We start from the raw sequence: 72,089 nt of genomic DNA on the forward strand, positions 1-72,089 counted from the left end.
GCTTTTCTCTGGGGCTCACTGAGGAGCGGGGCCCCGAGTTCTCGGCTCCTCCGGGGTGGAGCTGTACGGAAAGCTCGCAGGGAACAAAAGCCCCGGAGAGCAAACCCAAGCAGATTACTTAGCCGGGAGGGGGCAAGGGCGGGGCAATTCCGCCTCCCGCAGAGACATTTGGAAACCACAGCAACAGGCCCCTCCCCAGATCAGCGAGAACAGCCAGCCAAGACCAAGTTTACCGATCAATGAGAACGGCAGAACTCCAGCGCTAGGGGACTACTGCACATAGAATTCACGGCTTTTTTACCATGATTCTTTAGTCTTTTAAAGTTAATTTTTTTTTTAACTGTCTTTTTGTCTTTTTATTTCTTTTTGAATTTTTCTTTTTCCCTTTTCAACCAATATCTTATCAATTCCTTTTTTTTAAAAAAAACATTTTTATTTTTCATTTTTAGAGTCATATTCTATCCCTTCATAGTAGTTACCCATATTTTTGGCTTATATATATAAGTTGTTCTCTCTTTAAAATTTTGAGATAGTTTCTTCTAACAGATTAAAATATACCCTAAATCTCCAGTATATGGTGTTTTCTATTCCCCTAATCACATCCTCTCCCTTTTTTTTCTTTTTCTTTTTTCTTTTTATAAATCCTCTTCTTTCTTTTTTCAAACAACTTCTTATCAATTCCTTTTATAAAATTTTTTATAATTTCCATTTTTACAGTCATATTCCATCCCTTCACCATATCAACCCTTATTTTTGTACATATATGTTTTTCTTTCTTTAAAATTTTGGGAGGCACTTTCTTCTAAAAGACCAAAATACACCCCAAATCTAGTGAGTGGCACTGATCTATATACCAGCCTGATCATATTTGATCACATTCTGGTTTTTTTGTTGTTGTTGTTGTTTTGCTTTGTTTGTTTTTGTTTTTATCTTTATCTTTTTCTTTTTTTTCTTTTTCTTTTTTCTCTTTTTCCCTTTCTTATCCCACTGCTTCAGGTCTTTTCTGATTTGTTTAGAGTATATTTTCTGGGGACGTGGTTACTCTGCTAGCATTTTGTTCTCTCATTCATCTATTCTCCTCTGCACAAAATGACAAGACGGAAAAAATCACCTCAACAAAAAGAACAAGAGGTAGTACCGACTGCCAGGGAACTACTCAATACGGACATTAGTACGATGTCAGATCTAGAGTTCAGAATCATCACTTTAAAGATACTAGCTGGGCTTGAAAAAAATATGGAAGTGATTAGAGAAACCCTTTCTGGAGAAGTAAAAGAGCTAAAATCCAACCAAGTAGAAATCAAAAAGGCTATTAATGAGGTGCAATCAAAAATGGGGGCGCTAAGTGCTAGAATAAATGAGGCAGAAGAGAGAATCAGTAATATAGAAGATGAAATGATGGAAAATAAAGAAGCTGAGAAAAAGAGAGATAAACAACTGCTGGATTACGAGGGCAGAATTCGAGAGATAAGTGATACCACAAGACGAAACAACATTAGAATAATTGGGATCCCAGAAGAAGAAGAAAGAGAGAGAGGGGCAGAAGGTATAATGGAGCAAATTATAGCAGAGAACTTCCCTAATTTGGGGAAAGAAACAGGCATGAAAATCCAGGAAGCACAGAGAACCCCTCTCAAAATCAATAAAAATAGGTCAACACCCCGACATCTAAGAGTAAAACTTACGAGTCTCATAGACAAAGAGAAAATCCTGAAAGCAGCTCGGGAGAAGAGAGATGTAACCTACAAGGGTAGAAACATTAGATTGGCAACAGACCTATCCACAGAGACCTGGCAGGCCAGAAAGGACTGGCAGGATATATTCAGAGCACTAAATGAGAAAAATATGCAGCCAAGAATACTCTATCCAGCTAGGCTGTCATTGAAAATTGAAGGAGAGATAAAAAGCTTCCAGGACAAATAAAAACTAAAGGAATTTGCAAACACAAAACCAGCCCTACAGGGAATCTTGAAAGGGGTCCTCTAAGCAAAGAGAGAGCCTAAAAGCAACATAGACCAGAAAGGAACACAGACAATATACGGTAACAGTCACCTTACAGGCAATACAATGGCACTAAATTCCTATCTTTCAATAGTTACCCTGAATGTAAATGGGCTAAATGCCCCAATCAAAAGACACAGGCTAACAGACTGGATTAAAAAACAAGACCCATCGATATGCTATCTGCAAGAGACTCATTTTAGAACCAAAGACACCCCCAGATTGAAAGTGAAGGGGTGGAAAACCATTTACCATGCTAATGGACACCAAAAGAAAGCTGGGGTGGCAATCCTTATATCAGACAAATTAGATTTTAAACCAAAGACTGTAATAAGAGATGAGGAAGGACACTATATCCTACTTAAAGGATCTATCCAACAAGAAGATCTAACAATTGTAAATATCTATGCCCCTAACATGGGAGCAGCCAATTATATAAGGCAATTAATAACAAAAGCAAAGAAACACATCGACAACAAAACAATAATAGTGGGGGACTTTAACATCCCCTTCACTGAAATGGACAGATCATCTAAGCAAAAGATCAACAAGGAAATACAGACTTTAAACGACACACTGGACCAAATGGACTTCACAGACATATTCAGAACATTCCACCCCAAAGCAACGGAATACACATTCTTCTCTAGTGCCCATGGAACATTCTCCAGAATAGATCACATCCTAGGTCATAAATCAGGACTCAACCGGTACCAAAAGATTGGGATCATTCCCTGCCTATTTTCAGACCAGAATGCTTTGAAACTAGAACTCAATCACAAGAGGAAAGTTGGAAAGAACTCAAATACATGGAGGCTAAAGAGCATCATACTGAAGAATGAATGGGTCCACCAGGAAATTAAAGAAGAATTAAAAAAAATACATGGAAACCAATGAAAATGAAAACACAACTGTTCAAAATCTTTGGGATGCAGCAAAGGCAGTCCTAAGAGGAAAGTATATAGCAATACAAGCCTTTCTCAAGAAACAAGAAAGGTCTCAAGTACACAACCTAACCCTACACCTAAAGGAGCTGGAGAAAGAACAGCAAATAAAGCCTAAACCCAGCAGGAGAAGAGAAATCATAAAGATCAGAGCAGAAATCAATGAAATAGAAACTAAAAGAACAGTAGAACAGATCAACGAAACTAGGAGCTGGTTCTTTGAAAGAATTAACAAGATTGATAAACCCCTGGCCAGACTTATCAAAAAGAAAAGAGAAATGACCCAAATCAACAAAATCATGAATGAAAGAGGAGAGATCACAACCAACACCACAGAAATACAAACAATTATAAGAACATATTATGAGCAACTCTATGCCAGCAAATTAGATAACCTGGAAGAGATGGATGCATTCCTAGAGATGCATAAACTACCAAAATTGAACCAGGATGAAACAGAATACCTGAACAGACCTATAACCACTAAGGAAATTGAAGCAGTCATCAAAAATCTCCCAAAAAACAAAAGCCCAGGGCCAGATGGCTTCCCAGGGGAATTCTACCAAACATTTCAAGAAGAATTAATACCTATTCTTCTGAAACTGTTCCAAAAAATAGAAACGGAAGGAAAACTTCCAAACTCATTTTATGAGGCCAGCATTACCTTGATCCCAAAACCAGACAAAGACCCCATCAAAAAGGAGAATTACAGACCAATATCCCTGATGAACATGGATGCAAAAATTCTCACCAAAATACTAGCCAATAGGATCCAACAGTACATTAAAAGGATTATTCACCATGACCAAGTGGGATTTATCCCTGGGCTGCAAGGTTGGTTCAACATCTGCAAATCAATCAATGTGATACAATACATTAACAAAAGAAAGAGCAAGAATCATATGATCCTCTCAATAGATGCAGAAAAAGCTTTTGACAAAGTACAGCATCCTTTCTTGATCAAAACTCTTCAGAGTATAGGCATAGAGGGTACATACCTCAATATCATAAAAGCCATCTATGAAAAACCTACAGTGAATATTATTCTCAATGGGGAAAAACTGAGAGCTTTCCCCCTAAGGTCAGGAACGCGGCAGGGATGTCCACTATCACCACTGCTATTCAACATAGTATTGGAAGTCCTAGCCACAGCAATCAGACAACAAAAAGAAATCAAAGGCATCCAAATTGGCAAAGAAGAAGTCAAACTCTCACTCTTTGCAGATGATATGATACTTTATGTGGAAAACCCAAAAGACTCCACCCCAAAACTGCTAGAACTCATACAGGAATTCAGTAAAGTGGCAGGATATAAAATCAATGCACAGAAATCAGTGGCATTCCTATACACCAACAACAAGACAGAAGAAAGAGAAATTAAGGAGTCGATCCCATTTACAATTGCACCCAAAACCATAAGATACCTAGGAATAAATCTAAGCAAAGAGGCAAAGGATCTGTACTCAGAAAACTATAAAATACTCATGAAAGAAATTGAGGAAGACACAAAGAAATGGAAAAACGTTCCATGCTCATGGATTGGAAGAATAAATATTGTGAAGATGTCAATGCTACCTAGAGCAATCTACACATTCAATGCAATCCCTATCAAAATACCATCCACTTTTTTCAAAGAAATGGAACAAATAATCCTAAAATTTGTATGGAACCAGAAAAGACCCCGCATAGCCAGAGGAATGTTGAAAAAGAAAAGCAAAGCCGGCGGCATCACAATTCCGGACTTCCAGCTCTATTACAAAGCTGTCATCATCAAGACAGCATGGTACTGGCACAAAAACAGACACATAGATCAATGGAACAGAATAGAGAGCCCAGAAATGGACCCTCAACTCTATGGTCAACTCATCTTTGACAAAGCAGGAAAGAATGTCCAATGGAACAAAGACAGACTCTTCAACAAATGGTGTTGGGAAAATTGGATAGCCACATGCAGAAGAATGAAACTGGACCCTTTCCTTACACCACACACAAAAATAGACTCCAAATGGGTGAAAGACCTCAATGTGAGACAGGAGTCCATCCAAATCCTAAAGGAGAACACAGGCAGCAACCTCTTTGACCTCAGCCGAAGCAACTTCTTCCTAGAAACATCGCCAAAGGCAAGGGAAGCAAGGGCAAAAATGAACTCTTGGGACTTCATCAAGATAAAAAGCTTTTGCAAAGCAAAGGAAACAGTCAACAAAACCAAAAGACAACCGACAGAATGGGAGAAGATATTTGCAAATGACATATCAGATAAAGGGCTAGTATCCAAAATCTATAAAGAACTCATCAAACTCAACACCCAAAGAACAAAGAATCCAATCAAGAAATGGGCAGAAGACATGAACAGACATTTTTCCAAAGACGACATCCAAATGGCCAACAGACATATGAAAAAGTGCTCAACATCGCTCGGCATCAGGGAAATCCAAATCAAAACCTCAATGAGATACCACCTCACACCAGTCAGAATGGCTAAAATTAACAAGTCAGAAAACAACAGATGTTGGCGGGGATGCGGAGAAAGGGGAACCCTCCTACACTGTTGGTGGGAATGCAAGCTGGTGCAGCCACTTTGGAAAACAGTATGGAGGTTCCTCAAAAAGTTGAAAATAGAGCTACCGTATGATCCAGCAATTGCACTACTGGGTATTTACCCCAAAGATACAAAAGTAGGGATCCGAAGGGGTACATGTACCCCAATGTTTATAGCAGCAATGTCCACAATAGCCAAACTGTGGAAAGAGCCAAGATGTCCATCGACAGATGAATGGATAAAGAACTAGCGGTATATATATACAATGGAGTATTATGCAGCCATCAAAAGGAATGAGATCTTGCCATTTGCAACGACGTGGATGGAACTGGAGGGTATTATGTTGAGTGAAATAAATCAAACAGAGAAAGACATGTATCATATGTTCTCACTGATATGAGGAGTTCTTAATCACAGGAAACAAACTGAGGGTTGCTGGAGTGGGGGGTGGGGTGGGAGGGATGGGGTGACTGGGTGATAGACACTGGGGAGGGTATGTGCTCTGGTAAGCACTGTGAATTGTGCAAGACTGTTGGATCTCAGATCTGTACCTCTGAAACAAATAATGCAATATATGTTAAGAAAAAAGAAGAAGAAGATGGTAGTGGGAGGGGAAGAATGAAGCAGGGGAAATCGGAGGGGTAGACGAACCATGAGAGACGCTGAAAAACAAACAGGGTTCTAGAGGGGTGGGGTGGGAGGATGGGTTAGCCTGGGGATGGGTATTGAGGAGGGCACATTCTGCATGGAGCACTGGGTGTTATGCACAAACAATGAATCATGGAACACTTCATCTAAAACTAATGATGTAATGTATGGGGATTAACATAAGAATAAAAAAAATGGAAAAAAAAAAGAAGAAAAAAAAATCTGGTATTAAGGGCATTCATTTTCTAACACTTAAACTATACTGAAACTATTCAATACTTTTGAAGGGTCAGAAAATACATTTCAGGAAAAAAAATAAATCATCTCAATTATACTTTAAAGCACAACCCTAGCCTTGTGGCATTTCCCTCATTTCTGCAGGGGAAGGCTGTTTCTCCCGCTTAATTCTTTTCCTTTGATTGCTAGGATTTCAATCTCTTTAGACTTACCCTTGCATTAGAGGAAGGTAACAAGTCTGCTTTTCATTTTTCTCAACTTGAGGGATTTGGAGTTTATCATATTCTTTCCCCTTTTCACGATCAGTAGAACTGAATTTCAAAAAACAAATATGCCTTTTAGGACAGAAAGCTACAACTCAACGTTTTGGATCCGCATCACATCCTCAAATTTGGAAGAGTAGAGGTTAAATTTCTCACTTCTGCCAACTCTTAAAAAGCATTTAAAGAAAAGCAATCTTGAGAAACAGACTTCTGAAGGGAAAAAGGAGGAAACCAGCAAAGGCACAGGTTGCATTTTCTGTCCAAAGGCTAGTTTCTCTCCTGAGATTTTGGTCAGCTGTCAGCACGAGGACATTCTGTAGCACAGGCGGGTCTGCTGAGATTTCAATTATTTTACAGTCCAGGTGATTTCGCACTTTCAATCACAACTACGGTTCAATGAGGCCAATGTTTTACAGCTGATGAAACGAAGGCCCAGTGGCTAATTGACCCACTACCAATATTCAATTTCAAGTCCACCCAATTCCTGTCAGAGCAAAAGACTTTGATACATTTAAATCTTTCCAGTCATGGTCAGGAAGTTTCCACTTAACTTTAGGTCAAAAATAAATCTATATTACAGTTAAGACATAGAAATATTAATATCGGGGCACCTGGGTGGCTCAGTCGTTAAGCGTCTGCCTTCGGCTCAGGTCATGATCCCAGGGTCCTGGGATCAAGTCCCACATCGGGCTCCCTGCTCAGCGGGAAGCCTGCTTCTCCCTCTCCCACTCCCCCGCTTGTGCTCCTGTTCTCGCTATCTCTCTCTCTGTCAAATAAATAAAATCTTAAAAAAAAAAATTAATATCTAAAAAAAAGAAATATTAATATCGCTGTATTTAGAGGACAACTGTTAAATTAAGCCTTCCAAACCACCACACGTGGGCTGAAGCTTAGAGTACTTGCCCCTGAGAGATAATAGGATTTCTGAAAGCTAGAAAACAACTTAGAAATGATTTTACAGAACAAGGTGAGTTTATGTGTCTCACAACATACAGATTTCTTTCTCCTTTTGTAATTGGGAGGCAGCAGGAACAGTAGAACGTTCTGGGTTCAGTGGAATCTAGACTTAGCGTTATTAACTAGAGTCCCAGGTATGCTACTTCCCCTCTGTAAGCCCATTTTTATTTTAATGAGAGATGAACCAGATGATTTTCCAGCACTAAAATTTTGTGATTCTGTTATGCTTACCTTATCTTTACTGGAAAATCCAAAATAGGAAAATAAACATATTACAACCTTAGATTTACCTTAGTCTTTTTTGCTTCAAAATTGCAGTGACTTTTCTCTCAGCCATAGCCTTCCAAACTTGATGGCCTCTCACTGTTTTTCTCTCCACAGAGGTAGCAACAGAGGCAATCATGTGGTGAAGGATGTAAAAACCTCGGTACCAAGAAGTGCCTGGGTGGCTCAGTTGGTTAAGCGTCCGACTTTTGCTTTTGGCTCAGGTCATGATCTCAGGGGTGTGAGATCAAGCCCCGCTGAGCACGGAGTCTGCTTGGGACTCTCCCTCTCCCTCTGCCCCTCCCGCTCATGCTCTCTCTTTCTCAAATAAATAAATCTTAAAAACAAGCAAACAAAAAAACCTCTGTACCAAAAAATTCAAAATGATCTCCCTCAAGTTTTTGAAGGTTTTTCTGTTTCTTTATGCTAGTGTTCTTCTGTAGATTCTTTTCTTCCTTAAAAGAATAAATCTCATAAGCCCCTCCTCTACTTTCATAGAGCTTGTTTATTAATAGAACATGTCTTAGCTGCCTCCTCATAGCAAACAATTATTTTATAATTTGAATTTAGAAAAGGAAGACTTGAGTAATAACTAATATTTACATACTCCCTTCTATCTTCCAAGCACTGTTTACATGCTCTATGTATTAGAAAGGCATTTAACCCTCAGAAAACTCTATGAAGTAGGTACATGTATATCTCTTACTATTCAGATTTATCCAGTTCTTGGCTTTGGTGGTTAGAGGTCAATTAGAGGTCAGTGAGCAAGTATGCCTGGCTGGGAAACTGCATTATCTGAATCTACTTCGGTTTCCCTACTTGGGATGGTGAAAGGCTTGAGCTTAAGTAAGGCAAACAGTGGCGTCCGAAAGTGCAAATCTATTTGGTTCCGTCATTGCAACAGCAAGGATTTAGAGGGAGAGCTCACACAGGGAGGGTTATCTATCCTGCAGTTCAGGCACCTGAAGCACATGTGGGTTAAGGAAACTGCCTCAGGCTTTATGGCTAATATGAGGCAGAGCCAGAAAGCTGATCCAGGCACCAGGCACCCAAGTCAATGCCATGCTTGCGCTTGACTGCCCAACTAAAACTTTATTTTCCTTTGTGGGTGGTGGTGTCTCCACACATACAACACTGTTGTTCTCCTGGATAGGTCTTTGGGGAGCTTAGCCAGAGTTCCCATTCCATTTTTTGCAGAGCTCAACCCGTCAACACACTCTGATTCTATGTTCTATTAGCCCCAATAGAAAGTTTTAGATTACGAAACTTGTTTTTTCTACAGATTAAGAGTTTAATCACACAGCTTGAGGAACCGTGATGTTCCATTTAGTCGCCATCTTTAATGAATTCTGCCACTGGGGATGAAGCAGTGATCTGTCATCTGGAGACAGGAAAAGCAGACTCCCATAGCAGATAAATTCAGGTTGAAGTGCAGTGGAACCTGAGCTCTCATTCTGGGTAATCCCTCTTGTAATGTCAGGAAATTTAGGGTCTCCTCGAACCATTGCTTGTCAACTAATCATGCTTGTGAGAATTGTTTCCCATCACCAGTTAGGTTCACACCGCTAGACAGTCTTTCAATATTTCCCAAAGTGTTTTATGAATGATATCAGCAATGGTTCTCCTTATGAGCTCGGTCAGGGTTCTCATGAAATTGTGCACAAGGTCGGGCGCCCTGCATCTTCATGACTTACTCCCAACGGGGTGAGCATACAGCCATGCAGGTGGAAAACCAGGGTTGAGCTTCTGCTCTCCTGTTAAATAATAGCTTATTGGTTAAGCTGACAGGTAATATCTCTAGAAGTTCTAGTGAAAAGTAAATTCATGCTTGATTTCAAAGTCTATTTACACTCTCACAATAGCAGCAAGGAAAGTGAGAAATAAAGTAAGACTCAGACGGCATTCATAGCTCCTTGGAGGCCTTCCACATGACAAGCGCCCTGGCTCTGCCTGCCATTCAGTGCGTCTGCTTGAGTCACCATGTGGTGAGAGAGTCAAAGGTATGTGGCAGTGCGCCAGGACACCCAAGAAGCCACACCTTACACATGGGGCATATTCCAGCAAGGAGAGAAAAGACGTCATTGTAGTGAACTGCAATACAAAAAGTCCACGAGGCTTCAACAGACAAAACTCTGACACAACACGTGAAATTTCCAAGGATACACCTAGTATCTCCAGTCATTTTTGATTTTTTTGGTGGAAAGGGCTGAGACTCAGTCTCTAAGGCACTCAAGGAGAACTGGACTTAGAAGATCTCGGTTCTACCCGGACCCAGTCACTACCTGTGTGACCTGACCCGAGTCACGTGCCCTTTTCCAAGCTAATCATTCTTTTGGTGCAAAGAGAGGAATATATCCCATGAGCTCTACAGTCCCTACCAGCTCCAAGAGGCCTGTGGATTTTGCTTATGTTTTAGAACTCCGACCACCTAATCTGCCTGATTGTCACATCATTTCTAATAGATGCCATCTGTTTAACTCTGCAAAGAGATTTCGTATCACTGTGAAATATCCCTTGGAGATCCAAGATCAGCCCAAATCTAAACTGCTAACTTCCCACTAATTAAGTTACAAATGCTCACCCAGTGAGGGCTGACCAATACTTCCAGATGCAAGATACACCAAAAGAAAGTTTAATCAATATCCAGATCTTTATCAAAACTAATTTCTCTTTTTGGCCTCTAGCTCATCAAATATCCATGGAATAATTTTAGGGTTAACTAGTCATTATTTGAGTATACCCCTTATCATAAAGGTTTATAGTTTGTTTTTTTAATTGAAATACACTCAAATTCTTTGTTTTCAAAATACTTATTACATAAATAATAACCATAAGTCTAACTGAAAGGGTCAGTGGAGAAACCTGTTAAGCACACATATGAATTCTATAATCTCTATCACCTGAACACTTATAAAAAACTTTAAAAACGTAATAATCATTGCCATATTGCGATTTTTTTTTTTATTTTAAAGATTTTATTTATTTGAGAGAGACAGAGAGTGTGCGTGCACTCATGAGCGGGAAGGCAGGTGCAGGGGAGGTAGAGGGAGAAGCAGACTCCCCGCTGAGTGTGGGACCCGACCTGGAGCTTGATCCCTAGACCCTGAGATCATGACCTGAACCAAAGGCAGATGCTCAACCGACTGAGTGACCCAGGTGCCCTCCTCTTGTGACTTTTACAATTTAAAAGGCTGGGAACTGCTCCCTACAATTGAGGAACTGGTGTGGCTGCCATGGCTATGCTCTCAATGGCACACTCATCGGTTCCTCTGCGGATCCGGAAGTAACCATTCTCACCCCAACTGGTGCCCCAGCTGTTTTTAACAATCCAGTAATCCATCCCAGAGGCTGCATCAGTGCCATAGCCCACCAGCAAAACGGCATGATTCGTGAGCTCAAAGGGATTGAAAGGGTCTCGCAGGCCCGTGTGGTAATAGATCCCTGTGCGGTAGTGGAAGAAGTCATCATAGACTTGAAAAGCAACAGCCATGGGCCCATGATGGACCAGCTCGAGCTTCATCAGGGCCTCATTGCAGCCCCCATAGAAACCTCCCACATAGTGGTACTCGGAGGAGTAATAACGGAGGCAGTCCTTCTTCGGTTTGCACGGAGAATCAGCGCCTGTGTAGGGGAAGCAGGCCTCTTCCACCAGCCCAAAATCTTGGGCATATTTTCCTGCGATGAGGTACGGGAAGCCACCTTCACAGCCTGAGGAGGAATAACACACACAGTTATTATTACTCCTCTATTAGAAAGGGGCACAGAAGAAATGGTCCCATTTTTCTTTTTTTTTTTTTTCTTTTCTACTCCATTAATTCTTTGTTATACTCAGGAGTTGTTCTTAGCTTAAATGCTACTTCGTTCATTCATCCATAGCCCTCTAGCCAACTATCCTCTCATCCCCATCTCATGAACGGACAGTTATTTGGCACCTGGTGTGGTAGGTAACTATAGCATAGTGGTTACATGGGGAGGCTCTGAAGCCTGACCATGTAGGTTCAAATCCTAAACTGTGGAAAGAATTTAACTTCTCTGCACCTCTGTTCACTTATCTGTAAAATATAGATAGGACTAGAACCTTCCTTGTAGGATTAAATTAGTTACTTCATGTAAAAGCAATAAAAGTTGGCTACTATAATCATTATTAAATAGCCAGACACCACAACATGGCTCTTCCTGAAGGAAGTCTTCTTTGACCACCTCCTATGAACAAGGTCTAAATCCGGTCCCCATCACCCTCCCCCAGTCCTTGCCGTATTATACATGTTCATAATCCTATATTTTTTCTTCAATGTTCCTTTAATTAATTTCTCCTTTACTCACTTCAGTCTAAGCTTCATGAGGGTAAGGACTGTCTTTGATACTCAATCCCCAGGGCCTAGAAGTCACACTGTTGGTGTTTAATAAATATTTCAGAAAGATTAAAAGGCCCAATGGCAAATAATCATTCCTAAGCAGTTTCACTTTCTAGTGGCCAGATCTGGGGATGACAGCAGAAAACTTTAAAATGAGAATGTTTTGCTCTAAATCAATTGCAGCTGGGCTTTCTGCATCATTACACAGGGCCTGTTCTGAAAGCCCAAGGACAGAATTGTCACTTTCTCATAGAGGGAAACCAGTGTGAGTGTGGTTTTAATATGAATTTGGTTTTGGAGTGAAACTTTAGTTGGAACTGAAACTCTAATGTTTAGAAGCTATGTGGCCTTCAAAATATTATAGAACAACTTCATGTCTGTCCCCTGTTAATAAACAGGGATATCTACTTCTCAGGGTTTGGGGCGTTGTTGGATAATGTACATAAAAGGCTCCAAAGAGCTAGTGCTCATTCAATACATAGTAACTACTGACATTTTGCTGAATGGTGCAGTGAATTCCATGAGAACCACTCATTAGTAAGTGATAAAGCTTGAACTCCAGAACTTGCACCCACGTGCTCCGACTCTAGACACAACGCTTTGTACTACACCATCCTTTTACCTTTGCCGACAAAGGCAAACTGCACCCCGGTGAACAGTGCCTGAAATATAACACTCACCTTGAGCATACTGGCTGCAAGAGACCACCTCCTGAGGACTCAGGATTGGGGTGTGCGTGTTGTTGGTTAGTATGCGGAGTCTTGCTTCCAGCATACCCATAGAAGCAAATGAGTAGCAGCTTCCACATGATGCTGGTGATCGAAAGGAAAGATATGTAACCGAAGGGAACTTTGAAGCACTTGCAAAGAAACACAGACAAATCTGAGTGGAGAGATACAGTAATATATTTACATTGAGTGTTGCTGTTGTTGTTCATGAGGATCAGCCCAATATAGAAGATTCAATGGACAAATACTGTTAACCTTATAGGCAAACAAAGATCTCAGCTTTTTCACCAGAAGACAAATGTTACTACATGGGGCTTTCCTTGAGACTATTTTAGGAGGCAAAACAAAACAAAACGAAACCCAAAAAACTCCTCTGGTCTCTGTAAAGCATTTGATAGTATTCTTGATAATGAAGAAATAATATAGGTCCACAGCACGTGGAGCCTTTCAGTTCAGAGACAACTATGGAGGAATACATGTGAGCTGAGCTTTTCAGTATCTCAAGAGCAGCATTTTCTTTCTCTTTTCTTTTCCTTTTTTAAAGATTTATTTATTTGAGAGAGCAAGCAAGCGAGCACACACACATGGCAGGGAGGGGCAGAGGGAGAGAGAAAAGTGGACTCCCTGCTGAGTGCAGAGCCAGGATTCGGGGCTCTATCCCAGGACTCTGGGATCACAACCTGAGCTAAAGTTGAGAGTCGGATGCTCAACTGACTGAGCCACCCAGGCGCCCCTCAAGAGCACTATTTTCTAAAGCTACTTGTTGGGGGGAACGAACCCGAAGAATGGCTCAGGTATGGGCATATTAGAAAAAGTTCAATTTACCCACGGTCCAGGAGGCAAAATATAACAAAGTCCAAGAAAGGTAAGAGATTATAATTATAAATGGTGAGATTAAAATTATAATGATGGATATGATATTTAAGGTGGCCAATGAGGAAGTAAAACTAAGGATGGAGGTAGTGAAACTGAAAACAGACTGCTGCTAAGGGAAAAAGGGGAAGAGCAGTGCAGCTGTGGTTCCCTGAAAAGTGTCCCCCGGAGTAAAGAAGAACATGAAGAATAGCTGCATGGAGGTCGGGGAGCAGGGAAAAGAGAACTGCTTTAATACCTGGATGCTCTGTTGAAGACAAAATAAATGTACTTAAGAAGCACATGCTAGGAATATAGTTGCTATTTCAAGAGAAGGAAGAATGTTTTATTATGAGGTAATTTATATATGGACAATATTATCTTTCTGTGTTTCCTCAACAGATGTGGGTAAATACATACATACATTTAAGAAAATATGGCATGCATGTAACAAAGCTGGGATTTCAACTTGTTATAATTCTAGAAAAAAAATGAACATAATTTTAATATCTCTATTACTATAGAGCCTCTTTTACCTCTACCACTGATATAAATCCTACATGGAGATATGCTTGTACCAAATCCAAACATTGGTATTAAATGTAGTTATACACAATTGATGTTATTCAATGTACTAATATATTATTTACCAAATTTGAATGGTGAGCACTCCCTTATGCACATACAATAAGATTAATAGCATTACATGAAAAAAAAATCATCCTACGTAAAGAGTGTGTTGACTTTGTTCTCTTTAATAAATCTGAATTTAGTAATTTAGTACTGCCTTCCTTAGAGAGAGAAGTATTCAAAAGAACACAATGCATTAGAATACCATCAGGGCACTGTTTTTCCCTTCCCTAGGTAATGTCGATTCATGCTTCTCCCTGAGTGCAAACGAAAGCCAGGACACTGTATGCTCAGCCTCCAACATCCTAAACTCTTCCTGAATTACTTATATTGTTTTCCTCAAACTAAACTGTGAATTTCCTTGAGCGTACATAGGACATGTGCCTTCTTCATCTACGTGCCTGATGCAATGAAGAAACTCCATGTATGTTTATAGAAAGAAGACTCAAATTATGAACAAGTACACACATATTTACATCCAGAAAAAAGAGTGACTTCATTGGAAGCAGTCAACCTTTCCTTGTTTCTAAGCTATCAGGGAGGCAGAACCTACTGGGAGCCCTCTGGCGATGTTCAACACCACCACAGGTCCTGGACTAGGGTCTATCAGAGTTCAATTACCCTTCATCTCTCCCATTTCAGATGTTCCCCAAACTTCTCCCTATAAATAACTCAGATTTATCCATACCTTCTACTGCTTTTGCTGCCAAGAGATCACCTAAATTATGAAGATTAGGACAAACGCTTGGGAGAGGATCTTGAATTCATCTAGTGTACTACTGACTTGATAATGTATACACGGAGACTCAGAAAGAAGCAATGACTTGTCCAAAGTCCCAAAACTAACAGATGGCAGGTGCTAGTGGCTAAGTGTCTCCTAATGCAGCTTGTGCTTTTTTCAGTTCATAGGTCTGCATCTACTTTAAAGAATTTTCAAATTTTCTTCCCCATCATCTAGTCACTAAACATGCCAAAGTTAACTGGCACATTTTGTTTTTGGAACCATCCAAGTAACACTATCCTTGGGAACCCCTCTTTCAAATGATAGTGTCAAAGAACTAGATCAACAATAGTAAACTGACAAAGCCAGTGTTCCTTTCATGTGCCTTCTAATAAATAACCTCCCAGGTATCTGGAAATGGCCCCATTTTGGTCATCCAGCATTCCTGGACCACGGCAGCCACAGAAATAATTGCTCTTGCTACTAAGCATGGAACCCTCCTCATCTGACCATCCAGCACCGTGGGAGGGTGAGGCCACGTGTACATCCAAGGACTCAGAATGTGCTGTGAACAGAGAAACCAGGGGAATGAGGTAAAGAGATGACCTTCCTCAAGCCACTAATGTTCCCAGAAGGTGTCAGGTGCCAAGGAAATTAATGCCTCTTTTCAAACAGTCAAGGCCAGAATGTAGATTGTAAAAGGACTATTATCCCTTAAGAAGACTACAGCGTAATAAAGAATAAGGGAATCTGACCCAGACAGAGGTCTGCAGTAAATACATTTCCACAATCCCCAATAGGTAAACATGATTCTCACGTGGTTTAACAATGTTCGGCTGCAGCTCCCCACAGGGGAGAGCATGCTGAGCTAAGAGTAAGGAATTGGGAGTCTTCATCCTCAGCCCGTCACTTGGCCGTGGGACCCTGGGGCACGTCACTGGACCTTCCTGGCATCTCTTTTTATCTTGTGTGTAACATGAACAGTGTGGAACAGAGTGTGAGGTCTCTGCATTCCAGCTCTAAGGGTACAGATGATATTTAGAACAAGGCTTAAATGAACTAGAGTTTAGGCAGTAGGAAAACACTGCACTTCCTAACTAATGTGACCTGAGAGACACTCCCCCTCTCTCCTGAAGATACAATCATAAATATAGACAGCATAGTGGGGAGAAGAACCCAGAAAGCCCGAATCTTCCAATTTCCTAGCTTCTCCTCCCTCTCACACTTGGAAGAGATCTAGCTACATGGCTGGTGCTTAAAGCTGCTTTCAAGTGTAAAGGTAAAACCTCATTTGTCCTCCCAATATTTCTTTTTTTCCTTAATCTTGATTTGCTCTCTGAATACAGAAAAGTTGTGAATTCCCTTAAGTTGGGTAATTCTGAATTCTGGGTTTTCTAGAATGCTGGTGTTCCTAAAGTGAGTGGAAATTTCCAAGTAGCCCTGTATTTAAGAAGAGAAAATAACTAATTTTTCCCCAACCTAAAGTAAAAAAAACCAAAAGGAAGTCAAAAGAGGAACCTTTAAAAATTGCCCATATCTGTACGAATCATATTTATAGCACTCAAACAATATGGAACATCAGAGACAATAGCTTTTGCCAAGCTACAAGAAAACCAATGTCAAAGAATTTGGCTTTAAAAAGTCTAATTTCTGGTGCCTGGGTGGCTCAGTTGGTTAAGCAACTGCCTTCAGCTCAGGTCATGATCCTGGAGTCCCGGGATCGAGTCCCGCATCGGGCTCCCTGCTCAGCGAGGAGCCTGCTTCTCCCTCTGACCCTCCTCCCTCTCATGTACTCTCTCTCATTCTCGCTCTCTCAAATAAATAAATAAATCTTAAAAAAAAAAAAAAAAAGTCTAATTTCTGCCCCCTGAATTACTGTCTTGTCACCAGTCAATTGTATCTTTCGGGAAGTGAGTGGAACTAAACTTCTCTTTTGACCTTCTCCCATGCTCCTGATGAATTAAAAAAAAACATTTTATTAAGTATTTACCCTATGGTATTTTAATATTTGCTTGCAGATCTTGCTAAACTGCAAGTCCCTAGGCCGAGAGCCATGCCACAGTCGTCTTTGTATCCCCAGCCATTAAAAAAAATCTTAACACGTTAGATGCTCTATAAACACTCTGTAATATAGCAAAAGCAGCCACGTGCCAGGCTCTCAATAATCAATGCTTGACATGCATTATTTACTTAATCCTGTCAGATAGGTACAGGGAATCTGTTTGATGACAGAGTAAATTTTAATCCTCTCTTAACATCAACCCTTTAATTTCACTTCCCATTCATTCCTCAATTACCTTCAAAGTTCTCTCACTTCCTAACCCTCCTTTCCAAAGAAGCTCTCCCCAGGAAAGGAAAGGCAGGGGAGAATTTTCAGGATCCATAATTTCTCTAGAGCTGAAGAGTCCCAGAAGAACTTGTAAAAGCAAAGACAAAGAGATGAGATCTCTGATGTCATCTGTAGGACAGAAATGCAGCTCTCTGGCTGCTCCAAGACCTGCTCAAAGCTCCACATGCTCAGAACACTTGGCAAGAATTCAGTGAGCATGGAACTGAAGGGCTGGTGGTGAATGCTGAGCAGTCAGAGGGACTGATTATCACTGAGTTTCTAGGAAAGGGGAAGGACAATTTATCTTTGGGTGTTATTAATTTATAATCCTCTCAGGAGACACTAATCAGAATGTTTCCAGACAGCAAATACTACACCTATTTTATAGTAACAAATAAGTCATGTGTACTATAATTATCTTCAAAATGAGCTTAGAATAAACCTGAGTATGGTATAAATGATTCTCCAAGTCATTGTTGGCTAAAATTTAGGATAACAAGATAATTTGCTATCGAGTACTATTAGAAGAAGAGTTATTAAATCTACTCATACTGGATCAAATTTCCAAAAATAACAGGTAAAATGCAATTAGAGTGATACTTTTGGTAAATCTGGGCTGTGCAAGGCCACCATTCAGGAAGCGGAGTTAATACTTAGCACTGTATGTCATGTTCTGACATAAAGTGAATTAAAAAGGTCCTTAACAGCTCAAAAAATTTGCTTTACCAGAAAAAAAAATTTAAAGGATCCATTTTTCTGGGCTCTTACAGTAACTAAAAACTAAAAGATGGGGGCCAGGGGGAGGTGGAGAGTGGGCGGACAAGTAGCAAAGAAGGATTCCACCAAACCACTTGTAGAAGGAATACCAATTTTAATTCTATGCAACCCTTTGTTTCTACATGAGTCTCTCCTACTGGGGAGGGCAGAGGAGTTTGTCTTACCTATTACTGATTAATTTCATTAGCTAGCTAGAATGTATTTTGAAAAGGATACTCAAGAATGCTGGGCTCAGCTGGAGAGATTATCTATTATCCAAGTCTATGATGGATACAAAAAGGAAGAGGTGGCCGTTGGCCATATATATTCCGTTTCTTTACTAAAGTGGATCATGCCTGTTGCATCTCTGTATCCCCAGAATCTACCCAAGAGCCTGGCACATAGTAAATGTTCAATAAACATTTCAGAATGAATAAATTAAAAATCAGACTTTTTTTACCTTGGTTTCGAACAGGACTAACAAAATTGGTACCATGAACGTTTCTCCAATCCCACGACGCTGGCAAACGTAACATCTTTTCCTGTAAGTCAGTGGTCAGGGGTGCGGGTCTGGGCCTGGGATGGAAATACACATCTGACTTCAATATAGAGTCTTTCCATTGAGGATGACTTCCTCACCTTTAATTCTGTGACTTCAGCTATGTGGCTGCCTAGAATCTAGATTCAGGCCCAAAAAGCACTTGTCTCATCAGTTTCCATTACACAACATGTCCATTATGCAATGTGTCAATTATACAACTAAGTTTTTTTTTTTTTATTCATTTGAGAGAGAGAATGAGACAGAGAGAGAGAGCACGAGATGGGGGAGGGTCAGAGGGAGAAGCAGGTTCCCCGCCAAGCAGGGAGCCCGATGCGGGACTCGATCCCAGGACTCCAGGATCATGACCTGAGCCGAAGGCAGTCGCTTAACCAACTGAGCCACCCAGGCACCCTACAACTAAGTTTTGTCAATGGCTTTCATTATCTGTGTCTTTTTCAGGATCTATTAACTTTCTTCTATGAAATGGCACTGGTTCTGTCCATCACAGAGATGCTATTTTAAGTATGCTTAAATAGCTGCATTTTCTTAAACAGATTTTGGCCAAGAAAGTAGACACATGGGAAGTTAAAGATGGCCTATGAAGGAAAAGAGAGGAACTACCGAAGTTTGACTCAGGAGATGGTTGGTAGTGATGATGCGGCAGCTGGAAAAGAAGGGAAGCAGGCACAGAAATTAGAGGTCTAAGTATAAAGTAGACTGACCAGCTCCATCAACAACAGACAAAAATGCTTCATCATTATCGACCTGCAGCCTACACAATATGGTTGCAAAGTAAGACATGAAAAGCAGAGTTGCCTGGAACGATGGATAGACACATTGTCTGGAAATGAGAAAATTGTTCTACAAGCTTCTCTGTATTAGCAATGAAAAACAAACAGCATTCCAGCTCTAGACACACTAGACTTCTTGGGCGCTTCCCAAGTCGGCTACATGACTTCAGTGTTCCAGGTCTTTGTGCTGCTCCCTTTATCGAAACTGCCTGTTGCCCCTGTTTAGAAGAAATCCCTTCAGGAGTTTTTCCCTCTTAATTTAAGGACTGCTCCCACAGCAGCCTGGGCTCACCAATCCCCAAGGAAAACTCACTCCTAGGCTCCATCAACTCTGTAGTTAGGACACTACTATTATACCCTGATAATGTGTATCTTTCTGATCCTGTAACTACTTGGATTTCTCATTCAACTTGGCAATAGCCAGACTGCACTGTTCTAACTTTTCAGTGGTTATCCTGTGATTTATATCAGGTTTCAATTTAGTCACTGGTAAAGATTCTTTCTGGACTTCTTTGTGTCCTCTGCAACTACTCCCAAGGAGCTCCCTTCCTCACATGCTTTAGAGAGGCTGTAAGTCAAGGCTAGGACACAATGGAAGGGAGCTAAAATAGAGGGAGAGAAAAAAGAATCACATATTAATAGCCATCATAACCTTGAGAATTATAAAAATAGCACATTCCATACAGAAATGTCAACTTTCACTAAAATATTAACTAAGCCAGAGACATTGCTAGAAGCTGTATGTGACACAGAGATGAACGTGAGGTGATATTTGGCGGTGATATTTGACCATATGAAGGACAGCATTAAGAGACACGAAATAACAATTAGAATCACAAATAAAAAGAAGTTGTAATGTTATAAAACATACAACTTGGATAATACCCATGGAATAACCAAGGTACATAAAAAAGCTATGCACCATGAAAACTGTATACATAGGGCAAGGGAAAAATCAAACCAAGAAACAAATCTTGGATACTTCCTTTAAGATTTATAAGTAAAAATTAGGGTATGAACAATTTTAGAACTGAATAAAGAGTTTCTGCGATCTCACACTGAGAGGCCAAAGATTTGATCAATCAACAGATATTAACCAATTGTCTTGTATATACTTAAGAATACACTAAGTAATTTGAAAGATAAAGAAGGAATTGAAGTTTGGTAGCAAAATGTAATTTCAGAGCAGGTATCTTAGGGTCATACTGACCTCCTACAAGTGGTTTCACCACTTACTAGTTGTGTGACATTTGTCAAAGAGTTTAACATCACAAAACAATCAATCTCGATGTGAAAATGAAGAGTGAAAGAGGAACTGGTGAGACAGACAAGACTGCAAACATTACCGGTACACTATATATAGGCTCTTAATCATTTGGGTCTAGATTCTTTAAGAATCTGGTGAAAGCCCTGAACTCAGGGAGATGACCATACCCAATACATTTTTCTACACTTCTGGCGGTCTCAATGACTCCCTAAACCTCACGTTAAGAATCTTTGAGAGATTCTATAATGTCACTGGATTCTTCTAAGAGGACCAATTCATATACAAAAATGCTAATGAAAACCAGGCAGCCAGACCACAATGTTTGCTTCGGTATTTCCCATTTCACTCAATTCTATCTTCGATCTTTAAATTTCTATGGAGCCTTAGCCTTAAAAACAGCCCTTCATAAAGCTAGCCCTTCCCTAAAACAAAAGTGGTTGGGTGGAGGGCGTCAAAGGTAAAAGCAGCATGGCCCATGATGCATTGCCAAGCAATCGTGTCTAAGGCTCAGATCTTTCAGGTGGGAGCTCCAGGACCAAATGTTGACACCTCTTCCTCTCACACTCCTTTGGATTTTCACTGAACAGTTCTTGACTTTCTGTCTCACACATGCACAGTATAACTCCGTCACTTTAGCAAACCTGAGAAGAGACACAACATGCTCCCTTTCCTAATTTCCATTAACCAGAGCGTCCCATGGACTAGAAATTCCTTAGAATACACTTTGAGAAATACTGTATGAGATTCTTTTGAGAAAGGGGCAGAATAATGAGAGAATGCTATCAGTTGAGATAGGAAAATTCCCCATACAGCCTCGTAGTTGAAAAATGTCAGAACGTTAGGATTATTAGCCTGCAAATGTAAAAGTTAGAAATGTATTTTAGTTTATTAATCAATTAGTGGCCTGTTCAAACAAAATCTGAACCAAAAACTCTATAGATATTAAGAAATAATCATTGTATTCTCTGGAAACTGGAAAATGTTTCAATGTATTAAGAGGGAAAATAGGGCGCCTGGGTGGCTCAGATGGTTAAGCGTCTGCCTTTGGCTCAGGTCATGATCCCAGGGTCCTGGGATCGAGTCCCACATCAGGCTCCCTGCTCCTTGGGAGCCTGCTTCTCCCTCTGCCTCTCACTCTCTCTCTCTGTCTCTCATGAATAAATAAATAAAATCATTAAAAAAAAAAAAAAGAGGGAAAATAACCTGCCTAACCACCTTATTGAGTCCCAGTGACTCCTTATTGGTTTCCAGTTCTCTGCCCTTTGGTTATACCAATTTCTCCCGGAACAGGACTATCCTTGGCCACTTAACCCATGTTAAGGGACCATATATTCTGATAGATCCAGCTATAGTTTGGAGGAAATTTTTAAAAACCTGCCAAATTCCTGACTATATAAATTCAAAGTATTTTTGACCCCATCTCCTAAAGTAAGAAGTATGCCATGGGGTATGTAAGCTAAAGATGGTAAGTGTCAATTCTGGCTGAGGGTAGTAAAGGTACATTGATGTATAAGAAGCAATTTTTTTGCTGGACCTTATAACAGAGAGGGTTTTGAGATTTTTACAGGTGACAAATCTGACAGTTATTGTAGGCAATGTGTGGGATACGTGAAGCAAAGGGAGCAGCATGAATAGAGGTAACTTGAAAGCAAAGATTTTGGTAATTGTGTGTCATCGTGCTTGAAAACAAGTCATGGTACTAGTATAGGCATGGCCAAATTTAGATGGCTTTGGTTACCAGGTTAAATGTATTCACAAGATAACAGGTAGTGGCACAGCCATAGCTGGATACAGGAAGGTGAAACTAGCATTTTAGAGAATGGCTGAGAATGGGGGCTGGAAGGGAAAGAGACCCAACAGACAGGACTAGAGAGACAGGTTGTGGAAGGCTGATCCATAATGCAGCACAGAAATGACAAAACCCTACACTGGTGTATAGAAATGGCCAGGGAATGATGGAAATGGCAGATGCTGTGAAAGCAAGACCCATAAACAGGACTCAGAGAGCACCAGAGATCTATGGAAAGGAGAGGGAGACAGTCGGAACAAAGATACCCTAAAAAGTTTAGGTTGCAATGACTAATAAAATGGTGGGCAAACCAGGGAGAGCAGGTTGGAAGGGAGGGTGGCATTCAACACAAACAGCTTTATTAGCGAAGTGATAAAGGGATATGCTTTATTACCTTGGGATTCTCCGGCCACCGCCTCTCCTCATCATGTCTCTCAGGGTGAGAGTCTCATATTCCGTGTATCTGGTTGCAGTCCAAGACTTCTGAATGGTATTGATCGCTTTCACAAACTCGTGGTTATATTTGTAGAGCTTATTAGAAGAGCTGCCAACAAAAATAAGGTAGCCTCAGTTACCCTCTTTATTGATGTAATTGAAGGTAATATATATATATATTGTATATATATATATATATATATATATATATTGGTAATGCAACTGAACCACTTTATTCAAATCTCCAAAATAATCTTTATTCTACATTTTTAGTATATCAGTGGGGGGGGGTCATATAATACTGAATTTCTATAACAGTCAATGGTATAGTCAAACATCACATGTTCGGAACACAAAATTTAGATAAACTGAAATGATCAGATAAAATAATCCAACTTCAGAAAACAAAAACCAAACTATTAAGGATCCCTGAAATATTCTTAATCCTCATGAAACTTCACTGGACTCAAGTCATTTTGTAGTGAGGCATTCAGAGTATGCCCCCAATATCCCACCTCAAGAATCCTTGGGAGCCATGAGTAACTGCATCAGACTCTCTAGCAATAAATGTAATCAATTTTTGATCTGAAAAATCCCCTTGATCTGGCTCTAAAGTTATCAGGCTTCTGAAATGCATCCTCCTCCTTGCTCTTCATATTTCAAACAAACTGTTGTTTATAGTAGTTTCTGTTGACATCTTTTGTTCAAACAAAAGTCAGTTTTTCTGGCACCAAAGCAAATTTGGGTTTGGTTCATACATGAAGAGACAACTTATGAGGAGGGTCCAAAAAGCATCCTTCACTGTTGCCTGAGGAGAGGCACACCTATCCTAACAGCCTGGAATTGGAATGACTCCTATAAAAATAAAAATTCAAGTTAACTAAGATGTATGTATAAGGATGCTCAATGAAACACTTTTATAATAGTGATAAGTTGTGAATAACCTAAATAAATGTTTTAAGATAAGGAACGATTAAAGAAATAATGGTACTTCATTTACTATCTAGTTTATTCAGTAAAAATGTACAGAACATCATTCAGTGTGTGACTATTAATTAAGGGAAACCTCACTAAAATGGAGTAGGGAGGTTGGCAGGGAAACTAGCTCTCATGTCCTACCACTCTTCATCAGTTACAAATCCAACAGGAAGATAGGGACCTTGCATGTGGATACTTCTTTGCTATCCCAGTAAGAGGAAGAGCCCAGCCAATGAGAGATAGTCACAACTTTCCCCTGGACATAGTCCAGCCAATGAGAGATCGCCACAGCTCAGCCAATGAGAAGCCACTATACTTCCAACTCCCAGTTGGTTCCAATGGACTTTTTGTTTATAAGAGCCTTCCCAACTCCCACCTTTCCTCTATAAAAAGAGTCTGCTTCTCCTTTGTTCTGCAGCTTGGCCTACAGTTTTTGCCTTAGCTTGCTTGTTCCAGTTGCAGTTCCCTGCTATTCCCGAATAAAACCATATTTTGCTGGTAAAATAATTGGCAGTTTTATTTTTAATGTTAACAAGTGATATGGAAGAGTGTTCACACCACATTAAATAATAAGGCAGGATATCAAAGAAGTTTATGTCATTTGCAACCACGTGGATGGAATGGAGAGTATTATGCTGAGTGAAATAAGTCAATCAGAGAAAGACATGTATCATAATGACCTCACTGATATGAGGAATTTTTAATCTCAGGAAACAAACTGAGGGTTGCTGGAGTGGTGGGGGGTGGGAGGGATGGGGTAGTTGGGTGATAGACATTGGGGAGGGTATGTGCTATGGTGAGCGCTGTGAATTGTGTAAGACTGTTGAATCACAGACTTGTACCTCTGAAACAAATAATACATTATATGTTAAAAAAAAAGAAGAAGAATAAGATAGCAGGAGTGGAAGAATGAAGGGGGGAAATCGGAGGGGGAGACGAACCATGAGAGACCATGGACTCTGAAAAACAAACTGAGGGTTCTAGAGGGGAAGGGGGGTGGGGGGATGGGTTAGCCTGGTGATGGGTATTAAAGAGGGCACGTTCTGCATGGAGCACTGGGTGTTATGCACAAACAATGAATCATGGAACACTACATCAAAAACTAATGATGTAATGTATGGTGATTAACATAACATAATAAAAAAAGGATATCAGGGAAGTTTAGATAGAATTAACCGTTTTGTGAAATTTATATTATAAATACTCTTTTTTAAATGCCAAAAATGGTTATCTGAGTGACAATGCAGGATCACCACCTTTCTCCACCCTCTACAATTTCTACAATGCAACCTTTCTAACTTTGTAATAATAATAATAAAAGGAGAGGACGGCAGGAACTGTGTATCACGTACATATAACATGGCAAACATTATTACCATAGGATGCAAAAAATTATCACATTGGACCTGGGCTTATATCCTTGTTACTCAAATTTGGTTCTTGAGTCCAGTATTAGCAGTAGCACCTGAAAGCCCTCTAAGTATCCAATCCAAACCACCGAAGTCAGAATCTACATTTTAACAAGATTCCCAGCTGAGTCATAGTAACATTAAAATTTGAGAAGGACTGGTTTCCCTGTTATCAAATGTTTGGGTACAGATACAAATAAATCCAACACAAAGAACATGTTTACAAAGCAAAAAGATTGGGGGAGTTGATTAGTCACACAATTCAAACATGTATCAAACCTATGTGCCAGGTGCTAGGAATTACAGAATACACCATATTATTTCTACTAGAGAAGATTCCGTCACTCAAGTGTGACTCATTATCTAAGACTTTCCAATTATGCAAAGCAAGATACACCTAATCTGAGTATATCTAGCCATACTGTGAACTTTTCTTTCTCTTTTTATTTAGATGTTCACTGAGGAAGTATTTTGATATAGTCAAAAAACCTGGGAGCACTGAAGATAATAAGAAAAATGTGCAACTATATTCAGAATGTTCATATGTTTTTATCAAAGTTCTTCCCTTCTTGTTGCAAAGTATGAAACCAGAGAAGTACCCTTACTAAAGAGATTTTAAAACTGCCTGTATCATATTTCTGACAACACTCATACAACAACAAAAACAAGTTACAGTTGTTTGTCTCTTTAGACAGGGGGTAAAATTTTAAATTGTAAATGTATATTTTGAAGTATTTTCTACTGATGAGTCACTATTGATTTTGAAATATTCAAAAAATAGTAACTCAGCCCTACTTCCCTTGCTTTATCACTGACGTCTAGCAAATATCAGACACTGACATGTGCATTATAATAATGACAAGGTAGGTCTTAAACACTTATTTTCAGTGTTTAAGATCCAAGGAAATTAAAAATAACATACTTTACTATGGGATGACAGATCATTAAGAGGTGAAAGGGACCTTGAAGGTAATTTAGTCCCCAATGTTCACTTTATAGGTGCAATAACATAGGTCTGAACACTCCAGCTGGTAGCTTCTTCATTAAATGAGGCCATGTTTGAAATAATCAAAAAGAACACATTAGTACATAGTACCTCCTAAATGGTAGGGTGAAAAGTGAACAGTTTAATAGGAAATGTATTGTTCAAGGATCAAGCCAAGCCAAGCAATTTAAAAGGTAAATTCAAAATGGAGGGGATGTATTAGTTTAGATCTTGGTGAGTACCTTCCCAGACAAGCACAATTTGTCCTCTTTAAACTCTTGTCCCCAACCTCTCTACTACAGAATCATTCACTCCCAGCATGGCCTGGCTTGGGATGATTTATTCATGTGTCCTTTCAAGTGGATTTGACAAACTAAATGAAACAGGAAGAAGTTGCTACCATTAATATCCATTTATCTTTTCCTTCCAAGTGAATAAAATCTGAAATCTCTTGTTTGTGTGGTTCAGTTACTTAAACTGAATCTCACTTAACAAAAACATTAACTGCATGTTGTAAGCTGAATTGTGTCCTTCCAAAATTCACAGGTTTAAGTCCTAACCTCCAGTACCTCTGAAAGTGACTATATTTGGAGATATGACCTTTAATAAGGAAATTATGGTAAAATGAGGTATATGGGTGGTCCCAACCCTTATATGACTGGGTGTGCTTATGAGAAAAAGAGAGCAAGACAGACAGAGGGAGGCCGTGTAAGGACACCAGGAGAAGGTGGCCATGTCAAGTCAGGGAGAGAGGCTTCCCAAAAAACCAAACCTGCTGACACTGATCTTGGACTTGTAGCCTCCAGAACTGTGAGAAAATACATTTCCATTGCATAAGTCACGCAGTCTGGGCTCCTTATGGCAGCCCCAGCAAACTACTACATTCCATCAATACTAAAAATTTTTATTTCGGTTATTCACTGCCTTGTGTAAAATTTATTTCAGTTAGTATCACCTACATTTGTTGCAACATAAACACTTATATCTACAAGTGTTCTACAACATGTTATCACATGGCAATAATAAAATTATTTTTCTTTATTAGTCATTGCAATTCTATAGTCTCTCATATAAATTTCCTTTAAAGCCATTACTGGTCCATTACTTTCGGAGTGCTGTGAAAAAAATACTTTCTCCTCTCAGTTCCATTACTCAACACCAGTGAATTTTTATAGAACATGGCTTCTGTTTGTAAGTCAAATAAATTTTATATAATCAAAAAAAATTTTCCAAGAACTAATCTAGACACATACTGCTACATACTCTAAAACAAAACTAAATGTATCTCCCACTGGTGACGACTCACTTTTCCCGGAGCCTCTCAGAGTGTGCTGTGTTCACCTTCACTTTCTCAGGGATGGCTCCCATCTTGGTTCCAGTAAAACAAGCCCAGTTCCGGCCCAGCACGTCATGCACCCATCCGGGCAGGGTCTCGTTGCAGTAACTGGTTACTGTGTGACCCTCTTCTTTATACTGCAATCAAAACAGGGAAGGAAACATCAAGTGAATTGATGTTCATTTCTCAGGTCCATTTCCCTGGCTCTCATTCACAGTCAAGATGCTCCTTTTTCATTTCATCTTGGGAACCAGCCTGCCAACCAAAATAAAAACTTCACCCTGAGAGGTTACATTCTGAGAATTTGCCTAGAAAAGGATGCGAAATAAACTTTTCTATGATTACCATCACTGAGCGCCAAACAAAATTTACATAAGAAAACACTTCTGGGAATCAAAAGCAGGGAAAGAAACATTTTTAGAGCATCTGCCACATTCCAGGCATTTTACAAAAGTTCCCTCCTTCAATTCTCACAGGAAGCCTATGAGGAATGAGGCTTCCATAACCCCATTTTACCAGCAAAGGAGTGGAGGCCCAGCTCAGAGAGGCTACAGAACTCCTAAGGAAACAGAGCTGTGAAGTGGCAGAAACAAAATTCTGCTCAGGCTGTCAGACTATACTTTTCTACTCACAGAAGATGGACTCCGGCAAACTACAAAACAAAGAGTGAAACATTTCCATACAACAACAAAATCCCTTCTTCTGTCAACCTCACCATTGAGTAGGACATTCTGATTACGGGGGAGCTAAGAGGAACCTGATTATTAAATATGTTCTCCATTTAATTTCACGAATCTGGCCCTTTGTCGCATTGAAAGTTAATACTGAAAAACACCTACAAAGTGACAGACCTGGGATCTGAACTCATACTTAAGCTCCAGAGCTTACAAACACTCACATTATAACATCTCCTCATGGAGGAGGGACACATAATCCAGAATGAGAGCACAGAGTTTTGGGAGGAAGAAAGGAAAAAATCACACTAAATTTCAATGAGGAGGGACTTGGGCCAATTTCATGCATTGACTTAATCTAATGGAACAAAAGCCCAAAGCAGTCAGACAACACATAAACAAACTGGCACAGTGGTCAGCTGTGTTGCAATACTTTCCATAAGTACACAGTAGGTTATTTTTGGTTCATGGGCTATCATTTGCAAACTCCTAATTAATATGACAGATAGTACTTCACCTGTGTGCAGGGGTTGGCAAGCTTATTTTTTAAAAGCCAGAAAATCAATATTTTAAGGCTTGCAAACTATAAGGCCTCTGTCAAAACCACTGAACTCTGCCACTGCCATATAAAAGATGTATAGGGAATACAGACATGCATGAACTAGGCTGTGTACCAATAAAATTTTATTTACAAAAACAGGCCTGTGAGGGGTGCCTGGGTGGCTCAGTCAGTTAAGCGTCTGCCTTCAGCTCAGGTCATGATCTCAGGGTCCTGGGATAGAGTCCTGCATTGGGTTCCCTGCTCAGCGGGGAGTCTGCTTCTCCCTCTCTCCCTCTGCCTGTCTCCCCAGCTTGTGTTCTCTCTCTCTCTCTGAAATAAATAAAAATCTAAAAACAAAACAAACAAAAATAGGCCTGTGGTTTGGAAACCCTGAGTTTAGAGGCATATATAGGCTAAACTATACATCAAGTAAAATTACCTTATTGCATCTGACTCTCTGAATTTAAATCATCTATTTAGGAATGGAGTTAAACATGTCTGGCTTTACAATCCCAAAGAGCTGGATTTGAATCTTGGGCTTCACCATACTAAGCTCTCCAGCACAGGATAAGTTACTATGGACTACTCATAGATATTTACACTTTGCACCTGTATTTGTGGTTCATGATATTGTGAGGCCTGTCTATCTACCTCTGGCTAAGAATATCTTCACTTGCATGAGTTCAGCTCACTACTCTTTCTGTCCCTGCCAAAGCCCCAACTCAGGATGAGGAACACTGAGTAGAGGCCTAGGATATGACTGAGCTGTGACATTAGAGGGTGTGTTGTATGAGAAGGTCACTAAAATTTATATTTATTGTTCAAAACTACACTCAACTGCTATTTTTATAGATCAAAAACACAGTAATATGGGTAACCTCGTATGATGTAACCTAAACCCCTTAGCATTGTATTCCGTTTCTCACTGGGACAGGCTCTCGATCATGTTCCCTTCTTGGCTGTGAGCTGGTCAGACAGGCCAGGCGGGGCTAAGCCAAGGCTCCCTCACCCTTGAGGTTTTAGAAAGCAGTCTCACAAGACTTTGAAATGTACCTCATAGAAACTGTCATATACACATAAATGAAAAAAAATGCTAAATATAGGAAGACACTCCTCGCAAGAGAACAGAAAACCTAAAAACAAAACCAAGAACAAAAGTGCCCAAATGTTCATGTATAAAAATAATTTAGTAAATTAATAACTCAAATAGTATTATACAGCATTCTACATGATAAATAGGAGTTCTGTAGGAGAGAGGTAAGTAAAGTAGGGCTAGAGAAGCCTGCGTGCTTCTGTGAATATAGTTTTACTGGAAACAACCAGGCCCCTGGTGTCTGCGCGGTCTATGGCTGTGGTCACGCTACAACAGCAGGACTGCGCAGCTGCCTCAGAGAACACAGGCCCACAAAGCCTGGAACATTTACTATCTGGTCTTATAAGAAAAAGTGCATCAACCCCTCTATAGAACCATAAAAAAAGCAAACCTATGTTAAGAAGAAAAAGAAATTACAAGACAGTGCTTAAGTTGAATACAAATACATAAAACTTTTCTGAAATATGGTTTTTAAAAAATGGAAACAAAAGGTGAAATGGGTCTCTGGGTGGAATTTTCTTGTTTATAAAATGAAGAGTGTTACATAAATTTTGTGAAATTAATCACTTAAAAAAAATACTTTTATTTCCTAAGAATGAGACTCACAGCCTACAAAGTCCTAGAAGAGGACACCCCTGAGGGATAGTCAGGTGTTGTTAGAGGCTACTAAGGCTCATCTGTTTGGAATTAGGATTGCACTTTCTAGAAAAAAAAAAAATTGTTATTTATAAAAACTATTTTGTGTTTTGCTAAGTTCTTTCACTTATTTATCAAGTATTGATTGGTCACATTTTTCTCAGGCATCGTGCATGTGCTAGGCATGCCCACACATATGTACTGAGGTGGCCCCAGCCCAGACCTTAAGAGGCTCACAATTCGATGAAAGCAGCAGATGTAAATAATTCATTATGACATCATGCGGTTCAACAAGCTAACCGTGCTGGAGAAGCCTGGGATACTTCCCCATCTAGGCAGAAATTTAGATCACAGATGAAATAACTTTCCCTACATACCAAAAGAGCTAGGGGCATTCAAGTTGCAAGAACTGGGCCCCATGTTTTTCATCAGTGTGGTTTTGTGCACCTGGTTGACACAACTGAGTCATAGTTACAAGCATTGTGTCTAACACCAAATGAACTTTCCCTGTGATAGGAAGGCTGACTTGTTATTTCGAAAGGGGGAAAAAATTCACCATAGCATGACTTGTTTCACTGCATTCTCTTACCAGATCTGTTTAAGGACTCGAGATTCCTCATTGACATACAGCACAACAGCACCTCCACATTTACCTGTCACTTCATGCTTTATAAATACTTCACAGGTCACTCATCAATCTTAGAGGCTCAAGGAAACAAAGAGATAATACAGTCTCAGGGGACAAAAAAAAAAAGAGCCCTAAAGAAGGTGGTCAAATGAGAATTTATAACCAAGGGCTCCTAGACCCAAGGGTTCTTCCCCATACTGTGTACCACTTCTTCATACCCTTTTTTCTTCTCACAAAGAGCTAGAGAAGTAAACATACTGGTCAATTGCCCAACACAGAAAGGAGATACCTAGACGCCATGCAGCAAAGGTTTAAAGAGCCAAGGTGTCCATCGATAGATGAATGGATAAAGAAGATGTGGTATACGTATATATATGTATATACGTATATATATATACATATATACACACACACAATGGAATATTATGCAGCCATCAAAAAGGAATGGGATCTTGCCATTTGCAACAATGCGGTTGGAACTGGGGGGTGTTATGCTGAGCAAAATAAGTCAATCAGAGAAAGACATGTATCATATGACCTCACTGATATGAGGAATTCTTAATCTCAGGAAACAAACTGAGGGTTGCCGGAGTGGGGGGTGGGGTGGGAGGGATGGGGTGGCTGGGTGATAGACACTGGGGAGGGCATGTGTTCTGGTAAGCACTGTGAATTGTGCAAGACGGTTGAATCTCAGATCTGTACCTCTGAAACAAATAATGCAATATATGTTAAGAAAAAAAAAAAAAGAAGGTAGCGGGAGGGGAAGAATGAAGCGGGGGAAATCGGAGGGGTAGATGAACCATGAGAGACCATGGACTCTGAAAAACAAACTGAGGGTTCTAGACGGGAGGGGGGTGGGAGGATGGGTTAGCCTGGTGGTGGGTATTGAGGAGGGCACATTCTGCATGGAGCACTGGGTATTATGCACAAAGAATGAATCATGGAACACTTCATCTAAAACTAATGATGTAATGTATGGGGATTAACATAAGAATAAAAAAAAAATCCCAATTTGCAAAGGGTTTCTGTCTGTATCATTTGAGCCATAAAATGATTCCTTGGGATAACAGGCATTCCTCTTATGAAAAAAAAAAAAAAAAAGTGGCTTCACAAAGTAAATGGAGAAGAGAGAATTCAAATATGGGCTCACAGGTGGTTGGATCATTGCTTCATCCATTGTTTCCTTCAAAAAAAAAAAGTTGCGAAGATTAACTGACTCCCCTGAGTCAGGTCCAAATTGTTGTCCAAGCCCTTTAAGGGCCACCTACATTCTCTAGCAGCCCTCACAGGTAGCTGTCCCTCCCCACCAGTCAAGTATTTATGTTGCCTTGGCTTGTTAAGTCTTTTTACCATTTTTGATGAGAGGTGGGTAGAGGTCTAGGACGTTTTTCAGGCTGGACTGCCTAGACTGTATCCAGCTCTGCCACTTACTGGCCATGTGAGCCTAAGCAGGTTACTTATCCTTTCTGTGTTCTCATCCATAAAATCAGGATGATAAAAGATTCCACCTCATAGATTCTGTTTTATATATACTAACCCATTTAATTTTCACAGCAGCTTATGAGGTTGTTCTGTCCTCAAAAACAAACACTGTGAGAACAGGACTTTTTGTTTATTCAGGAACTAGGAAACTGGCATTAGGAAGCAATCAGTTATGGAATGAGTGAATAAATGAATGAAGAATAGAATAGAAAGAACAACAGATGCCAAGTCCCGTTTAGCTGTAACACAAGAAACTCAGAAGATATGAAGTTTGTAAGAGAAGTGTGGTGCTTCTAAGATATTAGAGAGACCCTGAAATTACCTTATAAAAGGTAAGACAGAGTTGTTAATAACACTGTGCTGAACTCAGTAGAAAGGAGGGATTTACCACTCCAGAAGCCAAGTGCTCACGACCTTCCAACCTGAGAGGACCACACTCTGTGCTCTGTTATTTTCTTGACTGGAATGTTCTCATGGTATCTTTTTTTGCTGCTCTTATTAAATACTTCTTATGTGATTTCTGACATTATTACCAATCAAGAAGTTGAAGTTTTGGCCACACTATCCAGCTTGAAATGTAGTCAAATTTAAGAGTTTTAATTTATTTCATTTATGTAAACATCAGTGTCTGAATACAGTCTGCACAGATGGTATAATTTAAGATTCTATTCATTTATGCCAATTTCAACAAATACATAATTTCATAAAATGTAAAGAAATTCCACATGCCAGCCCTTAGGGTTAGGAAACTACTAGTATTCCATAGCTATCCACTTGCTTCTTCAAAATTACTGCTGGATTGCCAAACACTCTCAAACCCCTCCTCAAGTTCCCACTCATTTTATTTACATTTACCTAGTAATATTAACCATCTGAAAAAGAACAGACTGGGATATTTTAGAACTTAAGTTATTTACCCTGATTTTCTCCCAACTGCTTTTTGACACTGAGGGGTTTCAAATCAACTTGTTCCACTGTTTCCCTGATTAATAATATACTTGGCAAATATTTGAATACTTTATGTGATGCACTATGAGAAAAAAAGTTTAGTAAAAAGGACTTTGCCCTTTAAATCTTATTCTGCCACTTATAATTTATGTAAACTTGAGTAAGCCACGACTAAGAAGCCCCAGTTTCTTCACCTGATAATGGAAACGAAACCTACACTTCACTGGATTCCTATGAAGGATAAAGAACATTGAAGTGTGAAGAGTTTAAAACGTTACAAAACACTCAAAAAGCAACAATATAAATACTACTACCTGTTATCATGGGGGATACAAAGTTGTCTTAAGACTTTATCTTTGCCATGGAAGAACTTAAACACTATGCCCAATGTGTCAACTGAACGGCTGATACAGGTCCTATCCTGTCAACCAGTGGCTTCCAAAATGAGACAAAGAGATGATCCACTGGAATATTGGGAAAAATAGAATTTTTATTTACATTTGTAATTATATAAATAAAACTGAAAACCCTCTTCCATTGTTATTTAATAACCAAAGCAACACTGACACTGACACTCAGTTTCAAGGTCTGACGTTCACCTGCCATGTAGCATGCTTACCAATGTGATGGTTAGGACATGGCATCTTCCCTTTTACACGTGCCTACCTAAACTGATTTATGTACTTACCTGCTTTAATTAAGCTAATTCTCACAATATGAACAAATGGCTTAAAATACTTGCAGAGAAACCAGAATTTGCAAATAAATTTAAGCAGACATAAGCAAAGGGCAAAGCTTACATTTGCCCTATTCCTAGTAGGAGTTGTCAGCCTCATAAAAATCTAAGTTTTTGAAATCAGATGTTTTAAAATGTTTCCATCACTGCAGTATTCAGCTTTTCATCTTATTTATCAATAAAGCAAATGTTTCAGTTAAAATTTGTCCAGCTACACTTGTGGTGAGCATAGCATAATGCATAGAGTTGTTGAATCACTATATTGTACACCTGATACTAACCTAACATTGTGTCGACTATACTTCAATTTAAATAATTGCCCATTAAATTGTCATCAACCCTAATACTAAACAGCAATTTTTTGAAACGTTACTAAACTTTGACACTTTCATACTTTTAACAAAATGGATCAAAACTACCGAAATCTCTTAAAGATTTTCAGTAGAAAACTGTGCTTCCAAATGTTGAAAATTTTCAGTATGAAAATCATAGGTAACAGATTCTTATCATGATAATTGATTATGATAATACATTCTTTTGTATTATTTTCAAAGGATATCATCATGAAATATATTTTGGCAGGATCCAAATGAATCAAATATTTAATCATTTAATATTATGCCATGTGTTTGACAGCAAACATCAGTATAGTACTGCATGTACATAATTTCTTAAATGTACCTCTACACACTGTGGAATACATAATAAAAAATTTGGAGAACCAGATCTTATCCATCAAGACCATTCACCATTTCCGAAAAGAATATCTGGCATGAAGTTGAATGATTTAATGGTAAATCATATACATAAAGATATTACATTCCAGCAATACTGATTAATAAAAAATGTTTACTGGAGTTTTGCCCTTTGTTTCTTGTATATATCCATGTAAATGTAGATTAACTGCTTTCATTTGCTGTCAGGTCTAGAGTGTGAGTAAAACAAAACAAAACAAGGCACATTTTACTAAATTGATACTTTGCCAAACTTACCCAAGAGTACCAGTTTTCCTCATAAAGAAACAGACTTCCCTCTGTCAGTTTCAAGGATTAGCTCTGGTTTTCTAACTAGATTTAACCATTTGTTTAAAAAGTTGAATTTCAAAGAATTTTGAAACTGCCAAGAAACCATTATAGTGGTTGCAACAAAACACCCTTAAGCATTTTACTGAAGGAACTGGCAGCTGGATTTGCACGTGGAAATGGAGTCATAAATTCGTTTCCAGTGCTTAAAAGACATTCAGTTTAAAAGAAAATATACATCCCAGAACTAGTTAAAACAGCAGTTTATCACTCAACAGAGTAGTCAAAATCCCTTGGCTCATTCCTCACTTCCTCTCTCATAAACAAACTGAGACTGGGAGAAATCTGAGAGTTCACCTAATCTAACCTTTGGCTCGTGCCTCTCACTGTTCTAAAGACAGGGGAAGGGCACCTGAGTGGCTCAGTCGTTAAGCGTCTGCCTTCGGCTCAGGTCATGATCCGGGAGTCCCGGGATCGAGTCCCACATCGGGCTCCCTGCTCGGCGGGAAGCCTGCTTCTCCCTCTCCCACTCCCCCTGCTTGTGTTCCTGCTCTCGCTGTCTCTCTGTCAAATAAATAAAATATTAAAAAAAAAAAAAAAAAAAAAAAAAAGACAGGGGAAGGCAGGACATAATCTACAGCACTCCAGACTCATTCCCATTGTTGCTTCTCCAGGCTTTGGGGAACCACTGCAGTCATAAAGCTCACTATTTACCCTGACAGCTAACTCAGTTTTGAGTAATTCTGAAAGTTAGAACTTTGAGCCCTATCTTGACCTCGACAGTCTCACACAAAAATTAAAATGTAAACAAACCGAATAAAATCTGTAAGTCTCAATTGTTTTCTACCATGTCATTCAACAAATATGGCCTGAGGGTCCACCACAGGCTTTAAGTACATAAAGGTAACAATACTCCCAGAAACACATCAATGAAACAAGAAGACAACACAAACGAGTATTATTCGATTTTCTTTCTTCTACAGACATTTATTAAAGGTCTATTTATCACATATCACACTATATACAGGGAACAAAATGGTTAATAATACAGAGTACATTCCTGCCCTCTGAATTTAAAGATTAGAGAAGACAAACAATTATGACAGAGAATGCTAAGCAGTATTATATTATGGCGCCTCCTAACACAAATATCTATAATTCTGTACCCACCAAGTCTTCTCCATAATCAAAACATTTACGTGCAAAGTTGCTCAGAGATATAGAAAAAAAAAAAGACTTTAGTAGAGGTGATTTTAAATTCAATATGAAATACATTCTTATACACATTAGCTGCTTTGTCAGTATTCGCATCCTGGAAATTAGGTTGAAAATACACCACTCTTTTAGAACTCTGGAGACGGGTAACCTTATTTTTTAGAACACAGAACCAAAAATATAAACATAGCATCGTTCCTGATTTGTGCTTCTAGAATCCTATAGAATTAATTCTTTGCAAGCTGATAATACTTGTGAAAAGCCTTTGAAGAGACAAGAGAAGTGTGGTCAATTTTCCAAACACTTATCAAGTCCTGGGTAATTGGGTTCTGAAGACACACAGGGAGATCGACAGATTTTCAATCTGGAAGAAGGTGAAAACGTGCTATCAAAATCACTCCATGTCTACAGCAGTTAGAACAGTACTACCTGAGCAGAGGTGACTGCAAAGCACAACGTGAATCAAATAACGGCATCTCTCCCACAAATGGAGAGCACTGGGGAGGGTCTCACAGAGGCCGCATCAAGGTCCTGAGTGACGAATGATCAGGTCCAGAGGTAGGATGGAAGAAAGTACCAAGGTAGAAGCAGTCACGTGTACAGTTACTTCACCTTTCTAAGACATGACCTGCCCAGAATAGCAGACCAGTGCCTCTCAGAGGTCATAAAAAATTATCTAAACCAATAAAATAATGATAAAAATCCGGTATCTAGAGATTCCTCCATCGAAGCAAAGATACAGGAGAAAAGCCCTCCCAGAAAACAGGGACTAGGTGTAGCCCCACATTTTCAGTTTACTGAACTGAGCAGGAAACAGTCCATTGTTTAGTAGGAAAGAGCTGAAAGATAGCAATCAGTGTGAACAATAGTGTAACTGCAAGAAGTCAACTTGGCAAGGGTACTTAATTTGTAATTAATTTGAAGCTTACAAAGCTCTCCTCCCAAGTTGGAGGACTAGAAAAGGAAAGAAGGTAAGTTTTCCTTTTGAAAAGGACCCTGGTTTAGGAAAGAAAGGGAATAGCCTAATTTGGTAAGGAAATGTAAGCTTTAAGCCAGTTCTCCTAAAATTTCAAAAGGAGTCAACGCAATGCAATTAATTCTATTAAACTAGCCTTCAAGATGCTTACAAACTGGGATTCACCAGAAAATCTATTGAAATGCTACTCCAAGTACCATTACTTCTTTGTGAAATGGCTTTTCTTTTACTTTTTTTAAATTTAATTTTATTTATTTATTTGATAGAGAGAGACACAGCGAGAGAGAGAACACAAGCAGGGGGAGCGGGAGAAGCAGGCTTCCTGCCGAGCAGGGAGCCCGATGTGGGACTCAATCCCAGGACCCTGGGATCATGACCTGAGCCGAAGGCAGACGCTTAACGACTGAGCCACCCAGGTGCCCTCTTTTACTCTTTAGCCCCAAGGAGGTCCTTAGGCTTGAGAGACTAGCCCTTGTCATTTTACAATTAGATACCATGTGAGTTTAAGCATTATAAGAGACTCATTTTCCCCATCTAGAAAATGAAGCTAGTAATATCTACTTCAAAAGATTCTTGTAAGGTAAAGCACATCAAGTTCTTAGTACAAAGCTGGCATCTAATCAAAAAATAGGCAAAAAAAAAAAAAAAAAGAAGTATTAATCACCCCATCTTTCTGGCCAGGGTAATGCAGGCCTATGATCTGCAAAGATAGCTTTCAGCAGTTTGACTTATCTCAGCAAACCTGTTCCCCCAACGAAGTCCTCCACAAAACCATCTTTCCACCAATAACATATCTGCATCTCGAGTTATCCTGAAGCATTTTCTCCTTACATTAGGTGCTGGGGTTCCTCAAGGTAATTAGAGAAAGAAGGCACACACGAAGATAATTTAACTGGGAATAAAATTTGCACTATGAACAAAATTAAACACAAAATTCAAATCCTAATCAGTTTGGAAAAAATAATTTCAATAGAGTAATATTCGAAGGGAAAAACTTGAGTTGCGCATCTTTCCTTTCATTCAAAGGCTGGTGAAGCCACCTAAGACTTCCAGACTTTTCTTTCCTTTTTCCTGTGTAGTCTCTGGTTGTTCACATTTCAAAATGGCGGTTGCTGCTTTCCAAGGAAATGTTCCGGAGGGCAGCTGCCTTGGAGGTAGGTCACCAGGACTGCTCAGCATTTTACAGGCACAGAAAGACTCCAGAAGGGAATGTAGCTGTCAGAGGCCTCTGCTACCTGTTAGAGGGAGGCAGGTCCATGGCTGAATGCTGCTCTGCCTCTTAGCCCCAAAGACTGTGCTTGGCTGTTGTTTTGAAAGAGCCCCTCAACAGATGCTCTATGTAACAACTAAAAGACAATAAAAACTAGAGTTACAAGCCAACAAGGATCATACTGTCTCTTATGATTGTTTAATCATATTAATTTAAATAAAAATAAATACATAAATAAAGACAGTACTAGTATTTGAAATGCTGGTATATTTTTAATGCTATTTAAGACATTCACAATAATGCTATTTTGCCATTCTCAAAAGCTGAATGCTTAAGCAACATGTGTCATGCACACAGCCAACATGCTCAAGAAGCACATGCAGATGCATTTGAAATTAACTACCACTGTATAAATCTAATATAATTTTGAAATGTACTTAGAAGAAACAGGCTAATCTAGCAACCCAGATACATTAACACATACGTATACCTTTCAAATTCTACAGGGAGGCTTAATGCTGCTTTGATCCATATTTCCAGGTACAAGGCTATTTATCTCATTTACAGAGCAAATACTAGCGGTGTGGGGGGTGGTGGTAATCTTCTAATAGAGGTATCCCCCTAATTAGAAGGAAGAATGAGAGTTTTAAGACAGAATTTTGTAAACTGCACAAAAAATGAGAAGACCTCATTTTTTGGGGAAAGTTTCCTATTTTATCTTCCTAAGCAACCGCTCTCTAATACATTAAAGAGTCTGAGAAGTTCTGAAATAGAGGAAATGATTCAACACAATCTATACTTATTCAACTACTAGGAATTCAGGGAAAAAAAAAAGCTTATTAATTTCACCTCCAATTTCCACTTTGATCCATTCATAGTGGCTGCTTGAAACCACCTCCAAAGTTTCACAAGATGAAATGAACAGAACCGATGAGCAATTCCTACTCAGCAGATGTGTGGGCCACTGTTGGGCCATGAACAGTATGGAAAACGCTGATACAGGATAAAGCCATGGAGCTTTCAACACTTGCTCCTGGTTCCCTTTTTTATATCCCCCTTCTGTACTTAGGAGTTCGTAAAGGAGGTAAGGAAAGGGGAAATAATATTGTGTTAAAATGCAAGGAATGGTTAAGTCCCTATCAACTTTATACTCTCTAACCACCCTTTGCCCAAAAAACGTTAAGATCTCTAAATTTATGGATCCAATGAGAGTAATGATTTAAACATCTTTTCTAAATGTGAGGAGAATGTAAAGAGTGAAAAAGTTCCTCTTTCCTTCATCAGTGGTCTATGTTCTGAGCAGCAGCCAGTTTGAAAAAAAATGGGGGAATCTCCCAGGGAAGAGTGGCAGGTATGCAAATTTCTCTGGAAGAGCCACCCTCTCCACCAGCAGACAGACCTAAAATGTCAGAGCCTCACGTGGTTCCTTCTTGAGTCCTTTTAGGGGAAAAAAAAAAAAAAAGCAACCCCAAGAGGCACAGCTACTTCAAGGAAGTGAAACAACCTTCGGCTGACCTTTTCTTAACTAAGTCTTGATCTTTTAGGATTCAGGTCTGCTTAGGTTAGAAGCATCAGACTTGGGAGAACCAATTCGATGTGTGCAAAGAGAATAAAGTGAAAGATCACTCGCATAAAATAGTGCCAGCAGGTAAGAAATAGCAAATAAGCAGGCTCAAGAAGAAATGTGTGTAAAAACCCTAATCTTTCCAGTCTCCATCTCTCTCTCCCAGATGAATCAACAAACATTGCTGGCTTTTAAGAAGTTAAAAATTTCAGTGGAGCTCACCCAGTTTGTTCCTCAGATGTCTCAAATCATGTACCCTCACAGTTCCCAGCTGCATGAACAACTGACTGATAAAATCAGTGACATCCTATGAAGAGTTCACAATGGGAAACTAAGTCATCATATTAAGATTAAGCATCACCATGAAAGAAAACAAAATTAGGCATGGACTGTTAAATTGAAACACAGAGTAAAAACCCCAAGTTGTTAAAATTTAAAAAACGACAAAATCTGGATCTCAGTATACTGAATCTATATTAAAACAAGCAAATTACCCGAAAAACAAGTATTCTGAAAGGTGAACCCAGAAAGCAGAGTGAAAAAAATGTGACAAGATTCCCAAATCTTTAACTGTAGAAACATGATTGACATTTCTGGCTGTTGGTGACAAGCTGGAAATTTATAAGTCACTAGCACACAAGATGGGCTCTAAATCCTCTGGTATGTTTTTCCCAAATTACGGCTCATTTTCAGTACCAACCTGCTTTACAAACACCCATGGAAATATTTTTTGCTTAGAGTTCTACTAAGACTGGTGGGCCCCAAACAAAAATCAACAAAATTTGCTTGATGGTCATAAGATAAAATTTTCAGCCATGAATCTAGTTTCTGTTCTACACATCTTCAGCCCTTGAGTGGCTTAATCTTCAAAATGAAATCAGTTCACTTTCTCGGAGAAAGTGAAATGAGAAGCAGAAAAAGGCTAAAAGTCTATTCAACTTGAGGGTGTTCTTTGGGACTTAAGTCTCTTTCATATGACTTTCTTCCTCTGTGCAATTAGATTAGATGGTGTGCAGAGGAGCTTTATACATACTCATCATAAAAAATGAACAAAATACATAAAAGCATAAAACAAATCATTTATCCACCCAACACCAAGTCAGCCATAATTAAACATCCCGTTTCATTACATTTGGTTTTCATTTAAGAGGCTGGCTGCTTTTAATCTGCAGGTACTTTCAAGCGGTGGAGATCTGTTGGGTTTGCCGATTATAACCAAATGGTAAAGCTATTAAATTTGATGACTCTTAGAAACCAGCCTGCAGATAATACTGTCATTTATTTTGGCCAGTACATAGTTTTAAAAGAAAATTGAATACGAATGCTTCTAAGAAAGTTTCCATTTTGTCATAGGTCTAATTACTCTTTACTATTTTATATGAGGCTCATTTCAAATGCTTAGGTATCTGCCTGGGTGGGCCCTTAAATGCATTTGAGTTTGTAACCCCCTCAAAGCATTCAGATAATTGAATGTATATGGAAGTTGAGTAGAAAAACTTACCTTCTCAGAATATATACCTAGTGCTTCCTGCCAAACTCAAACTATCCAAAAACTTTCAGTGTCAAGATTTATCTCCTTCCAAGCTTTTATCTAGCTTGAAGTCATATGCAAAAAAAGATGATCCCCATTCAGTCCCAATGTCTCAAGCAGATAAAACTAAGGGGAAAAAAAAAGAACTTACAAACCTTAAATCATGAAAATTGCCCTCAGGTGAGGCCTGAGAACTTAATAAAGCAAATTCCTAGCAATAGTAGTTGTATCACAATTGCTCCAAAGTTGGCATGCAGGGAGAATGCTGTGGAAGCTGTCTGCTCTGTTGAGCTGTAGGACAGTCTGGGGAAAAGGTGGACCAGCAGCCTAACAGAATACTCTGCAAAGATCACCTGCTGGGCAAACTCTAGCAGCAACAACAGACAATCGAAAGCAAATGTGCATTCTAATGAAAGCAAATCTGAAGAGGGCAAAAGGAAACAAGTGGTAGGGTTTGGTATGAGTCAATGGAGAGATATGGAAATCCACTTGATTTGTAGACTAACAGTACACAAAATAAAGATGATAGATGTATATGGCAAAAATGTCAGATGTTTCTTTAACAGTGGTAGGCTGATGTTGTAGTTTACATGAGACATTTTAAATAACAAATACTGCTTACGCTTTGGTAATTCTTCACTTATAAAAATAATTTTGATTTTTTTTTTTTTTTAAAGATTATTTATTTATTTATTTATTTGTCCGAGAGACAGAACACAAGCAGGGGGAGAGGCAGGCAGAGGGAGAAGCAGGCTCCCCGCTGAGCAAGGAGCCCGATGTGGGACTCGATCCCAGGACCCTGGGATCATGACCTGAGCCGAAGGCAGCTGCTTAACCGACTGAGCCACCCAGGCGTCCCAATAATTTTGATTTTCAAAGCTATTTTCTAAGTCTGTAGAAAAAGCCACACGTAATTTGCTCATTTCAGTAGGTCTGCATTTTTCTTGAGTTAGAACCCAACTTGGTTTACCCAGCACCACTGCAGGAAATGCCCTGATGCTTCTGGTTAAAGCCAGCAAGCTGCTTGTGTTAGCCAGGGTCATCCAACATGCTTGCCTTTCCTAGTATCTAAAGTCAATTCCAGGGGCACCTGAGTGGCTCAGTCAGTTAAGCACCTGCCTTCGGTCATGATCCCTTCAGTCATGATCCCAGGGTCCTGGATCAAGTCCGACATCAGGCTCCTTGCTCAGCGGGAGCCTGCTTCTCCCTCTTCCTCTGCCCCTCTCTCTCCACGCGTGTGTGCTCTTTCTCTCACAAAATAAAATATTTTTTAAAAAATAAAGTCCATTCCACTCTATCATTTTTCTTAGATTTTTTAAAATTCAGTTCCCCATTACCCTGTCAGCTGGATTTGCTAAAAGAACATAGATTTTTATCACTCTGCAAAACATGCTGACCTAGAACTACTTGATTAGGTTAAGAGAAGTTTTAAAGCCAAGTATCTTATATATATTTTACTCTGTTTATTGAAATTATGATCCCATCACAAGGCCTAACTATCATCCAGTCAGAGTGATTGATTTCTCAGCACAAAAACAGCCCTGACAATGGTTCTGGTTAAATAGGCACTTGAAGAAATATACTGAAATCAGTTAACAGAAGAACACTCTTCCTATTTTTATTCCTAATCAGAAAATGCCATCCAGGAGCCTGTGATTAGGTAGGATTCTAGCCTACAACAGTGTATAATAGCGATTCTCCCGTGTGGCTGAGTATACTGATAACCTTATTTGACTTTATAAAGTGGCTCTCTACTGACCTATGACTTACGTTCTGAGGCTACGGAAAAATACCAAATCTGCTTACACTGTGATTTAATGAGAAATACAAAGAGGTATTCGGATTCCTCCTCCAGCCACCAGCTGTTGCCTCTGTCTCTACCAGCTTTGGACTCTTCTTTAAGCTGAGAGCAGACAAACTGATGGAAAGGTATTAATATAAGGAAACCGCCCAGACCTATTTCTGGTTATGGCTCAGGGAATTAAACGGTGACTTTAGAAGTTTGCCCAACATAGAAGGGAAGAATGAAAAATTTTCTAAGCCATATGGGTAAAACTATTTTATTTACTCATCTATACTTACATACAACTCCCATCTAACACTTAAATAATTTTTTATTCAACCTATTTCTCAACAGAATTCTACTTCAATGATTCATTTTCATTTTTTTAAACAAATTCTCGACCAAGTGCCTAGTATGTGTCAAACAAAAAAGGACAAGGGGGAAGGAGGGTAGAGTCTATAGTGAACAACTGTCTTGAATATCTCCTTGTCCATCAATTACATAGGCAAGTTGTTCTCAACCTGAAGGCAAAGAACTTTCGAAGGGTTATAGCAGAGTACCTACAAGGTCTACAGAGTCCTGGGCTCATCAATATGAAGACCAAGAATTATATTCGGAATGAATTATACTTACCATCAATGTATTACAACTTTAAAAATTCATATAGATACTGTCTTTTTTTTAAAATACATTTTATCTAGGAGTGATATTAAAACATTTCTTTTTTTTTTTTTTTAAAGATTTTATTTATTTATTCATGAGAGACAGAGAGAGAGAAAGAGAGAGGCAGAGGGAGAAGCAGGCTCCCAAGAAGCAGGAAGCCCGATGCGGGACTCGATCCCAGGACCCTGAGATCATGACCTGAGCCAAAGGCAGACGCTTAACCATCTGAGCCACTCAGGTGCCCAATATTAAAACATTTCTTAAATGGTCAAGCATGAGCTCCAACTACTAAAATGAGCAGCCTGCCCTCAACAGCCAGAATGGATTGATCAGCTCCCACCAGCTGATTATCAGAGCAGCCAATCCAGGCAAGAGGGGAGAATTTTTCCTTTTGTTTTCTCTTTCCCTTTTTCATGTTAAAAAGGGATTCTCATGGGGGAGGGAAAAAAAAAAAAAGGAGTTACTATTCTAAGAAATATAGTTGGCTTAGATGTAACACCATATTGTAGTTATTAAATTACAAGAGAAATCACAATAAATTTAGAGGTTATGCTTTTGTTGGTGCTTTGTTTTTCATCATTTTTAAGAGATTCATCCCCACTTTCCCATGCATCCTACAATTGGCTAACTCTTAGCAGATGTTCCAAAGGTTGTAAAGCCTACTTCATGAAAAAGTCTGTGTTTGTTTGTACTCTATTTATAGCAAGAAACAGCTAGTCTCAGGTTTGTGTCCTCAATTTACTTAAACCAGTTAACACTCTGCTAGCAGGAGAAGTTCCAACTTCAGATGGATATCTGGGATGGACTGCAATGTGTGCTAAACTATTTTATCCTAGAATGTATCTGCAATTGGAAGCAATGCATTAGAATAGAAGAATGGACAAGACTTCTTCCCCAGTGAAAGACGAAAACAAGCTGGACTGGCAGCGCTACCTTTTACTTTAGCCCAAGGAGTAACTCAAGTTCTCCATCTCTTTGTCTCAGCTTAGTAAAAGGAGTTCTTCACATTAACATATCGAGCACATTCTAACAGACAATCCCCGACTTTACAACGGTCCAACTTACCATCTTGGACTTTACGAGGGTGTGAAAGCTATACACATTCAGTAGAAACCAGACTCTGAATATTGATCTTTTCCTGGGCTAGCACTATGCAGTAGGACACTCTCTTGTGATGCGGGGCAGCAGCAGGGAATCAGTCAGCCCCGTGATCCCAAGCCCCAGGGCAGGGCTCGAACTCAGGACCCTGCGATCAAGACCGCAGCTGAGATCAAGAGTGGGACACTTAACTGACTGAGGCACCCAGGTGCCCAGTGCTGTCACTTCTGGTTATCTTCTTAATCTAAAAATCAAAATTCTGAGGGTCTGATTAGAAGAAGCTTCAGATATCAAATCCCTGAAAATACAAATGCATTTCCAACAAAACTAACCTTAAAAAAGGCAAACCACTTGTAGTCGTTCAACACAATCTCAAAGCCTTGATTGTAAATGATGGTGAAATGGCCGGTATTGCCAAGATCATCACGTGCTGTGTCCAGCTTCTCAAGATGCACCACTACTTTTTTTTCTGGTGGTCCTAAAAAAAACACACAACAAAGGAAAATTATTTGGACTTCAACTGGGAGGGGAAATCTCCTCTACAATTTCCATTATTTTTAAGCAGCTTTCCTTTCATGCTACCGATTTGGACAAGTCTGGCCCATGAAGATATCAGTCCCCATCCTGTTGCTTCCCTCTGCACACTCCCACAGAGTCTCAGGCAAGCCTGTGATGTAAAGGCTCAACAGGTAGAGATATGTCAAGTAGCCCATCAGGCAGAGACCCCGAAAAGTACAGCCCTTACCTTCCCAGAACATCCAAACACTGAAGAAATTTGTCCACTAAGGAAAAGGAGGAATAAGGGATGTTTAAAATGATACACAAATGGGTAGAATACAAGACGCTAATCAAAAAAAAAAAAAAAAGGGAAATATAAAATATAAAAGGATCTGCTATCAGATTATAAGGACAAAAGAAATTATCTCTTCAGAGAAGAAAAGGGGTATCTTTTTCCTCAATGGCTCTACAGTTCAGAACCTCAGAATCTGAATCATTCCACAGTATTCAGCAAACTCAAGATTTCTATCATATAAAGCTAGCTCGTGCTGATAGGAACTAAGCTTTCAACTTCCAGAAGATGGGGTGCAGATCTGTGGGTGTCTTTACTAGATTAAAGTCAAAGATATGACTTATAGGCAGAGGCTGCCTGAAAGGGTTCTGCTGTGTCCATCTGGAGGTTTCACACTTTGAGTTTTTTTCAGATTAATGCTCTGAAATAGGAGATTGCATGTGACAAACAGCGCCAATCCTGATCTCCCTCTCCTTCGGACCTCCACATTACACTTTTAAAACAGAAGGTGTTTATAATGCCCAGGATTAGGAAATGCCACACAGTCATCTGGAGTTAGACAGTTGAATAGGTCTGTTTTAGTAACAAATGACCTGGCAATCTTCCTCCTGCTGACAAGTAAATTGCAGCAGAGAGATTCACTCACTCTGCACATGCCACAGTGTGGTAAGGGTTTGGGCAGAACAAGAGTGCCTCTTTTGACTGGGGATTGCTTTTTTTCTTCTCCTTTCACTAAATTCTTTGTCCTCAGTGTAGCTATGTTATCTGAGGGCATATGGGATATCCCAGCGGTGTTCTAACACTAAATATTCATTGACAGCCTTCCATGAGCTAGACATTGTGCTTGTCTCTGGGCATTCCCAAATATAATTACCGGCTAGGCTAAAGAGTTATTTAAGAAACAAAACAAAACAGAAGAAACGGCGGGGGGGGTGGGGGGACAACTTTTATATATCTCCCGGCAACACATGAAACACTGTGGAGCCATACCAAAAGTTTTCTGGGACTAGTAGCATCAACACACATGTAAATCAAAAACGCTGGGCATAAGGGCTCTTTCCCACAAGCTAACAAAAGGAAGGGAAAAAAAAAACTTTTCTTGCTATACTCTCCAGTGTTTGAGCTCATTTTCCATGGGCAAAATTTAAAAAAAAAAAATGAAGATTAGACAGGGAGATCAGAAGACTGCACGGTTTCAATTCCTTTCCAAACTAAATTGACCAAAAAACAAAACTAAGGGGGTTTAAAAAGTTCCTGAAGAAAGTGTTTAGGTCCGATAATAACCAAGGAAACGTGAAATTAGAAGCTCTCAGCTGCTGAACTTTGCCTTCTTGGACCTACAGCGGCAAAGGGCACCCCAAGGGGCTTTAGGTGTACCCAGCTTCCCACTGGCACCGGCCCCGGGTGGGGACGCTCCACGTGGGCGCTGCGGAAAGAAGAGGTCGGGGACGGAAAGTACGAGTCCCGGGCTAAAGCGGGTAGGGGGAGAGTCCCGGGGCGCCGGCGGCTTACCCATGACCGAGCAGTTGACGTTGCGTTGGGAACCAACAGCGCCCACCTGGAAGACCCATGTGCCCAGCAGGTCAGGGTAAGTGCAGTTGGCCGGTGTGTCGCAGTGCGCGGTGCCGACGCCGGACAAGAGCAGGAGGAAGGCGGCCAGCAGCAAGCGGGGCCAGGGACCCATGCTGGGGGGGGCTCCGGAGGGGAAAAGGCGAGATCCGTAGCCAGACAGCAGAGGGCCGAAAGCTAGACGATTCGAACACCGCGTGCCTGAAAATAGCCGGAGCTGCCGGAAACCCAAGGCTGGCGGGGGCGGGGCGGGGCGGGGGCGCCGCGGGCGGGGGGAGGGGCGCTCGGGAGCAGTCTCGCCCCGCAGGTAAGGCCTCCCGAGTGCGTGCTGCTCCGTACATGGGGGCGGCTGGACCTTGAGCCCGGAGAGAAGCGGGGCGCAGGTTCTATGACCATGGGGCGTCTCAAAATAGGATTTAAGAGCCACAGTGACTTTGCTCCTTGAAAAGTAACGGGCGGGGGTTGGGGGGCGGGGGACGTGGAGAGAGAGGGAATGTGTGTGGGCGGGGAGGCGACCAAAGATAAGAAAGAGGCGGAAACAGAGTCTCCGGAGGGAGACTGAAGTAGGGAGGCGAGGGGTGGAGGGGGAATAGACAGAAGGTGAGTCCGAGTGGGAGAGGTCTAACAAGTGAGGTTTTCTTTTACTTGCTTTTTTCCGCACTTCGTCCTCACCAACTCAGTTTCCCGCAACCCCTCGGAAAAATTTTACTTGCTACCCCCAGTCACCCTAGCTGTTTGAGAACTGCTCTTCCTTCCATTTTCGAAAACTTTTTTTTCCCCACAACCCTTTTTTGCTTGGTTTTGTCTAGTTTCCTGTTAATGTTGTTTGTAATCCACAAGAGAATTCATTTGTAGTGCAAACTTGCAGTTTTTGTGTATTCGTTGTTTTTTTCCTCTCCTGCAAACTTGATAGGATTTAGTTAACACATACACGCACACACATGCACAAAAGCTGTAAGAGATTATGTAGCTCCAGCCCTTCTCCTCTTACGGATGAAAAGCAGGAGGCTCAGAGAGAGGAAGTAACTTGCCCAGAATGAGGAAGGAAGCTGGTGGGAGAAAGCTGGTCTTATGAGCAGGTTCCAGTGTGCCAGTCTGACTGCCAATAATTATTAGGTAGCACTGTTTTCAAGTGCCTCTTTGCTTAGTTTAAATATCACCCTTTTCTGTGAGAGCTCCTCTGACTTTCCTGGCTGTTCGTGGAAGTTGGGGCTCCTTTTGCTCACAGAGCCCATTGTGTGTGTCAGGCCTTGTGTCAGCATCGAGGGCAAGTGATGAACAAAATAGACTTTTCTGTGTCCCTGCCCTGTAGGGCACATGTATTTTGCCCTTATCACACTGGTTACAAGTAAATATGCACGTTATTCACATGATTCACCTTTGTCTCCCTAGATTCCGACTCAGAAACACTCAAACTATCTTGGGGTGTTAAAATAAATACATAAGTGAAGGGGTTCAGAGCAGGTCTCCTCAAAATGTGCCACTTACGCATGTGGACTATTTTGGGCTGAAGGCAATCAAGACCAGAGGGTCAAGAGAAACTGTTTTGCCCGGCAACTACCTAGAAGAATCTAAATGGGGATCTTTGTCAGAATGAGAGTTATTACCAGAGATACGTTTTTTCTGACTGACCCATCTGTATGGCAGGGCAAACATCTAATTACCAAAGAGCTGCTCTTCTTACTACCCTGTGAATACTACCCCTCCCCTTTGAGGCACCAGGCCCCTATCCCTTCATTAGCTCAAGTTGGCGTATATACCTCATTTTACCTTTCTGGCTTTGAACTGCTCACGTATGTGGGGTTCCCGTACAGATAAAATCACATTTTATTTCCTCCTGTTAATCTGGTCCATGTCAATTTAATTCTTAGCCCAGCCAGGAGAACTTTTGAAGGGTAGAAAAAAATTTTCTTCTTCCTGATACAACCTTACTTTGGTTTCTAAGCCTGAAAGCCAATTTCAATTTGGCAAGAGGAGTTACTCTTGAAAGCTCAGAAGTGGATATACTGTGTAAGGTAGGCACAAACTGCAAAGGCAGCGGTGGGGCCTTTTAGATTTTATAGCCCGATACTTAAGATTAAAAGTTGACATCATGTAATTAAGCTAACACACTTAGAGATAAACTAGCAGAGTAGCGCTGCCTTTCTAAGTCCCTGGGAAAGCAAGTTATTGTTAAAACATTAAAACTTTTATTAGGTTGTCAATATTGAAGAGTTGAACAGTTCCGTTGGAAATTTCTTTGATAGGTATAATCAAAGTAGCATACCTAATTGTGAAAAAAGTTTAAACAGTCTTTTTTCTTTTTTTAATTTTATTTATTTATTTGAGAGAGAGAGCACACAAGCAGGGGGAGGGGCAGAGGGAAAGGGAGAAGCAGACTCCCCACTGAGTATGGGGCTTGATTACAGGACCCGAGGATCATGACCTGAGCTGAAGGCAGGCACTTAACCACTGAGCCACCCAGGTGCCCTGAAATAGTCTTTTTTCAATGAATGATAACTGAAAAGGAATCTTGGAGACCTTTTAGTCTAATGGGTTCATTTTAATATTGGAAAATGGAGATCCAGAGATCATAATAACTTGTTCAATGTCACATTGCCAGTTACTGAGATTCAAAAATAAGCCTCAGGTACCTTGAGTTTAAGTTTAGTTTATTTCCAATTATCTGCTAATTCCCAAACTATTCCCCCTCAAAATAAAATATTGCCCTGTCTCAGTGATTCTCAAACTGATCAGGCCCTAAATTTTATTTTTATAACAAGTATTTTATAGAGATCTTTATTATTCTGAAATGAAATATACACATAAGCCAGTTACACACTTAATAAAAAAAGAAAAATAGGGAGCCTGGGTGGCTCAGTTGGTTAAGCGACTGCCTTCAGCTCAGGTCATGATCCTGGAGTCCCGGGATCGAGTCCCACATCGGGCTCCCTGCTCAGCAGGGAGTCTGCTTCTCCCTCTGACTCTCCCCCTCTCATGCTCTCTATCACTATCTCTCTCAATAAATAAATTTTAAAAAAAAAAAAAAAAAAAAAAAAAAAAAAAAGAAAAATATACCAAATTTAATATAAAGAACAAATAAAAAAGATGTTTTAATTAAATTTCTAATGCAAAGACATATTTCATCATCTAAAATGCCCATGGATCAATATACTGGAAAACAGAATAAGACATTCAAATACTTTTTATACCTCTATGTAAAATTGTAGAATCAGGATAAAAGTGAAAGGTGCCTATTCTCTGAAAACAGAAATCATTTCAGTGAGTTAGAACACAAATATCAGGGCACTTGGGTGGCTCAGTCAGTTAAGCCTCAGACTCTTGATTTTGGCTCAGGTCATGATCTCAGGGTTGTGAGATCGAGCCCCACATCAGGCTCTGCACTGGGTGTGGAGCCTGCTTAAGATTCTATCTCTCTCTCCCTCTGCACCCTTCCTCAAACAAACAAACAAACAAACAAACAAAACCATAAATATCTCATCAGATGGTCATTCAACTATCATACCTTGGTGTTGATGCTGGATAACTCTTTGTCAAGTCCCCGCAGAACAAACTATAATCCTCTGTTGATTTACCTGGAAGTGTCATTCCTAAAAATTTGGCATGTATTGAAATGATATGAAACAAAGCTGATTTTTTTAAAGATTATTTATTTGAGAGAAAGAGAGAGAGAGAGAGAGCATGAGTGGGGAAGGGGCAGAGGGAGAAGGAGAAGCAGATTCCCTGCTGAGCAGGGAGCCTGTCATGGGCCTCAATCCCAGGGCCCTGGGATCACGACCTGAGCCAAAGGCAGATGCTTAACTGACTGAGCCACCCAGGTTCCCCTGTAACACAGTTGATTTTATATGTAAACTGGAATTTGGTGCTCAGATCATTATAACAAGTAAGTTTGTAGAGAGGCAACATGGCTTAGAGGTAGCTCCCAAAGTGTGGTCCCAGAACCAGTTGGACCAGCATCAGCCACTTCTTCTTGGAATTTGTAAAAAAAGCAAATCCTGACCCCTACTGAATCAGAAAATGTCCGCGTAGGTCCCAGCAATGTGTGCTTTAACAGTCTCCTTTCCAGAGTTTCTGATACAGCTACTGTTTGAGAATCACTGGTTTAAACATTGGCAAGGACTCAAGTCACACTGCTTGAGAGGGGAGCATGGCATCTGCCTCTCATCAGCTGCTTGATCTTGAAGAAGTTATTTTTACTTCTTTTTGTGCCTTGGTTTTCTCGTCTATAAAATGTGCATAATTGTGTTCCCTCTCTGCCTCATCTGGTTTTGAGAAGACAAAATGAATTAATACAGATCTCTATGGAGATCTGACTGCATTTATTATTGTATTTATTTCTATTAGAAAACCATAGGCTCCAAATCTTGTTCTCTATTATAGTCCTAGCACCCTGAATAATTTCTGGCACACAATAAATTCTCAAATATTTGTTGAATGAATGAATAATATGATGGACATGAATGTATCTGTATCTCACGGTGAAGAGCAAAGAGCATCATGATTTCCAAGTTCCCTGCCTTGAGCATAAGTTTGAAAGCCACTGTTCTGGAATGCATATTAAAGCAATGAAAGATCTTAGAAATAGAGGGAAAAAAAAGAACCTGACATATCATTGTAGCATGTTATTTGGTTGCGTGTACACCTCTGTCACTGGGAATCATAATAATCGTAGTAATTTTATTTATTTAGGACTGTACATTGTACCAAGATAATTCACATATATTAGGTCATTTAATTATCACACAATTGTATGAGGAGGATATTATCTATTTTATTGGAAATAAAACTGAGACTCAGAGAATTTATTAGGGACTAATACCCATAAAAGAGAAAGTGGAGAGGGAAGAGGAATAGGAGTGGGGAGCCTCAGATTTCACTTCTGTTAAAGGAGGAAGGAAGGAAGGAGGGTTGAGGAGAAGGAGTCTCAGGAATACAATTCTGAGATCGTTTCAGCCGGCACAGCAGAGACGAGCTTGACTCGGGCAGAAATGGCCAGGCCCTCCTCCCGGGGCTGCCTTTGGTCATTGGCTCTGACTGGAAAGCTGAGGTGGTTCCTGAAGTCATTACAGGTGGAGGTTGTCAGCCAGCTGCACTCCTATGCAGGGTCTCTCCTGAAGAGAAACGGGAGCGGTGCAGCACCCTGGCACCTACAGTGGGGACCTTCTGTCTGGAAGTAGGGCTTGATCCACAAGCATGAAAAGGACACTGGACCATTTGTTGAGGTCTTGTGATGTCCCGAGTGCTGTTTCTGTCCTTCTGATCTCCGAGGCAGATGGCAGAAAGCCCTCTTATGTCACCCCATGTTCCTATGTTCGTGATTCATCGTAATTATCTGACTGACTGCTTTTTCCACTGGATCCACGCTCCTTGATAGCAGGACTCTATTATTTTTGTTTTTGTTTTTTTTTTTTTTTTTAAGATTTTGTTTATTTATTTGACAGAGAGAGAGACACAGCGAGAGAGGGAACACAAGCAGGGCGAGTGGGAGAGGGAGAAGCAGGCTTCCCGTGGAGCAGGGATCCCGATGTGAGGCTCAATCCCAGGACTCCGGGATCATGACCTGAGCCGAAGGCAGACGTTCAACGACTGAGCCACCCAGGCGCCACCTCTATTATTTTTGTACCTCAAAGTTTGAGACAGAGCCTGGCCAATATTCACTCATTCATCCTCTCCATGAAATTTATGAAAGGGCGGATCCTATGCAGGAAGGAAGGCAGAAGGAGTAAGTGATTAATTAGCTTTCTGTACATGAAAACAAGCTAATTAGAGCTTACCCTGGCTGAAATAAGAGGGTTGCTTAGGAATGCTGCCCAGGTTGGCTGATTGCACTATAGTGTTTCTCATACTTTTTGTTCTTAGGACCCCTTTGCATTCTTAAAGATTATGAAGACTCCAAAGAGCTTTTGTGTATATGGGTTATATCTGCAATACTTACCCTATTAGAAATTGGAAGTAAAAAGTATTGACTTATTGCATAATAACAATAAAGTAAAAGTAACACACTTCTAAAAAATGTAGCTGTATTTTCAAAAACAAGAAAAAAATAGAAGAGTAACATTGTTTTACCATTTTGCAAACTTGAATGCCTGGGCTAATGGAAAAGTGCTGTATTATCTGCTCCCACATTGCATATGTTGTGATATGTTGTTTTGGTTGAAGAATATGAAGAACACCCAGCATTATACAGATATAGAAAAAAAGAACCTTATGAACTCCTGAAAAAGTTCCATGGGTTCCCATGGGTTCTCAGAGCACGTGCTGAGAACTTCTTCACTGGAATAATTGTACACCCTGAGATTCTCTCAAAAATGTATGTCCTTTGTCACGGGGTGAATAGAGATGAGCACAAAGTGTGGTTTTCCGACCACAAACACAACTGCAAGAATGGAAAAACTGCTTAAGCCATGTTCCCTACTGATTGGGGGTCATTAGTGTCATTTTTATATATGAGGGATGGTAATATTCTAGGTTTACTCAGTTAAGATACGAAAATTGGAGGAGGACATCCTTGCATTTGATGGAATATGAGCTGAAGAAGTTAGAAAAAGAATTATTGTGCTTTCTATGGAGATTTCCCTTGTTAAGCTCTCTTCTAACTTCTACCGGGTTTTCAGAGCTTCACCTGTTTCTGCTGTTTCTTAAAAATGACCAGCTTAAAATAATATGCCAAAGAGGCATATTTTGGGGAGGTATAATTTGTTCTCCTTCAGTTGCTACTGCTGATTTTTGTTCCTTATACTTAACCATATTTATGCTGTTATGTAATGAGATATAAAATTCAATAAATTTTATTTAAAATTATACCAAGTACGTTTTGCCATTGTGCTACAAAGCCCCCCCCCCCCACACACCCCTTTTCCTTTTCCTTCTCATTTGCACCCTGCCAAGCAAGGTAATCTGTGTTCACTTCCTGGTGTGTCTACTTCCAGATCTTTTACTAAACTTACCAGCCATTTACAAACATGCATAAGAAGCAGGGCACATGATGTATAAAGGCACAGATTCTAGATCATGAATGCCATGGTTTGAATCCTGGCACCACCTCTCACTATCTGTGATTTTCGGGAAGTTATCTTCTCTAACTCAGTTTCTACCCTAGTAAAACTGGGATAATAGTAGTACCAACATCACAGGGTTGAATGAGTGAATATGTGAAATGCTTTTAATAATGCTGTCACAGAATAAGCACTATAGAAGTGCTATGTGGGTATGGATTTTGAGGTTTATTTTTATGAAATGGGAGCAGATGCTATACATTTCTCCTCCATCCAATTTCATTTTTAATAAAAAATTTTCATTCTTGAGCCCTGATTTGGTCTCTGGGCTGGGTGTGGAGCCTGCTTAAGAGTCTCTCTCCTCCCCTTCTCCCACTTGCTCACGCATGTACATGCTTTCAAAAAAATTTTTTTCATTCTTAAACTACAGAAATCTCTTCACATCAAGAAATTGCATTTGTTTAAGGAAAATAGGTGCATGGTACTTAAGGCATATAACAAATCTATTTAACTGTTATTTAATTGGCATTTGGGTTGTTTCTAGGTATTTTAGCATTACTCCTTTTTTGCCCCTGCAAGCCATGTTGCAATAAGAATTTTTGAACATATATCCTTCCTACAGCTGCTTTTCTTTCTTTCTTTTCTTTTTCTTTCTTTCTTTCTTTCTTTCTTTCTTTCTTTCTTTCTTTCTTTCTTTCTTTCTTTCTTTCTTTCTTTTCTTTCTCTTTCTTTTTTTTCTTTCTTCCTTCCTTCCTTCCTTCTGCATGTATAGCCATGTTTCCTTAAGATGAGATGCATGTACCACTTTATGCCTGCCTCTACATATGATGACAAGGCTTCCCATTCTAAATATCCATCCTAATCCTAAATAAAAGGAACCCATAAATGGGGAGTCATGGCTTTGGAAGTTATTCCCTGTGATCTCCTTATTTGCTGCAAATAAAGTTTACTTTGTGTGACAATCCCACCTGGCATAGTTTCTGTGACTCACCAAGGAGCAAACTCACATTAATTCAATGACACCAGCAACATCAGGGAACCCTCCCCCACCCCTGCCTTGCCCGCTCCTTGCAAACCTCCTCTTCTCCCTGAGTTACAAATCTTTTAAATTGTTTTAAATTTAAATATATTAAGCTGTTTTAAATTGGTTGAAATATTTAAAATAATGATTATTTAATTTTAACTTTGTATCTCTGAGGCATCTAAGGTCTGTTTTTGTATCTTGTGTGATAGATGGGTCCAGTTGTCTTTTCATTCAGGCAATGGTACCAACACCATTTATTAAATCTTATTTCCCTCTAAATTTAAACACCAAATTTGAATATATTCAATTCCCATTAAAAATGGAATGCTTTATTTTATTTTGTCTTACTGATTGACTTTAAAGCAAGTTTGATCCTTATTCTTCTTTTTCATATTTTTATCAGCTTTCTCAGGCATTTTCCCTCCTCCCTAATGAATGTTAAGGGCACTTTATTTGTCTTAAAATTTTTTACCACCTTCAAAATTGTATGTTTTGCTACCCATCACTGTTGGTTTACTTGTTTGTTTTCTTAATGAACATTAAGAAATGTTAAGCAATGAGCATTCAATGGGTATTATTTTATTTTTTAAGTTTTTATTTTAATTCCAGTTAGTTAACATATAGTGTTATATTAGTTTCAGGTACTCAATATCATGATTCAACAATTCCATACATCACCCTGTGTTCATGAGGACAAGTGCACTCGTTAATCACCAACACCTATTTCCACTATCCACGCCCCCGGTAACCATTAGTATGTTCTCTATAGTTGAGTCTGCTTCTTGATTTCTCTCTTTCTCTTTGAGTATTATTTTATTTCATTTTTTATTTAGAGAGAGAGAGAGCGGGGATGGGGGTGCAGAGGGGTAGGGAGAGAGAGAATCTTAAGCATGCTCCATGCCCAACTTGGGGCATGATCTCATGACCCTGAGATCATGACCTGAGTCTAAATCAAGAGTGGATGCTTAACTGACTGAGCTACCCAGGCAACCTTGAGTTTTAAAAGAATTAACTTTGTACCATACATTCTTTGGGTTTCTTTTTTATTATTTTTTTAAATTTGAGGATCTAATTGGTTTATTAAATGGTATACAAATTGGGCAGCATTGCATCTAGCCAGTAGATGTACGCTCTTAGAAGCTGTACAAAATGGAAGGTTCTTATAAAGGAGGGCGGGGCAAGAAATTATTAGCAAAAGAAAAAGATTGTTCCAGGTAAGATTTTTGTTTGCTTTTGTTAACCTTCAAATAAAACTGTTATTTTACCAGCAAAAGATGGGTTTATTTGGGAATAAAAGAGAACTGCGATGTGACACAAGCAAGCTATGGCAAAAACCAGAGGCAAGTCTGCAGCCAGGGGAGGAGGTAGGACTTTCTTCTTCCTGCTGAGATAGTGAAGTAGTAGTATTCATGAGCCAGGTCCCTATCTTCCTGTTAGATTTGCCATTCATGAAGAGTGGTGGGGCATGAGAGCTAGTTTCCCTGCCAACCTCCCTGCTCCATTTTGATGAGGTTTCCCTTAATTTTCATGTTTCCCCCTTTTGATCAAGATCTTTCTTTAAAAGCATTGCTGATTAATAGCTGGGTTCTTTTTGTTTAATGATTTTGCCCCTCAGTTCCAGGAAGGACCTTTTCTGGTTGTTATATCCTCTGTCAGAGGGAAAGTATTTGTAACTGGAAACCAGTCAAGGCCACATTTGAATAACCAGAAAGGTTAGGAGGGAGAAACTCTGAGGCATTCCAGTCTAAAGTGTACATCTTCTCAAGGTTATAAGTGTTGGAGATCATCTTGAAGCCTTGAGCCAACCTCACCTCATTGGGTACATCTTTTTAATTTTTTTTTTTTTTTAGTTCAACAGTCAACAAAATACAAAATTTAAAATCATTATACAAAATAGAAGAAGTAACATAACAATTCCAAATTGTATGATGGTCTGAAAGTAGCCAGCTCAAGTATTTATTGACACTTATTCCAACTTAGAGGAGAAAGGATCTCCTTATAAAGGCAAACCTGGGGTCTCTGTTTTTAGAAGTCTCTCCTTAAAGCAACCATGAAAGCAGATGAGTAGATACAGCAGGAGCACATGGAAAGAATTAACGGAGTGTATTTGGGAAGATACAGTGCAGGTATAAACATGAAGCAGTAGCTGATAAACCTTGATGGAAAATAGCAAAACTTCAAAGAATCTTTTAAAACAATATTGCTATCTCAGGGGTGCCTGTGTGGCTCAGTCAGTTAAGTGTCTGACTCTTGATTTCAGCTCAGGTCATGATCTCAGGGTTGTGAGATCAAGCCCCGTGTCAGGCTCTGCACAGAGTCTGCTTGAGATTCTCTCTCTTGCCCTCTGCCCCTCCCCCTGCTCATGCTGTAAATAAATAAATAAAATGTTTAAAAAATAAAACAGTATTGTTACCTTAGAAGAACTGTTTGGAACCAAATGTGTTATTGATAATACAGCCTGTAAGATTGCAAATTCAGAGACCATGAATTTGGATAAGCTTCCAAAGTCAGTTAATAGTTCAGATGAAAGAAGACTTGGGTGAATTCTGAACCTTCTAACCCTTCATAAAAAGCAAGTAAAAAATTAACTTGTCCAGAGATCATGATTGAGGCTACTTGAAAAGAAGAGGTTCCCCCCACTTTCACAAGGGTTTGGGAAAAGCAGACAAGGGCCTTATCTTTCAAAGAAACAGAGAGAAGCAGCAACAATGAGAAAAAGGTATACAGACCTGCTCTGAACACTTTGGGAAACGTCTCGTCAGATGTCCTCTGCTTCGATTCTAGGGAATCTTCACTTCCAGGTCACGAGCTGGTGGGCAGCTCCAGTCAGGGTTTGGTGCTTTCTTTAGATGTGCCACGTGAACCCAAGAGTCTATTTCCTGGAGTTTGGAAGCACGGGGGTTGGTTTGCAGTTGCTCATGAGGGCCTTTTCAGTGAGGCTGCAGAGAATGTTTCTGGAAGTGTCTATTCCAATAGATGAAATCTCCAGGTTGCCACATGTGATGCTTAGAGTCATTGTCCCCAGGCAGTACACTGGGAAAAGACCGCTCAACCAAAGCACAGCTGTTTCTAATAGAAACAATGAGGCCTTTGCACTGTGGAAGTATAGCTCCTTTTAACAACTGTGGGTCAAAGGAAGCAGGGGCCAAATGCATTGGATGCCCTGTGACTATCTCAAAGGGTGGGAGTCTATGAGTTCCCAAGGGGGTGGATCTGAAACTAAGAAGGACTAATGAGAGAATGTTGCCAATGGAGTCTTAATAGTGTCATTAGTGAGTACACCTAACTCTGAGGATTAAGGATGTTATGCATGATGAAGTATTATAAAAACTTGCCAAACAGCCCAGATTTCTTGAAGAACTTGACTGGTAAAGGGGGTTCCCCACTCAATATGTTTTGAGAGGCATTTCCTAGGTAAGGATAATCTTTTCAAACAGAATTTTAGCCACAGGAAGTGTTGATCTGTCTACAAGGGAAACAACACAATGACTAAAACATGTTTATATTCACGATATGGGGAAAGGTATATGAAATCCATTTACCAAACCTAAAATGATCCATTTTTTTTTAAAGATTTTATTTACTTATTTGACAGAGAGAGACACAGCGAGAGAGGGAACACAAGCAGGGGGAGTGGGAGAGGGAGAAGCAGGCTCCCTGCTGAGCAAGGAGCCCGATGTGGGGCTCCATCCCAGGACCCTGGGATCATGACCTGAGCCGAAGGCAGATGTTTAGCTGACTGAGTCACCCAGGTGCCCCTGATCTGTTGTTTAATTTAAAATGTTCACAAGTGGTTCCCAGTATTATATTCTGATTAAGTGGGACAAGCAAGATAGGCACTTTTTGTGGCCTTCTTAATATTTCTCCACCAATACTGGTTCATAAGAACTATCATTTTTCAGTAGAATAATGGTGTAATGTATGTACAGTGGTAAGTAGTGAGAATTTTAGAATTTCTGATAGGGCTGGATTGTTATTTGGTCCAAACCCGAGTTCTCTCTTTTTATTGAGGCAACAGTTACTAGATTGCCAATATTGTTTCTCCCTCTCTGGGGCCTATTGTTCAATGTCTGTTGTCAATTTTTCCAAATTCTTATTTGAGAGAAGATCCCTTTGGGCCATGACAGAAGTTTGGCTGTTGGTTTCCTTGACAACAGCATTTCTGTTGGAAATATCACTGAGGTGGATTAGGTCTCCAGGGAATGCCTGGCAACCTTAATAACCAGAGAAGCCAACAAGATTATGGCATCTAATGTATTTTGTATATAGGAGCCATTTTGAATTTTATCCTCCATGGAGGTAAGGGCATCTTGCTGTTTCCCTAATACTTCAGTGTCAGGAGCTACCCCAAAGGCATACCAACTACCAGTATATATGTTTGCTATTTTACCCTTGGGTGTATAATTCAGCCTTTTGGGCTGAAATACCAAAGGTAAAGGAGCTGTCTCAATGACATCAAAAGAGTTGCAATAGCGTACCCAGTACAATATTTACCTTTCTTGCCCTTTAAATAAGAAGCATCAGTAAAGCATGAAAGATCTGCATTAGTTAGAGGCGTTTCACTGTAAATTGTCTTAGAAAGTCAAAAGTTAATCTGTCAGTATTAAGCAGTCATGAGGGGTTTTGTATGAATCCAAATGTAGTCCTTGTTTTGAGATCAGATGCCTTATGTATCTAATCCAAGTTTGAGCAAACTAGAATTTTTCTTTGGAGACTTTATGTCCCTTTAAGGCCAAAAGGTACATGCTGTCTTCCTTGAAGAGGTTTGAAAAAGGGGGTAGGGAAGCAAATCATCTATGTATTAAAGCAAGGTAGAGCCTATAGGAAACTTTATATCATCCAAATCAGCTTTTAAGGTTTGTGAAAAGTAATAAGAACTCTCTCTGTAACCCTAGGTCATTACTTATTGTCCAGGTGTATTTCTCTTTTTCCCAAGTGAAAGCAAAAAAGATATTGGCTATCCTCTACTGGAATACTAAGAATGCACTGCCTAGATCAATTACAGAGACAAATTTGCTTTCAGTGGGAATGGATGTTAGTAGCATGTGGGGGTTAGGAATGATAGGGTGCCTAGGGATAACAGTGTTATTTATTGCTCAGAGGTCCTGCACAAATCTTCATCCTCAGTCATTTGGTTTTCTCACAGGTAAAATACGGGTAATAGAGGGGCTAATGCATGGGATATTGAGGCCCTGGGTCTTGTAATCTTCTGTTATGAGCTTGATGCCCTGAAGATCTTCTTTATTTATAGGGTATTGATTAATTATGGAAAGAGATTTTGGGGGATCTATTTGAATATTCATGGGAAGTGCACTGTGGATTCTGCCAACATCAATTGAAGATTTTGCCCTTAAAGAGGATGGTAGCTGATTCAATAGGAACAAATGATTATTGTCCCCAGATTCAACTATAGTGTCATTAGAGCATAGAAAGATGTCAAATGGTCACTTAATTCCCCTGGTTGGCTATTTTGATTACTACTTTCAAATTATAGAATTATTTTCCCCTTTTGGGAGAAATTCTGGTATGATACTTTTTAAGAAATCTCAGCCCAATAAATAGATAGGGACGGAGGAACTAAGGAGAAAAAGGGTGAGTATCTATTGAAGGACCTAGACAAAGGGAATAGGTTCAGAGACAGGGACCTGTTGAAGTTGATTAGACTCCCACTATTAGAACTGTTTTAGTACTCTAATGCAGGTGCTGCATTATAGCAGGGGGTTAAGCACTGGGAGTGTAGCTCCCAGTGTCAATATGGACAGAGATTCATTCCCAATCTGAGGAGTGGTTTCTCCAAGCTGATTAAGAGAGAGAATTGGGAAAAAATCCTCAGTTCCTAGTGGAGTTCCTGAGAGCAGTTCCTCAAAGCCCCACCACTTGGAATTAGGAGGACACTAGGAAAGGCTGGTTAGAAGGTACCTGGAGCACTTAAATTTGTAACAATCCTTTTTCCAATGCCCTGTCTCTTTGGAATAATAGCAGAAATTAGAAGGTTTGGGTGTTTATTTAGTGGCATCCATTTGCCAAAGTTGAAAAAATAATTTTAGCAGTCTTTCTTTTAGGTGGCTCATCTAGGATGCAAGTAAGCTGGTTTGCCATAGTAACTAAATCTGGAGAGGGCAGCTTCCCATTCCATCCTGGTCCTTTTGACTAAGAGTGAAAGATTCTAGTTCAGCTCATTAATAAATAGAATTATATGCTAGCAGGTAGAGTCAACATCCAAAAGAATACCAGAATATTTTTAAAAGACAATTTGGAATTGATCATAATAGTCATGAATAGACAGGTTCACAAGGCTTCTGGTGTAAGCCTGAATTTTGTTCCTATCAACAGGCTTAGGAAAAGCTATTATATTAGCTCAGTGGAGATTTCCAGTGAGTTTTCTAGCATGTTGCCCAAAAGCTAGGAGTCTGTTTGTCTAATTCCTTTTCAGGATGTTCCCTTCTGGATAGCATCATATAATGCTTGCCTGATTCTCACCAACAGGTATGCAGACTACTTGATATAAACCTGAGAAATTAGATTGATAAATTTCAATAACTATGCTAAATTCTTCAGCAAACTTATGTGGGTTCTCAGTCACTTGAAGAAACTCCTTAACTATGTCTTACAATTTAGCCTTAGTCCAGGGAACATAAAAAAATTGAGGTTTATTTAGATCTTCAGAAAACTCAACTTTAAAGAGGCAAGTTCCAGTAGGTTCAGAAGAGGAGTGAGTAGGAGAAATTCAGAAGAAAAGGGAAGTTCAGCAGAGAGAATAGAGGAAAATAATGCTGGAGGTGGAGCCCGAGCACAAGATGGCCACCATGTGTCTGCAGACAGAGAAGATGGGGAGGAAAAAGAGGCCTCAGAAATCATTTTGACTTATTGCAATGGTTTGGCTCAGTTAATATAGAAATAGTATTTTGCAAAAACACAAACAGAATCCTGAAAACATCTGTAAGTTTCAAGGTACCATTTAAAACAGGCATCCCATTCACTTGTCCACCCCCCTGCCCCGGGCTTCCCCCAACACAACTTTCTAATTTGAGTAGAATAAGTTTGGGGAGATCCAAAGTTCCCCATAATGGCCATTGAAGTTCTAAATTACTTTTGGCTAAGTCAGTCCACTTAGTGAGAAATTCACATGAGGAGGGACCATAGTTTTAAGCATAAAACCAGCCCAAGTCTGAGTTGGGGGGGCACCCTCAAAGCACTTGGTGACTGAGATCCCATTTTTTAGAGGTTTTTCTGGAGAAAAGACAAAAATTCCTAAATATCAGTTTCAATAGAAACAGTCTGGTTCCAGAAGAAATCAGACCAAATGCCAGACCAGTTCCAGTAGGAATAGCCCAGTTCTGAAGAAAGTAGACCAAAGGCTGGCCCAGTTCCATCAGCAACAGTCCCATTCTGAAAATGAGTCAGACTAAAGGCCAGCACGGTTCCATCAGGAACAATCCAATTCTGAAAAGGAATTGGACCAAACAATTGCTCTGAGATAAAAACAAAAACAAAAACCAAGACCTTAAAACAGACCCCAAACAAAGCCTGACGAGCTAAAACACAAAGCATGGAGCTCGAAACCCAGGAGAAAACTTACCCTCCAACTCCAGGGTCAGTGAAAAAGCAGTGAGTCCAATCGGCTCTTGTGGGTACCATCAACTGTTTGCTCCCCAGCCTTGGAGTTGTCGAAGGTCTTCTACGGATGCCACTTCTGATCACCAAGTACTATTAACCTTACAAATAAAACTGCCAGTTATTTTACTGGCAAAAAATTGTTGTTTTGGGGAATAGCAGAAAATTGCCATCTGGGACAGACAAGCTACAGCGAAAACCTCCTGACTCCATTTTAGTGAGGCTTCTCGGGATTAATTGTCACATTTTTTAATGAATTGATTTCATATTTTATTTGTAAGAATTTTTCCTTCCAACTTCATTTGGTTCATTTTGTCTTTTTTTCCTTAATTTATTAGCATGAGTACTTAGCAGCTCATTTTCACTCTTTTCCTTTAATAATTAAGGTGTATTAGGCTCACACTTTTTTCTAAGACAAGCTTTAACTGCATCCCACAAGTTACAGTATGAAGTCCTTTTTTTCTTCCCTTTGTAATTTAAAAAGCTTGTAATTTAGATTTAGTTTCCAGGTGCCTTCCATAGGTTATTTAGGAGTCTCTTGTTTTAAGTAGCTAAGTTCAAATTTAACTTATTTTATTTTATTTTATTATGTTCTGTAAAATATCAGCATTTAAAATTTTATTAGTTTCTTTGTGGCAAAATTTATGGCTGAGATTTATAAAATAAACATTAAAAATTACATTTCCTTTACTCAAGGCAACTGATACACAAAGTGATTAAGTCTTTCTGTGGTTATGATTGTTATTTATTGTCTCTTACATCTTTCAATTCTGAAAGAGTGATTGAAATATCTCAATGTAACTTCATTCTAATAGAGTTCTTAGTTATCTAATTATTAATATTTTAATTGGTTTGTTATCTGGTACATTTCCATGTAAGTATCTTATATCTTCTTTGAAACCTATACTTTTTGCCTATTCATAGATGTTCCACAATAGCTCTCACCTCTGGAAATTCTACCTAAACCTGCAGCCTCAACAGTACCTTCTAAAACTTGGTAGCTTGCCAGTCCTGGATGTTGTCTTGCTCCAAGACTTAGTTAACTTTGATAAAGAGGGAGAGAATGCTTGGGATGCAAATTCACACTGCTATTCGATGCTTTGGGTTTTTAATTTATACTTTTTCCTAATTGGCTCTTATGATTTTAACAGGCCTTCTCACCCTTGTAGGTACAGAATATTGATAAGAGTTATTAGTAGTAAACTAAGAGGAACAGAGAAATCAAATTAAAAGTGAGAGCATGGGGAGAGGCAAAAATGTCCAGGTATAATTCCTTTTTATGATAACAATTACCATTTATTGGATGTCTACTATGTGTGATAACAATTACCATTTATTGGATGTCTACTATGTGTAGACACTGTGTACACTTGTGTTTAATCCCCATAGCTGTAATATAATGTAGGTATTATTCACTTCATTTAGAAATGAAAGAGTCTTTAGAACAGAGAGATGAGGTATCTTGCTAAATGCCATGCAAGTTAATAAGTGGCTGAACTAGAAAAGTTTGGCTGATTCCCAAAGTATGTCCCAAAGTATGAGTCTCAACGCCATTTCCTTCCACCATACCCACTGCCTTACTTGTATGAAGATTAAGAGGATATTCTGAATAAATGGTCATCCATAGATAATAGAAGAAGTCTAATACTTAACCACAAAAATTACATTTATCCAGTAAATATTTGTTCAGCATGGTACTAGTGTTGCAGCCACTAAAAGCAAGAGGAAATGATGGTAGAGTAGGTGTTTGGGGAAGAAAGACAAATGGAAACATGTATTTGAAGTATCTGTGGAATATCACAGTGGAGATGTCTACTGATAAGCTGGAAATATTGGTGTAGGACTCAGGGGAGAGGCCATTCAGTCATTCAACAAATATGTATTGGGCATCTAATCTCTTCATGGCATAGGTAGGCAATGAGAATAGCTATAGGCGTTAAGACTACCGTAGGTATTCACTGAACACAGTTTTTATTACTCATCACCAAATAAATGAAAGTTGACTCTTTTTTTTTTTTTTAAAGATTTTATTTATTTATTCATGAGAGACAGAGAGAGAGACAGAGGCAGAGGGAGAAGCAGGCTCCCCGCAGAGCAGGGAGCCCGATGCGGGACTCGATCCCAGGACCCTGGGATCATGACCTGAGCCGAAGGCAGACACTTAACTGACTGAGCCACCCAGGCGTCCCTGAAAGTTGACTCTTAATAGGAGAAGAGAAGATCATTCAAAGCAAGTCAATAGAATGCAGGGTGTGCAGGGATAGTGAGCAGGGAGAGGCTGAAGACAGCTGTTATAATAATTACCACAATTTAAGAGATAAGCTCAAGAAAAAAAATTCATGAAGGAAAAATTAAGAGAATCAGAATGAGGACCAAGAAAAATAATAATATTTTGAAAGTCAGGAAGAACCACTTTTGAGTCTAAACTTTAATGAGTGGAATTTTGCTTCAGCTATCCCTAAGTCATGATCAACTGTTTCTTCCTCTTCCAGGACCATATGCCAAGTTGGTGCTCCATTTTTTGGACTCAGGGCAAAGATTCCCAGCTCTTTGGGAAACTGATCAGAAACCTGGAGTTGATAGTCCCCAAATCCTCTACAAAATGGAAGGCTTCCTGAAACTGTAACATGGCTACTCCTGATGGACATTACCATAAGCATTGGTTCATATTTTGTGGTTCTATGATATACAGATTGAGTAGCATCTTGAACCTGCTCAGTTCCATTATACCATCATACCACAATACGGCACATACTGACAATTGCTTTAAAAAGTAAATTTCACATATGAACTTATTTATCATTGGCCTCTCCTTATAAAAGGATATAGATACATTACCATAATTTGAATTTCCTAGTTTCTTAGGACCTGAATAAATAGGAATAAATAGGAATTATTGTGATATGTTTCAATTTCTTTTTTTTTTTTTAAAGATTTTATTTATTTATTTGATAGAGACACAGCGAGAGAGGGCACACAAGCAGGGGGAGTGGAAGAGGGAGAAGCAGGCTTCCCACCAAGCAGGGAGCCCGATGTAGGGCTCGATCCCAGGACCCTGGGATCATGACCTGAGCCGAAGGCAGATGCTTGATGACTGAGCCACCCAGGTGCCCCTGTCTCAATTTCTTTATTGATATTTTTTGGAAAAACTTAAGTTTAGTCAACAGACCTATTGCATTATTGCAAGAGCTAATGAAAAAATTCATCTGCACATAATTCACATGACATCTCTGAAAGTCAAAAATAAGTATTTCATTTTCTGTACAATGTGAAATTCAACATGGCTCCATAAAGACCAGAAAAACAACTTCATATCATTTCTGATTTGGTTCAGCTGAATCCATTAATAGGAAATAAGTGATATAGAGGTATTATATCTCTACAGACAAAGTGATGTATTTAGAGAATCACTATAATTATCCCTGAGAAACCAATTTGCATGAAAATGTTATTTTTAATAATAAAAATAATCAGAATTTCCCCCAAAGCATTGACAGTATTTAAGGAAAAAAAAAGTATCTTCCAAGGGCCAGGAAAGCTGGGTTATAATTATATCACTGCCACTAATTCACTTGGGGAGTTTGAGGAGATCAATTCTAACTATCCCTGTGATTCTTCCCTTGTCAAATTAGGAACAATTGCCCTGCCAACCTTACTTTGTTGTTATGAATTTTGAAAAAGATGAAAAAAAAAAAAAAAAAGAAAGAAAAAGATGCATTCATTCCAGTAGTGTTTATTAAGTGTTTACTGTGTCAAGCTCTGTTCTAACATCAGTGAAAAACATGCCAAATGAGATCCCTGCTTTCACAGAACTTAAATTCAAGCCAAGAATAAAATCATTACACAGTTACATGAAGATGAGTACCATGAAGGTAAGCATCAGAGGTAACAGCAATGTATGGTAGTTTGGGAAGTCAGGGAAAGATTTTTTGAGGAAAATGACATTTAAGGTGAGGTGTGCAGGGTAGGGGTTGTATATGTTATTAGCATTCTAAGTAGAGGGAAGAACATATATAGAGGCTAGAAGAATTTGAGGAAGTGTGCAAAGTGCAGAACAGCAAACACAAAGAATGATGGGGAAGAAGTGAAAAATAATAATTATGAAAACACACCGTGACATGGCTAGTGAGAACATAAATTGATTTAACTTTTGGAAAGCATTTTGGTAATATGAAATAAGAATGTCAAAAAAGTATTTCTAGGGGCACCTGGGTGGCTCAGTCATTAAGCATCTGCCTTCGGCTCAAGTCATGATCCCAGCTCCTGGGATCAAGCCCCATATTGGGCTCCCTGCTCAGCGGGAACCTGCTTCTCCCTCTCCCATTCCCCCTGCTGTGTTCCTTCTCTCGCTGTGTCTCTCTCTGTCAAATAAATAAATAAAATCTTAAAAAAAAAAACCTTATTAAGAAGATAAGATTATGCTCATCTTACAAATTAGATTCTAAGAATTTACAAGACTTACTCAAGGTCTCTCATCTTATGAGTGGCAAATCATAGATTAACATTAGCAGTGTCTGATCGCTTGGCTTGGAGCCTGCTTGAGATTCTCTCTGCCACTGCCTCTGCCCCTTCGCCACTCTCTCTTTCTAAAAAACAGACAAACAAAAACAAAAAACCAAAAAAAGAAAACATATGATATTGAAACCCTGTACCAATTTCCCTTTTACTTATTTTTATTCCTTGCTTCATTTTTTATCTTACTCAAACAAAAGGTTTGCAAGAAAGGGTGTAGAATATTTTCAATTGAAAAGAGTTTTAAATCTTTTGAGTCTTGCTTCTAAAAGTAGAGAATTTGACTAAGTTTATTCTTTTAGTTTTGACATGCTGAAATCACAGTTTCAAATTTAGAAATTTATTTTAGGTGGGGATTTATAAAACATTTTAAAACATTTCCCATTTTTAGGGATAGACAGAAATAGGCTTAATTCTTCAAACATGGAAAGCACCAAGGATCTATTGGCTTTTCTGACAAGTTAATACAGCTAAATAGATGAATACCGCTATAAGAACTGTCTCTCCCTTGAATGCAAACATCAACACCTCTGGAATGGGGTGAGGAGAGCTAGGGAGGTTTAACCCACAGAAAACTGAACCAAATGAGAGAGAAAAAACACAGGGACTGTTTTTGGTGAACTTTGCTAAATAATTAATAATAAATAATTAATTCAGTAAATGGATAATATGTTAGAGTTTTTCATTGTTATATTCGGTAAATAGCCCAAACACATGTTCACCAACCCTGCATCTTTTGTCTCTCCCCATTCTGACAAGAGTTTCCCCAAATGTATCAACCTGTATACTCATCCCTGTCCACCTTTGCCCCTCATTCATCCCCCTGTCCTTACTCCTCAACCTCCACTGAAGAAAAGGAAGAAGAATATGAGTTATTTTTCTCTCCAGGTTTACCATCAGTTTAGTGAGGGCAGTGACCATGTCTATTTTATACTGCTGTATCCCCATTAGCTAGCAATCACCTATCAAAGGGATGAACTGATGTCCCTTCAAGCTGAAGCATGTGAAGCACCCATAGAAGCTTCCCTCCCCAGTGGAAAACTGAGAGCCCTTCTAATCCTCAACTTCCTGCTTTGGGGCTTCATGAATAGAAAGTTTCCCCTGCTTATGGGGAAGGAATAAGGGCAAAACCAGCTCTCACTATAATTGTCAAGTTTGAATACGCACTCTTTCTGCTCCCCTCAGGGTTTTTCTTCTCTGCACAGCTGTAAATGATATTTCTTCCAGGGGAAAGACATAAATTTAACAAGGCTCTTTGGTGATTGCATTTCAATTTTCCTTTTGAACAAATATACATTCTTCATTAATAATGAAAGAAAATCCAATAGAAAAATGGACCAGGGATATTAATTAGCAGTTTAAGTGAAATAAAAATATTTAGATTCTTACTAGTTAATTCAATATGCAAATTAAACTGAGTTATTTTTGCCTAGAAGTGATAAAAATACCCACTTTGGGTAAAGATGTGGGGAAATAGGTATTTTGCTGTATTATTGATGGGCTCAACAATGGAAATAGCCCTTCTCAAGAGCAATTTGACAATATCGATAAAATGCAGTGCTTTAACTTTGCAGTTCCGTGGGTTATGGGTCCATTATAGCATTGTTTATAAAAGTGGAGTGGTGAGCTAAGTCAATTAAGGAAAATCCATAGTATGGAATATTTTTGGAGCTGTGAAAAAGAATAAGATAGAGCTTTCAATATAGACATGGAAAGATGGCCATAATACATGGTATAAAAACAAGTTACATGGTAAAAGAATATGTGTAACTTCATGTTTGTATTTACAAAGAAATAAACTGTGTGGGATAATCAGAAAATTCTTGGCAATCGGAACTCTGAGGTGGAAAGGTGTGTATATGTAGGGGGCTGAGATATATGCATTGTAGTGATCCAAATGAGGACTATTTCTAACATTCTAGGAGGCAAGGATTTTTTGTCACCTACATTTTTAATTGTAAACTCAATAGAATTTGTAAAGCAAATTTCAACGTTAATTCATTGAAGACAATTGTTTTTATGTTTCTGTGTTCCTTTTTGCCCTCCTGCATGTGTTGAGTATGTTGTGCCCTGTGGTTTGATGGACAATTATAGTGAGTATGCCAGTCTACTTGCTCACACTTACACGTGTTCATGCACACATGCACTCAGGTTCCTGTTCTTACAGAGCTAACAGACTTTATCTATGTGCATACATGTTTATCTTCACTGTGGCATAGAAATTATGCCTGCTATTATTTTGCTTAACATTATATCTATTCCTGAACACAATAGTTATTATTTTGAATATTCCATCAAACACAAGCCCTGAAATATACATAATTATTCTCCTAATATTACATATTTAGGATATATATACACCCTTTCTCAGTTAAGGGGTCTGCCATCTAATAAGTTGTTAGTATCTACATATAAATTTTTGAGAGTGCTAAGAAGAAAATTACAGATGGGGTCCAAGAGATCTTGCCCAGTATCATTCTTATTGCACAGGGTGACCTTAGAATGGAAACAATTATATTTTATCTATCTATCTATCTATCTATCTATCTATCTATCTATCTATCTATTTATTTATTTATTTATTTATTTATATTCTATGTTAATCCCCATACATCATTAGTTTTAGATGAAGTGTTCCATGATTCATTGTTTGTGCATAACACCCAGTGCTCCATGCAGAATGTGCCCTCCTCAATACCCACCACCAGGCTAACCCATCCTCCCACCCCCACCCAAACCCCTCTAAAACCCTGTTTGTTTTTCAGAGTCCATCGTCTCTCATGGTTCGTCTACCCCTCCGATTTCCCCTGCTTCATTCTTCCCCTCCCGCTACCTTCTTCTTCTTTTTTTTTCTTAACATATATTGCATTATTTGTTTCAGAGGTACAGATCTGAGATTCAACAGTCTTGCACAATTCACAGCACTTACCAGAGCACATACCCTCCCCAGTGTCTATTACCCAGTCACCCCATCCCTCCCACCCCACCCCCCACTCCAGCAACCCTCAGTTTGTTTCCTGCAATTAAGAATTCCTGATATCAGTGAGATCATATGATACATGTCTTTCTCTTTTTGACTTATTTCACTCAACATAATACCCTCCAGTTCCATCCACGTCGTTGCAAATGGCAAGATCTCATTCCTTTGGATGGCTGCATAATATTCCATTGTAGATATATACCACATCTTCTTTATCCATTCATCTGTCAATGGACATCTTGGCTCTTTCCACAGTTTGGCTATTGTGGACATTGCTGCTATAAACATCGGGGTGCACGTACCCCTTGGGATCCCTACTTTTGTATCTTTGGGGTAAATACTCAGTAGTGCAATTGCTGGATCATATGATAGCTCTATTTTCAACTTTGAGGAACCTCCATACAGTTTTCCAGAGTGGCTGCACCAGCTTGCATTCCCACCAACAGTGGAGGAGGGTTCCCCTTTCTCCGCATCCCCGCCAACATCTGTCGTTTCCTGACTTGTTAATTTTAGCCATTCTGACTGGTGTGAGGTGGTATCTCATTGAGGTTTTGATTTGGATTTCCCTGATGCCGAGCGATATTGAGCACTTTTTCATGTGTCTGTTGGCCATTTGGATGTCTTCTTTGGAAAAATGTCTGTTCATGTCTTCTGCCCATTTCTTGATTGGATTCTTTATTCTTTGGGTGTTGAGTTTGATGAGTTCTTTATATATTTTGGATACTAGCCCTTTATCTGACATGTCATTTGCAAATATCTTCTCCCATTCTGTCGGTTGTCTTTTGGTTTTGTTGACTGTTTCCTTTGCTTTGCAAAAGCTTTTTATCTTGATGAAGTCCCAATAATTCATTTTTGCCCTTGCTTCCCTTGCCTTGGCGATGTTTCTAGGAAGAAGTTTCTGCAGCTGAGGTCGAAGAGGTTGCTACCTGTGTTCTCCTTTAGGATTTTGATGGACTCCTGTCTCACATTGAGGTCTTTCACCCATTTGGAGTCTATTTTTGTGTGTGGTGTAAGGAAAGGGTCCAGTTTCATTCTTCTGCATGTGGCTAT

General features: G+C 39.5%; 1 protein-coding gene across 3 annotated transcripts; it reads right to left on the reverse strand.

The window, feature by feature from the left end:
* Nucleotides 1-10,797: 10,797 nt before the first annotated feature.
* On the reverse strand, nt 10,798-48,144 carry CTSC (cathepsin C). Of its 3 annotated transcripts, XM_045894588.2 has the most exons (7): nt 47,858-48,138; nt 45,888-46,033; nt 27,726-27,892; nt 23,007-23,156; nt 18,685-18,800; nt 12,889-13,020; nt 10,798-11,561 (listed from the first exon to the last, which is right to left on the reverse strand). In XM_045894588.2, the coding sequence occupies exons 1-7, from the start codon at nt 48,027-48,029 to the stop codon at nt 11,059-11,061; spliced, it is 1,386 nt and encodes a 461-aa protein (XP_045750544.1). In that variant the 5' UTR covers nt 48,030-48,138; the 3' UTR covers nt 10,798-11,058. The 3 variants fall into 3 exon arrangements, 2 of the variants coding, with proteins under 2 accessions (XP_045750544.1, XP_045750547.1); XR_006793908.3 differs by lacking the exons at nt 10,798-11,561; nt 12,889-13,020; nt 18,685-18,800; nt 23,007-23,156; nt 27,726-27,892 and adding exons at nt 36,482-39,052; nt 39,407-39,537; nt 40,703-40,787 and having other exon boundaries at nt 47,858-48,144; XM_045894591.3 differs by lacking the exons at nt 10,798-11,561; nt 12,889-13,020; nt 18,685-18,800; nt 23,007-23,156; nt 27,726-27,892 and adding exons at nt 36,482-39,052; nt 40,703-40,787 and having other exon boundaries at nt 47,858-48,143.
* Nucleotides 48,145-72,089: the final 23,945 nt, after the last annotated feature.

The sequence above is a fragment of the Mirounga angustirostris genome, unplaced genomic scaffold, assembly GCF_029215605.1.
Source record: "Mirounga angustirostris isolate CCGP_5_RB_7025 unplaced genomic scaffold, mMirAng1.0.hap1 SCAF_13, whole genome shotgun sequence".
Classification (NCBI taxonomy): domain Eukaryota; kingdom Metazoa; phylum Chordata; class Mammalia; order Carnivora; family Phocidae; genus Mirounga; species Mirounga angustirostris.

What these genes read in the sequence shown, in the direction of transcription:
- CTSC (XM_045894588.2), bottom strand. Translation starts at nt 48,029, where the DNA reads ATGGGTCCCTGGCCCCGCTTGCTGCTGGCCGCCTTCCTCCTGCTCTTG. An exon ending in TCTGAGAGGCTCCGGGAAAA is followed by an intron (nt 23,157 to 27,725) that starts GTGAGTCGTCAC and finishes TTTTGTTGGCAG; the next exon opens with CTCTTCTAATAAGCTCTACA. An exon ending in TTGCAGCCAGTATGCTCAAG is followed by an intron (nt 11,562 to 12,888) that starts GTGAGTGTTATA and finishes ATTCCTCCTCAG; the next exon opens with GCTGTGAAGGTGGCTTCCCG.